Source organism: Ziziphus jujuba, chromosome 1 (genome assembly GCF_031755915.1).
Source record: "Ziziphus jujuba cultivar Dongzao chromosome 1, ASM3175591v1".
Classification (NCBI taxonomy): domain Eukaryota; kingdom Viridiplantae; phylum Streptophyta; class Magnoliopsida; order Rosales; family Rhamnaceae; genus Ziziphus; species Ziziphus jujuba.
This window is the reverse complement of record NC_083379.1, coordinates 3232797-3304885: the sequence shown is the minus strand read 5'-3', so window position 1 is coordinate 3304885 and position 72089 is coordinate 3232797. Positions and strand designations below refer to the sequence as shown.

Sequence of the window (72089 nt, the reverse complement as noted above, 5' to 3'; positions counted from 1 at the left end):
ATTACCGTTAATAATTTATTAATTAAGATAGACACCTTGTATAATCCTATTCAGTATCGAAGTCCTCTGCTTTCTCATTTACTCAAAAAGAAAGAGAAGAGAAAAAAAAAATGTAGTTCATCTGCTATGTCGTGCAGGAAAGCTGTTTTTTAATTCACCACTCTTAATATGAAAAAGAAATAAATAAAATTGGTTTCCTTACCCGAAGTCTTAGACATGCATGGGCTTTCCAAAACTTTGGGCCTGAAAAAAAAAGTTTTGTTCATTTTGATGCTTCTGTGTCACTCCTCCTTGTTGCCAGACACTTTCCGTAACTCAGCCCAATTTCTTCATGTGTGTTGTTGCCATTCAATACAGGTGAATTTTTATAGAATTTGTTTACTTTGCCACCCCAAAAAAAAAAAAAAAAAAACCTCTCTTCTTATTAAAAAATAAGAGAATCTTCACATTTACTCTTTTACTTATTTTATGTTTTACATTTTTTTTTTTATTGTATTAATCTATATAAACGATTATTGTCAACGACAAAGAGACGGCCAAGAATGACTTAAAAAATTTCAATATAGTCCAAATTTTTAGCGTGGTCGGCAACTCATTCTGTGGATCCCACACTATACCACGCACAAAACTATGAGTGTTTGAATGGTGTGATCGATCTAACTTTTGAGTTTTTGAGCTAGACAGAACTAAATAAAATATTCATCTTACTTTATTTTTTTATTTTTTATTTTTTCAATTCAACTGGGATCATTATACAAGAAAATAATAGCTTTGCTAATACAAATTTTAAAGATATTTCCTAATTAGTTATTAAATAATTCGGAAAACAAAGAATCTATCACGTATATAATGTTTCCCTATTCATAACAACTTCATATACAGCTTTTACCTTCACTTGGCCCCTAAAATAATTTAAGTTGATTGAATTGAATTTAAAATAGTTTAATCCAATGCAAGCATATATATAATTATAATCACTTACATTTTTTCACCACAAGAGAAAAAAATGGACCGCAATCTCTATCAGTGTGTATGTATTATACTCTCATCTTTTAATTTAGCGAAAAATTACATATATATATATATATATATATGCAATTTTATTGATATTTAATTGAATGGTATTATAGACTGACGTCAATTGGCGTTACAAATCCCGGGAGGAATTGAAGAGCTTTTAATATATAAAAAGCATAGATACAAGAATCCACCAGTATACATCACTGAAAGTGGTAGTAAAACATTTATTTTATTAATTTATTGTTGAAAATATAAAAACTTATTTTTCATTACCTTCTTGAAAATCAAGGTGAAGTTGTTATGTAAAACTATATACTCCCTGTAATATATATTTTAGAAGGTGTTGCTGAGGCAAACAATAGCACCTTGCCTGTGAAGGAGGCTACGGAGGATAGCAAGGATAGAAACGTCCCTGGCCATCCCACTATCTTCTACGACCATCAAGCGAGCTAATACAACTTTCATGACCATATACATATATATATATATATATATATATATATATATATATATATATATATATATATATATATATATATATATATATATATATATATATATATATATATGTACATATACAAATAGGATAGTATTAACTAATCCATTTAATTTTATGTGTTAATTGTTTTATAAAAAAATTAATATTTAAAATCTAATATGAAAAAAGTATTCCTTTAAAAGTAAATATTTAAATTTTTATGAGATCATATAGATTTCATTTTTAATATATGTATTAGTATGCCTTCCAATATAAATTGAAAGATAGTTTTTAGAAGATCATTTTTATATACGTATATATCATTCGGTAATATATTCTAAAATAAATTCTTCATAATATTCTTATTAATAGTTAGAGAAAAATTTTAAAAATAATAATAATTTTAACAATTCAATGTTATTATTTCTGCCTAAAAGGTCAAAAAAGAAAAAGAAAAGTGATTCGACCAACATATGCTATGTATGATGAATGCACTAAATAAATTTAATGTGTGATTTTTGGCAGGAAGACTGAATGTGAAGGGATACCATTATGGTTATTTCTTCACGATTTGGAATGGGTTTCTGTTTACACCATTCCTTTTGGCCTCACAAATATTTATTTCAAAAACAATTTGAAAAGACATCTCAAATACTCTGCCTTTTTTTTTTTTTTTTGGTAAATATCTCAAATACTCTGCTTGTTGGTTGAAGATGCTTTCAAGCCCATATTTGCGCTCCTTTCTTTCTTACATAAGCTGGAGATGAAAATCTTCCTTGCCTACGTACAAATCAGTATCTTACTAGACAGATTCTACTATAATTGCATGTTGCATCTTCCTTATGAATGTGCAAAGTTTCATTTATTATATGATTATGTCTATATATGTATATTTTACAAAAGGAATATCAATGAAGGAAAAAAAAAAAAAAAAAGATAAATAAATAAATCAAATTTTCGTATTAAATGGTAAAATGGGTTCTAGCATCCATATTGAGATTAGAATTTTAATACCCGTGAGAAGAACCTTTTTACCAGGCGCTATACCGGTTTGGGAACTTACAAACTAGTGTCACTTGTCATGTGCAATTGAAGCTGGCTCACTACTTTAAATTTTTTTTTTTTTTTTTCCCAAAAAACAATCTATTTCACTTCTTTTTTTGTTCCCACCTCTCCCCATCTGTAAGTCAAATTAGAAAGGAATAACGTGACATCTCTATTTAAGTCAAGTGAGACATGGCAATTGAAGGTGGAGGTCTGATATCTATAACATTGTTGTTTTGTTTAATCTATAACATTATTGTTTTGTTTAATCTACTGTCAAACTAAAATGGAATTCACAATTCTAAAATAAAATTAAGAAAGAAAAAGAGTCATATTTTTCAAAATTTTCATCAATCACTGAACTTTTTAAATCAAATTAATAAGGAATAAATCTTTTAGGGTAAAGGGACCAGGATATTGGCTACACAATAGTTATGTACAGTATCAACACTAGCACTAGTTTTGGTAGAACTAATAAAAGTTGAAGGGTGTGGTTTGGAGGATTGGATTTAATTCTCTCTCTCTCCCTTTAATTCAAAATAGATAACTTGGTTTGGTGATTCCTTCCTTTTGAGGAATTGCTACATTTTTCTGCTTGCTTTCTGGTTTTGTAACTTTTAATAGACATTCATAAAGGCCTAGTGTTGTAATTTACAATTACAACACGACACCCTTAACTAAAATAGAAATATTGCTAAAAATTTGACAATCAAATAGGTAAACCCACGAAGCCCAAGTATTTTCCAATTGCAATGTCTAATTTAGTAGGGAGAGTAAAGATAACGCGCAAAGTCCAATTCATGGTTAGTAGCTACATACAATTCCTTACTGAACATTCTTGGGTTCCTGACAACCTGGCTAGCCACCGAAGAGCTTCGGAACCCAACCTTGACACGATAAATTTTTTATTTTTTATTTTTTGTTTAAATCTACAACCAGTCTAATATCTTAAAATAAGCTGGAGATAAAATCTTCTTTATCCACCAGACAATACATTTAAAATAAGCCCAAGTTCTTTATCCACAACCTGCAACATTTTTTTAATTAAAAGGAAAATTTAAATTTAAATTTCTTCATTTTTGTTTCAATACTATTAGATCTATGCTTAAGAAAAATCATAATAAAACTTATCTATTAGTTTTTTTAATTAATTTTTAGAATTAAAATCATAAATATAATTATAGTAAAATTAAAAAAATTTAAATAAAATTTACCTTGGCTTCTTGACTATCCATGAGGAACCAGAGAGCTCGTATTGTATGTAAAGGATAACTGCAGGAATCTGCCAGTTTATATTACTGAAAATGTTTAACCAATCATTTCTTATGTATGATATATTACTGAAAATGGTAAACCAATCGTTTCTTATATATGATCCATTAATATGTAAATAATAATATTTTGCTATTTAAAAGTTGCTATTTTTTTATTTTTTTAAAAGAACTATATAGATATATAAATATATATATTCTAAAAGAACAATTTGTTGTGCTTTTAAAAAAACATTTAACGATGTTGCAGGTTTTCCCGAGGCAAATAATAGCACATTGCCAGTGAAGGAAGCACCCAAGGGTAGTATGAGGATAAGATACCTCCATGACCATCTCCTATATCTTTCAAAATCAATCATGTGAGTGTTTAATAGTGAGTGTTCAATTATTTTTTTTATATGGGGAAAAGGAAGATAATTAAGCAAATAATATTTTTAAGTCTATTTATCCAAAAAAAAGAATGGATTTCAATATTAGTAATTTTTGGTTTCAGGGAGGGTGTAATATAAAAGGATATTACGTATGAGCATTTCATGACAGTTTCGAATGGGTAGAAGGCTACAGCATTCGGTTTGGCCTCACTTACGTAGATTTCAAAAACAATTTAAAAAGATACCTCAAATACTCTGCTTATTTGTTGAAGCTGTTCCTCTTCAATTAATTAATATTTGTAATAGTCCACCCGCTCTACCTCTTCTGTAAAATCAAATCACCGGAACATTTACTTATATATTTGATATTTCTCTAATATTATCAATTTTTTAATCAAGAATATATTTCTATTTTACAATTTTGATACGGAAGATGGGAATATTTAAATTAAGAATACCTTTGCATAAGAAAAATTATTGGGGTGTTGGGGTTGCCCCTGTGAAGACATATTTTCTTTTTATTTGAACAATAATTGATGAGAAACTATAGTTAATAATATAGCAATTAATTAGCGACACAATGAATTAATAACACATAAATGATGATGATGATGAGTTTGGCTAGTAGTCCGTTATCGTTGATGATTTATGAATTAATATAGACATTTTGTATAATCCGTTCAGCTTTTATAGACAATTCATACAGCATCAAAGTCCTTTGTTTTTTCATGCAAAAAAGCCGTATTTTAATTCTCCACACTCAATATAAACAAGAAAAGCCTTTATCACATAAGAGATAAGAATATATGAGAGCAAACGGAAGCCAATCAATAGAAATTATGAACAAAAAACGTTGTCTGGTTTAATTTGTATTGGTGCTCAAACTAAAGATTGCTTTGCAATGCCAAGTACACTATAGCAAAAAGGATAATGTGAATGTTAGAGAGACGGCCAACAAGGACTCGATAGAAAATTTCAAATTTTTACGGTGGTTGGCAACACATTTTGTGGATCTGCCAAGTAGACTGTAGCAAAAAGGATAATGTGAATGTTGGAGAGACGGCCAACAAGGACTTGACAAAAATTTCAAATTTTTACGGTGGTTGGCAACACATTTTGTGGATCCCACGCTACACCACGTACATGACTCTGAGTGTTAGCTGCAACTACGAGTTTATGAGACCTTTAGGCTTTAGCTATTAGCTGTAAACTTTCCTTGTCTAGACAAAAATAAATAAAATATTCATTTTACTTTAATGTTTTTATTTTTTTTTCCTTTTCAAATCATTAAATTTAGAAGTCAAAGATTCACCTTTTTTTGGCAATGAAGTCAAAGATTTGCTTGCTGTCATTATACAAGATAAAAGTAATTTTGGTAGTATAAAGAGTTCGTAGTATTGAATTGTTAGGAATTATCTAGTTTATTTTAATATTTAAATTTCTTTTGGAAGATATATGTCAATAAATATATTAAAAATTGAACCTTAATAAATTTGTAGAAATTAAAATAGTTATCCTTAAAACTTCATTTTCAATAAAAAAAATAATGTGTAAAACCAAATAAATTAATTACTATGAGTCTTATTTTTATTGTTCATGTCATTCTGTTTTCAAAATCTATTAGGAGAGAGATGAATTTTAATTTATATTAATTACTTACTAAATAATTCAGAAATCGAAAAAAATTTAGTAATTTAGAAATCATGCCTTTTACCTTTATCTAATGCTTTAAAATAATCTAATTTTATTGATTGAATTTAAAATAGTTTAATCCAATATGAATAAATTTTGCAACTCAATGTGTTCTTTAGTCTATCATTCATATTCACCCAAAAAATAAAAAATAAAATTATACCAATATCTTTTATTGGCAAAGAGAGATTTCATGTCAGGACCCGTTCAGAATTTCTCTCCGGAACCCTAGACAAGCCCTGATCCCAGGGAAATACCACCGAACCTTCCAACGGAAAATCCGGCAGCACCTCCCCTAAGGGTAAGACTTACCAAAAATTACCTGCACTGAAAACACACTTCTATACTCATCCCCTTATTCCTCCTGCAAAACTACAAGTTGATTCCACAATTTACAGCACTTCATGACAATAACAACAGCCCAGTGCATAAATAAAACATAAGTGTCCAAATAGTATACAGAGCTTTATGAAGTGATAATCAACAGAAATACAACAAAGATGAAAGAAATAATACAACTGAAATGAATGAGTACAAAGGTACTTCTCGAAACACAATAGCAGCAGAAAATTGGTTCGCTCCGGAAGAACGTCTACCACCCCTTGCACCTAAGGGAACGGAACTTAAAAACGTGATATGCTAATCATCTCAATGAGTGACCCTAACTACTGAACACTTTTAATGATAATAATAATAATAATAATATAACAAATAAGGGAATTGAATTAATACCAACAATTAATAAATAAATAATAACAGTTGGAAATGAAAATTTTCCCTCAAAACTCTCACCAATCACTCCGTTGGAAATGTTCCCTTTTTAAAACGATTTCACAAAACCCGATATTCGTACTTTCCGAAAACCAAGGGATCAAACCATTTGATAAATAATAAATAAATAAATACCCCAATATATAATTAAAATGTAATAAATTATAATAAACAATTTTTGAACACCTTTGGGGTTTTAAACTTTATCTGAAAAAAATTACACTTGACGCACCACACCATATACCGGCGATGCCCTCTGATACCCAGCGTCCTAAGCACCGACTGGCGGGGAGATTAAAGAGAGAAACTTGCAAACGGCACTTCGGCGTCCCGACAGTACCGCTGCTGAAACCATCATCCCGACCAAGGAGGGGGACGGCTGTGGCCAATAACAAACTTGCCTGCCCACGGTCCAATGGCAACTCACGGGAGAAATAATAATACTTGCGCGCTGAACCACATATACATATACCAGAACACCAATACTGTATGAATGCGTCTAAAATAATTATTAAACCAACTGTACCGTTTTCCAAAATTACCGTGGAAAATATATCAAAATTTCACACTTACCATCCCACATATTTTTATTTAACAAACCGGTACGAAGACATTGATAACAAATAAAACCAAAATTTTCTCGTAATACGAGGTTCAACAGATAAAATACAGTGGGCATAATTATAAAATTAAACCACCAATTTAACAAATATTTTCATAAAATATTTAAACCAATTATGCCCAAAATAATAGTTAAAACCACGTACGACTATTACCGAAATATACTTTCCTCATGCATAATAAATAAATTAAACCACAATAAAACCATAACTAAATTGTACCACATGACCATAATTTAAATACCAATTAAACATAATTAATTGCCCATAATATTTTTGAAGGTGGGTCACTCACCTTAAGCGCGTAAATCAGCTAAGATCCTCCGCGGGATCAACTCCACTACTCGTACGCGCACCTAAAACATCCACAGTATACCAACCAAATATATTAATATTTTATTCGGATAATTCCCAAATGGGTACCCAGGGAGCGAACACAACGACAACTAAAAGTTACGAGTTATATACCGAATCGAAGCTCGAGTGATGAGGATCACGGATTCGGTCTTACTTTCCGGTGATCGGACCCGAGGTGGTTAGAATCTTGCCGGAAAGCTTTCGGGTTTCAACTCCTCAATTCTCCCAAATCGTCACGAATTGGCCGAAAAGGATGCCGGATTCGGGTTCAGGAGGTCGAACACAGTGGACAAAGACTGACGATCGATCAGATTTATGTTTTTGGCTATATGATTGTTATTTGACTCCAGAGCAACAATATTGTATTCATTATTGTGGTATTTTATATAGTTAGAATCTGTAAACAGTTTTTTTTTTTTTTTTTTTTGATAAATACGATGCATTATATATATGAAGATAAAAATTCACATGAGATTAGGCTCAATGAGATATTCTTTCTTCTAAAATCTATTTAGTCTTTTATCTAATTTCATTTTTATACCTTTCTACTCTATATATATATATATTTACATACGATAACATTAGGCGACAACATTAAGACCAAAATCATCTTATCAATTTTTAGCAAAAATTAATATTGTATTTTTCTATTAAAATATAGAGTCCACTAATAATTAAGATTAAATCGGAAGAAAAACTATCATATCACAATTGATCAGAATAAAACAGTTTCATATGTGTATTGTTTAATCTGAATAATCTACTTTTGAAATTACTCCACATTGCAAATCTTGAGCCTATAAATAATAATAATTTATTAGTTATTTTAACCTGCATAAAGTAGCTAATTTTCAGAGTTGGGCAGATCATTATGTCCTCCATTGCAGAAGAAAAATAAATAAAGGCTCTCCTTTTCACCAAATAAAAAAATTAACGCTCTCCTCTCTGACCCAACTTTTTTGCTTTTTCAAACAACAAATATTTAGAGAATTTATCGAAAAAGAAACAAATAATTGGGGAACAAAAAGTCTGGAAAGCAAATTGTAATGGACCCACTTAAAAAAATAAAAATAATTTGATTTTCTTCTTCAGATTAATAGCATTAAAATCATCAAAATAATCTATACTGAAAAATCGTCAAAATAAAATAATTATTCACTTTTTTTAAGGGAAATTTGTATGCCCATGTGGCCACGTAAAAATAAACCTATCACTTTATGCGAATAATTGCATCAATCCACATTTGTCGTCGAATCATTCTCTGCATGCAAAAATACATCACAACGTTACAAGTACAGCCCCCATTTCTTCTTCTTCTTAAAAAAAACAAAAATCAATTTCTCACTCTTTTTTTTTATTTTTTTTTTGGGTTTTTTCTCTCGACCGTAAATTCAGCTTGATCTTGAATCCATTTTAAATTCTGAAAATGCTATTTTATTATCAATTATAATTTATTAATTTTTATTATTAACGCTTCTCACAATCCATATTAAATCATTTTTTTAAATAATCATTTATTATTTAAGTCACATAAATTTGTTTTTGTTTATATCCAATACTTTTCACCAAAAGAATGTAAAATTTATTCTGCGCAACAACATTTTTTTAAGGAAAAAAAAAATAGAGGAATTAAGAAGAAGAAGAAGAAAATAACTCCAAAGTAACAAATATTATAAATGCATTTTCAAAGCAAACAAAATTAAATTTATTATATTTCAAATGAAAAACAAGAGAATTATTAATTATAGATCAAATATATGTAGTTGACTAGGGTAATTAATTAAAGAAAAAGGCAGAAGCACGTTTTGGTTGAAAGCAAATCCGGAGGTTTTCTATGGAGGTAGGTGTGCAAGTGGACTTGTCGATCGCCTAAGATTATATATATGTGAAAGAAATAATACGTATCTATAATATCTTTTTGTTTTAATCGATAAGAGAACCCATGTAACACCCCGTCCCAAACCATGTCGGAATTTTTGCACGTTGATCGAGGTTGACCGTTGACTTTGACTATTGACCGAAAGGGTCAAAAGTTGACTTTTTGACTTGGATGGAATTCTAGGTTGACTGAGGTACCTTTACGAAGTACACGTTGGCACGAGTTCAAAGACTAGTAGCACGTTGAAAACGGAGCTACGGTTTGAAAGTTATGAGCAAAACAAGTGGAGGTCCAAACTGTCCAAGGGGTGCCGGAGTTGACTTTTTATTCATGCAAAGTTGAGCTTTGATTCATGCATGGTTGTGAAGTACTAGTTGATACGAGTCCGTAGACTAGTAGCATGTCCGATTTGGACATGTGGTTTGAAAGTTATGGACCTGTAGAGTTTTTCAAATACAGTATTATTTTAATATTATTTTTAAACGCGTAACGATGTGCCACGTGTGACTTAATAAATGTGACCATGTGTCACCATGGTGAGATGCCACATGTCAACCATGCTTAATACCAAATTATTTTATTGTTATTTTATATAATAATATTATTTTTAATATTATTTAATTATTTTTATTTTCTTTTTTTTTCTTTTTTTCTTTTTCTTTTTCTTTTTTTTTCTTTTCTTTTCCCCCATGTGGGAAAAAAGGGGACCCAGCCCGAATTTCTTCTTCTTCTTCTTCTTCTTCTTCTTCCTTCTCCTTCTTCCTTTCCCTTCCTTTCTCCCTCTCGGGTCTTGCCATCTTTTTTAATTCCGGCCACCACCTTGCTACACGCGTCGGCCAGTGATGAGCGGAGGGAGGAAGCGAGCTCGGCCGTAAAATCTCACGGTCACCGGCCGCCGGACGCGCCCAGATCGAGCCTGTGAAGTCGCGGCGGCGGGTTGAATTTTTTACGGCGATTCCGCCGTATTCCGGCCAGCCCAGTCCAAATTGCCACCCCTCTCCCCCTATTTTGGGTCCTTTGAGTTCAAATATGGCCTCCAATTTCCAAAATTCGATGTGGTTTGTGAGATGCGAAGGAATCAAAACCGGCCGAAGCTTTCCGGCCAAATTCCGGTCACCGCCGGTCGAATTGAACTCAATGGAGGTCGGTAATGTGATCCTCATCTCACAAGCTTTCCATAAACACATAATTTGTCAATTTTGGATAACGTTTGTGTTTGACCCCCGGGTACCGGGTATTATTTACCCGAATAAAATATTAATTTATTTGACTGTGTGTGAATTGTGTTCTAGGAGCACGGGTGAGTCATGGAATTGATCCCAAGGTGGATCTTGGATTAATTGCGTGCTCCAGGTGAGTGACCCACCTTTGAAAATATTTTTGGGGTAATTAATTATATTTATGTCGTGTTAATTTGATATCTGCAGTTATGCTCATGTGGTGTACTTTAAATATAATCGGGAAAAATATTATTTTATATATATTTACCCATTGGTGCTAAATGGAATTTTGGGGTCATTAAGAAATTTCAGATTATTATTTTATTGTGATTAAATGGTATTTATTATACATGAGCAAGTATTTTCAGCAATTAATTGTGTCTGGATTTTAATATTATTTTCGGGCATAATTGGTTTAAATATTTTGTGAAAATATTTGTTTAATTTGGTGGTTTAATTTTATAATTATGCCCTTAGTATATTATTTGTTGAACCTCGTATTATGAGAAAAATTATTGTTTTATTGTTATCGATGTTTTCGTACTGAGTTGTTAAATGAAAATATGTGGGATGGTAAATGTGAAAATTTGTATATTTCCCACGGTGATTTTGGAAAAACGGTACGGTTATAATTAATTTAATAATTATTTTAGACGCACTCATACAGTATTGGTGTTCTGGTATATATGTGATCTAGCGCGCAAGTATTATGTCTCCCGTGAGTTGCCATTGGACCGTGGGTAGGCAGGTTTGATATAGTGCACATAGCCGCCCCCCTCCTTGGCCAGGATGACGGTTTCAGCAGCGGTACTGTCAGGACGCCAAAGTACCGTTTGCAAGTTTCTCTGTTTAATCTCCCCGCCAGTCGGTGCTCAGGACGCTGGGTATCGGAGGGCATCACTGGTATATGGTGTGGTACGTCAAGTACAAATTTTTCGGATAGAAATTTCAAACCCCAAAGAGTACAAAAATTATTTATTATAATTTATTACATTTTATTTATTTTTGGGGTATTTAATTATTGTTTATTAAGTTGTTTAATCCCTTGGTTTTCGGGAAGTACGAATATCGGGTTTTGTGAAAATGTTTTAAAAGGGGAACATTTCCAATGGAGTGAATAGTGAGGGTTTTGAGAGAAAGTATTACTCCAATTGTTTATTTATTTATTTATTTATTTAATTGTTCGGTATTGAGTAATTAAATTCCTTTATTTTGTATATTATTAATATTAAAGGTGTTCAGTAGATAGGGTCACTTACTGAGATGATTAGCATCTCACGTTTTTAAATTCCGTTCCCCTAGGTCCAGGTTGGGAGACGTTGATTGTCTGGGGCGAGCCCAACGTCTCAGTTCGTTGCCGAAAGTCCAAGAAGTATTTCTTCCCTTTTTCCTCTCCATCCTGTATTACTTCTTATCTGTCATCGTATTAATTTCATATTTATTTGTATAATGCTCTGTATACTGTATTGGACATGTAGTTGTTATTTATGCGCTGAGTTGCTGTTATTCTTTGAAGTGTTGTAAATTTGTGGAATCAATTTGTAGTATTGTGGGAGGAATAAGGGGATGCTTTTAGAAGTGTATTTTCAGTGCAGGAAATTTTTGATAAGTCATACCCTTAGGGGAGGTACTGCCGAATTTTTCATTGGAAAGTTCGGTGGTATTTTCCTGGGATCAGGGCTTGTCTAGGGTTCCGGGAAGGAATTCTGGACGGGTCCTGACAACCCATGTGATCCTTCTTTTGACATTAATTGATGGTTCCCTAAAACATTTCTTGGAAGGTGTTTGCAATTGATTATGGTCATTAGATATTTTCACATGTTTTTTAACACCTCATTTAACAATAAATTTCATCACTAACGGCTAGGATGTCTATTCAACAATGTTAATATGTCAGTTTTTATCTATGTATTTTATATATTTTATATATATATATATTAAAAAAAAAAAAACTCTAAAACATACATGCTCTAGAAAACTAGCTTCTCCAATATTCTTTTCTTCATAAAATTTCTTCAAATTTGAACAAATAATTACTGGTCGCTTGACCTTAACCAGGCTAACTAAACTTTGGATTCGATATCATCTACCTACTCATCTAAATTTAGTTCATGCATTGAGTTTAGAGCCAGCTAAATTAAGATTTGATCCTACTTTTTTTGTTTTTTTTTCTTTAACATTTAATTGGTGTTGAAAGAATTAGTAATTATTTATATAAAAGAGTTTTAGAAGTTTAATGTACTTATAAAAACTACTAATATATTTAAAATTATTTTGAAATTTCACCTTTCTAGTAATACGGAGGCTGTAAATAAGGTTCTACTTTTAAATTATGAAGATGTTTTGATGGGGTAATTTATTGTGTACAATTATGTACGTACGTCTGTTTTTGCTCTGTTTTTTAGCAAATTTCTAGTGCTCTCATAAATAAACTCCCAGGATACATCTTCTATATGGGACCCACATATGGGGTCTATTTGAATGTATTGTGTTGTTTTACCTTTTTCTAAAGTTTTTATTTTTTATTTATTTATTTATTTTTTTAAAGATGTTTTCTTTTTATCATGAAAGTCTAGCATAATTAATTTTAACGTGAAACATGAAGAAATGGGCCATAGAACTTTTAGACACTTAATTGAACACGATAATACTGATTGCTATTTCTAATCTACTGTGTTCGTGGATTTCTTTCTAAAAGAAGAATGCTTAATTGAATAAAAAAAATCTTTAAATAATAAAAAGGAACAATTTCATGGATATTCTCTTAATTAAAGATCTCATAATTAAGCACAATACTAATGGTCGGTTCTCGTAGTCCTTGGCTGACTCTGTTTATAAAGATCAATGCTGATTTAAATTAATTAAAAGCTATAATTTTATGGATGTGATGTGCTCTTAAAGTTGATACGCCCCGTTTGGTAGTGCATAGAACTTCTAAAAGCTATACTAGTGTTATCCTTATATTTGGTCGGATTAAATAGCACCTAATAGTTAAAATGATTGTTACTTTGTTCCCCCCCAAAAAAAAAAAAAAAAGTTAATAATATGGGAAATTTGTATTTATTTTTAAAAAAATTCGAAGTTATTTTTAAGTTTTTCCAAAAGTTTCAACAATTTTTTTTTTTGAAAGTTTTTTATTAATCTCAAAGAATAATGGAATTTTCTTTTCTTCTTTTTCTTCCTTGCACACTTTATTTTCTTGAAGTCCATTAATTATTCTCATTTCAATCAGTTTATTCCACATCTCTTTATTTATGGTAAACTAAAGAAATTAAATTATTTTATATCGAAGTTGAACGAAGCGAGGAGGCTCACCATAGTGGACGACTAGCGCGAATTAAGAGTTTAACATCACAAACAACCACATCAAAGCTATTAATATGGTATGATTCTGAAAATTATTTTAATGGTATATAACAAGAAAGAAGCAACTAGTACGTTTGACACATAATACTATACTATATTAATTTTGTCGAACTGGATTGAACTTTATAGCAATACTGTACAAAGTTTAATATAACTATATTAATACTGTACAACGTTTTGTGTAGGAGTATATTATACTTTAATTTATTTTGCAAAAAAAAAATATATATATATATATCTTTGTCAAACTGAAATTGATTGCTATTATTCATTTAATTCTCTTAATAGTAATATTACTCAAAATAGAAAAATTAATTTATTATTAATATCCATATAAATTTTTTTATAAATTAGAAAAATAAATTCATTTTTTAATGTTACTCATGTAACTTTTAAAAAATAATTACATTATTCTTAAAAATAAAAACAAAATTAAATAGTCGCTTAGGTATTAACCCAAACCCATGAATTTATACCGTGCACTTTAATCCACTTAAATAGTGAAGCCTACAACATTTTGTGTGCCCAGACAATCATGTTTGTCAGGACCCGTCTAGAATTCTTCCCCGGAACCCTACACAAGCCCTGATCCCAGGGAAATACTACTGAAACTTCCAACGAAAAATCCGGCAGCACCTCCCCTAAGGGTAGGACTAACCAACAATTACCTGCACTGAAAACACACTTTTATAAACATCCCCTTATTCCTCCCGCAAAACTACAAGTTGTTTCCACAATTTACAGCACTTCACAACAATAACAACAGCCCAGTGCATAAATAATAACTACATGTCCAATACAGTATACAGAGCATTATACAACAAATGTGAAATTTATACAATGACAGATAAGAAGTAATACAGGATGGAGAGGAAAAAAGGGAAGAAATACTTCTTGGACTTTTGGCAACGAACTGAGACGTTGGGCTCGCCCCGGACAATCAACGTCTCCAATCTGGACCTAAGGGAATGGAATTTAAAAACGTGATATGCTAATCATCTCAGTGAATGACCCTATCTACTGAACACCTTTAATATTTACAATATACCAAATAAAGGGATTTAATTAATCAATACCGAACAATTAAATGAATAAATAAATAAACAATTGAAGTAATATTTTCTCTCAAAACCCTCACTATTCACTCCATTGGAAAAGTTCCCCTTTTAAAATATTTTCACAAAACCCAATATTCGTACCTCCCGAAAACCAAGGGATCAAACCATTTGATAAACAATAAATAAATAAATACCCCAATATATAATTAAAATGTAATAAATCATAATAAATAATTTTTGAACACTTTTGGGGTTTCAAACTTTATCTGAAAATTTCACTTGACGCACCACACCATATACCAATGATGCCCTCCGATACCCAAATTCCCGAGCACCGACTGGCGGGGAGATTAAAGAGAGTAACTTGCAAACGGCACTTCGGCGTCCCGACAGTACCGCTGCTGAAACCGTCATCCCGGCCAAGGGAGGGGCGGCTGTGGCCAATATCAAACTTGCCTGCCCACGGTCCAATGGCAACCACGGGAAACATAATACTTGCGCGCTAAACCACATAATACTTGCGCGGTAAACCACGTGTACATACACCAGAACACCAATACTGTATGAGTGCGTCTAAAATAATTATTAAACCAACCGTACCATTTTCCAAAATTACCGTGGGAAATATATTAAATTTTCACACTTACCATCCCACATATTTTTATTTAACAAACCGGTACGAAAACATCGATAACTAATAAACCATAATTTTTCTCGTAATACAATGTTCAACAAATAAAATACCGTGGGCATAATTATAAAATTAAACCACCAATTTAAACAAATATTTTCATAAAATATTTAAACCAATTATGCCCAAAAATAATACTTAAACCACGTACGATTATTACCGAAATATACTTTGCTCATGCATAATAAATAAATTAAATCACAATAAAACCATAACTAATTAGTGCCACATGAGCATAATTTAAATACCAATTAAACATAATTAATTGCCCAAAATATTTTAAAGGTGGGTCACTCACCTGGAGCACGCAATTAAACCATGATCCACGATGGGATCAATTCCACGATTCATCGGTGCTCCTAGAACACAATTCACACACAGTCAAATAAATTAATATTTTATTCGGATAAATAATACCCGGTACCCGGGGGGTCAAACACAAATGTTAACCAAAATGGTCAAATAATATACCGAATCGAAGCTCGTGGAATGAGGATCGCATTACCGGTCTCCATCGACCCCAATTCCGCTGGTGGTGGCCAGAATTTGACTGGAAAGTTTCGGCCGGTCTTGATTCCTTCGCATCTCACAAACCACTTCGAATTTTGGAAATTGGAGGCCATATTTGGACTCATAGGACCCAAAATAGGGGGAGAGTGGTGGAAATTTGGACTGCGCTGGCCGGAATACACAAGAAAAGAGGAGAGAGAAAATTTTTCGGCCGGCGGCTTCTCCGGCACGGTCAGGGCTCGTCCGGCGGCCGGTGACCGTGAAAATTGGTGGCCGAGCTCGTCTCCTCCCTCCGCTCATCACTAGCCGGCGTGAATGGTAATAATAATAAAAATAATATTATTATATCAATTAACAACAATAAAATAATTTGGTAACAAGCATGGTTGACATGTGGCTTCTCAACATGGTGACACATGGTCACCTTCATTAAGTCACACGTGGCACATCGTTACACATTCAAAAATAATATTAAAATAATACAGTATTTGAAAAACTCTACAGGTCCATAACTTTCAAACCATATGTCCAAATCGGACGTGCCGCTAGTCTACGGTCTCGTATCGACGAGCACTTTACAACCATGCATGAGTCAAAGCTCAACGTTACATGAATAAAAAGTCAACTCTGGCACCCCTTGGACAGTTTGGACCTTAACTTGTTTTGCTCATAACTTTCAAACCGTAGCTCCGTTTTTAACATGCTACTAGTCTACGAAATCGTGCCAACATGTACTTCGTAATGGTACCTCAGTCAACCTAGAATTCCAATCAGGTCAAAAAGTCAACTTTTAACCCCTTCGGTCAACGGTCAACAGCCAACTTCGGTCAACGTGCAAAAATTCCGACATGGTTCGGGACGGGGTGTTACAATGTTAGCGTTGCCAAACACGGAATTGGGGTATTTAGTACAATCCTGCCTTTTATATGGTGTGCCAAAGCCATTCTTAACACATATATATATATATATATATATATATGGAAATTCTATGGTGAGGACGGTCCGCATAAGGACTACAGTATTAGTGACGGTTTTTCATAGTATTAACGATGGGTTTTTAGAAAATCGTCACCAATACTATGAAAAACTGTCACCAATACTACGGTCCGCATGAGGACCGTCTGCACCATAGACGGACTGTATATATATATACACATAAATGACATGGTAAGATATTTATGAAAAAGATTCATAAAAAATAATATTTATAATTATTAAATATATATAATTTTCATATCTAACAGTTATAAATAGTTATTTTTTACTGTCTCTTTTTACAAATTCTTTATCATATTATTTAGATGTAAAAAAATATGCAAAAAGTAGCACTTTCTTTAGCAAGATTAGTATATAATCCTGCTACAAAAGGTGCCACTTTTATGTATACCTTTGCCTACCTAACCTTCCACTACATGTAAAATAAATTTCAATTAATCACAGCTGTAAAATAAATTTGTGGAAAATAATGCATATCCCATAAAATGGCGATTTCTTTAGCCAAAATTAATATATATATATATATATATATATTTATATGTAGGAGAACTCTAAAGTGTGAACAGTTCGTATGCAGACGTTTTTTTTATAAAAGCATTTGTTTTGATGTATACAGTATAAAATAAAGCCAATACTTTCATCCAAAAAGTACCAGCTTTGAGTGTGTCCACATACGAACCATCCGCACCGTAAAAACACTCTAAATATATATATATATATATATATATATATGTATATTATATTTCGTCTAGTTTGACAATATATATATTTTTTAAATAGTTGTCTTAAATCTTCAAGCAATCACTTCATCAAAATGCTTTTCCAAGAAGTACATTAAAATGTTTATTAGAGAATTTTTAAAATGGAAAAAATTATTTTGAAAAAGGATAAAAATATTATTTTAAAGTGTTTGGCCAAAAAAAATAAATTATGAAACCGCTCTTTGATTATTTTATTCTTGAAAAATCATATATTTGATAATTCTAAAAAAAAGTAATTAGGTTATTTTAAGAAATGACTTTCTAAAATTAAGCCCCAAATACTTTTCCGTAAATACTAACCATATAATGTGCACGAGAAGCACGGTTCATGAAAATTTATATTAATACCAAAAATTTCCTCATACACAATTGAAATCTCCATCGATATCCAGGCATGCCATTCTAATATTTTCCTTTGAGTCTCAGCGAGCCTCCAGCCTTTAATAAAAATAAGGCCTTTTTTTAATGTTGTTTTTTAATTTTAAAAAGTATAATTTTCAAAATAAAGAGTATTTTGAAGAAATTTAAAAAATAGATAATGATATTTTTTAGACAACTTCAATAATGTTTTTTATAAATATTTTTTTGTCTTACATTTCCATATAAACAATTTTGATCCACCCTATATCAAAGTACTATTTTAGAAAATTAAAATATGAAATTATAATTAATAAATTTGATTATAAATGTGCATAATTATTGTAGAATCATAAATGAATTTATTAAAAATTTATATAAACATAATGCTCTCTATATTTAAAGAGTCGGTTTTTATTTTGACTTTTAATTTAGAAAATTCTATATGAAAATAGGTATAATTTTTTAAAACAAAAAAGACAAAGCTTTTAAAATACCTGTTAGAGATACTCTAAAAGCTCATTATAATTTTTATAGAAGCATCATTATTACAAGCATACTTACCAATAAAAAAATTATAAAAAAAAGTTCAAGATACATCCAAATATAAAGGTTGTTTATTAGTTCAAGTAATTATATGAAACTATTTCCATCAGTCGAATTCAGAAAAGTAATTTTCTTAAAATGTATATCAAAATATAATAGCTTTAAGGGTTGATACAATACTAGAAAAAATGGCTGCTTAATTAATTAAATGTATCAAATTATATTGTAATTGCAATTTTAAAATTTGCTGTTGTCAATTTAAAATATTTACATATAGCTTTCGTAATTACAACTTCAAAGTTTTTAAATATATATATATATATATATATATGTAAATTTGAAGTTGCAATTTGCAACAATAAAATATCATAGTTTGAAAAGAATATATATTTACATATATATTTTCAAGATTTTTTTATTACCAAAATATTTGTATATGTACAGTATATATTTTGCTATTTGTTGCCATACAGATATCTGCAGATCCGTAGAGATTTTTTTGTCCCTCACTAAGGGAACATATGTTCCATCATAATGTGTATGCCATGATTTATAACCCAATTAACTATTTTTTAAAATTTATATTAAACTTCTACTCTTTTTCTGACTTTTATTCATTTGATTATTTATTTATTTTTTCAATATCAGAAATAAAGAAGGTCACATGTCAACATTCCTCATTATAAAAACGCCATTCTATCTTGGATTGATTTAATTCAGCGTCAAGCCAATTCATAGAAGAATTTAATGATGTAAATATTTCTCTACTTCTTGCAATTATTGAGTTCTTTTTTTGTTGGTAAAATATTAATGAGTGATTTAAAAGTAAGGATTTAATCATTAAGATATTTGGAACCTTGTTTGAAATCTAAAAACGCATCGGATATAATTTTTGCCCTCGTAGAATGATAACAAATATTCAAAAAATGATAGTTTCGATAATAGATAATTTTCAACTCAAGAAATATATAAAGTATATCTAAAGCCATCAAAAACGTATAAAATATTTGGATAAGGTATGAGCCAATTTTGCAATCATCATCATCTTGGTGTTTAATACTGTAAATTCTATGCTTAAAAACCTATGACCGTATTGATTTGGTTTCCTAGTATACACATTCAGGTCTAAATTCAAATTTTAATTTGGATGAAATTTTTTCAAATTTAATATTGCTATGAAAAAATAAAAAAGGTTGATGAGCAAAATTTCCCCAATAATTATGTGGTATCAATGCAAAAAATAGAAACTCTTCCCAGCTGTGTCCCATGAATATATTCTTTCTTTTTGGCACAAAAAGTTTCATGATGCAACAATTGTATCGAACCCCTACCGTTAACATCCAAATAGTTTGTCCAAAAATTATGTGATTTCCAAAAAAAGAAAGAACAATAAAACAAAATTATTTAAGAAAGACATGGGCGAACTGCCAATTAACATGCTCGCTCTTCCCATGTCTGAACTGGGCCAACCCATAATACCAATTTTTTCATGCTTTATCATATTTTTATTTATTTTTTTGTGGGTGAAATTATCATATTTTTATTTGGTTGATATGCTTCTTGTGATTTGCTATTAAAATAGGTTATAACTTCATGAATCATACAATAAGGACAATTTTTATAAATATTTTTATTGGTCAGTTATTAGGAGCTTTATACACCTCAACAAAATTTTTCCAAAATACTGTATAATTAAATAAATAAATTTAGGACCAGAAGTTTCCCAAAGAATGTTAAAGATAGCTTTCATAATGAATAATATCCACGTTGGAAGCCTCCCTTTTTTGGTCTTGATGGTTGTGTGGTTGGTCCACATCATCGAGAACAAAGGTTCAAGGGTTGGCAGAGGAAGAGAAAATATCCACGACGTTGGAAAAGATGAATGATTTTTTTTTCCCCATTATAATCTGTGTTTTTAAGAATAAAAATAAGATAATTCCCTCTTGTGAGTCTATAAATAGGCTGATTGGCAATAGAGTTTAGCAGCAAACTAGCGTAGCTAGCACCCAAATCTAGAGGTGAAAACATGGCATTAATTAAAGCCTCTTCCATCTTCTTTTGCTTCCTTGCTCTGGCTAGCTTTTTAGCTTCCATTGAAGGAACTCAACCTACCCATCACGTTACTCATCTTAACAGATCCACTTTTCCAAAAGATTTCATTTTCGGTGCTGGCTCAGCTGCTTACCAGGTACCACAAAAATTTTTTTTTTTTTTTTTTTAAGTGATAACCACACACTTTATATATAAATATGGAAATTCTCTTATTCAAATTTTATAATAGAATAATTCTAGAGAAAAGAGTGATCTACGATTCTGAGTGAGAGACTTGTGTTTGTGGTTTGTGAATTCAATCTAATTTGCTATTCTGAAGAAGAACATGTTCAAGCTTCTATTAATTTGTTTGATTTATTCTTTGTTTCCTTTTTTTTTTTTTTTTTTTTTTCCATCAGTCTGAAGGAGCAGCACATATAGATGGAAGGGGACCTAGTATATGGGATGTTTTCACAAGGGAACAAAAAGGTCTCTTAATCTCTCTAATCTCTTCAATCAATCCTTGAACCTCTTTGCACATCAGATTTCATATGTTATGTATATTCTTTTCTATCAGAAAATAAAATAAAATAAAATGTATAAATGAGGTCAATTATTATTATTATTGATGAACAAGGTCAGTTAGTATAAAGAACGGCGCATTCACGCGATCGAATTAAACAATAATATATAATAAAGGAACCGCTCTATACATGCATATTGCATTATTATAGATTTACCCAAAAAATAAAAAATAAAAATCGCATTATTATAGTCCTTTTTGTGCTTTAATGCAATCACTGTTACCGATATATATATATATATATATATATATGTATATATGTATATATGTATTGCATTGTTGTAATCATTCAATGAAAATGGAAGGACGCTGCATTATTATAGTCATTCAATGAAAATGGAAGGAAGCTGCATTATTACACGTACTTTTAGGAGTGTACATTTCATCATTCCATTTTATTAAATAATTCTTTTATGTAGTTTTTTAACAGAAAGTTTAGAAATTTCTTAATTCTCCACTTGCTTCATGTTGCTCATACATTTTGTTTTTCTTATTCATTTCAAATTTTCCACAGCTATATGATACAGCTTTTTAAGACATTAGTATATTATCATTAATTTGTTATTGTTATTAGTTATTGTATACTACATATATTTTTTTTTAAATAGTAATTTTGCTATTAAACTATGTTACAATTTATATTATGGATATAATCATTATTTACTAGCACTCATCAGAAACCCATCATTGATCAATATTCTGAGCTAACGATAATGTGAGAAATGAAATTGTCCATACATAAAATTTCGTAGTCCAATCAATTTGTTCCAATGTGGTCACACATCTTATCTTCTAAGCAGATTATAATGTCTACAGTTTCAGTCTCAGCCTCTATCCTACCTTGAAAATCAAAATCAATTTCACCGTAAATAAATAAACAAATAAACAGTATAATTGAGAGAACATATCACAAATTAGTCGTCTACCCCAATGTTTAAAAACATATATATATATATATATATATATATATATATGTAGGAAGAACTTTCAACCCAAAAGTCTTGTTTAATGTTTCAGCCAAAATATATATATATATATATATATATATCTTGTTTAATGAGGACTTACCAAAAAGTCTCGTTTAGGAAGTACCTATACCTAATTATAGGGTCATGTCAAATAATCAACAATCAGAAAACTACTTCAAAATTGAAATAAAGAATGTATCCTACATGGCTTGGAGGGATATGCTTTCCGCTCAGAAGGTCTAGCGGAACAGTTCCATAACTGTATATTACTTGCATAAATTTAGCCCCTGAAGTGTTGAAATCTAATAGCCACAACCAAGAACAAGAAGCAATAAATCAATAAAATAAAAAAAGAAAAAATGCAGAGGTTTTCTTAATTGTTACAAGTGTAGCAAATGCAAGCTCTACCAACTATTTAAAAGATGGTCAATGTTGACAGTAAAATATCCCATATTACAAAGTACAAAACCAATATATCCTTTTCACCATACAACAAATTACGAACCAATAAAAGTACATCTAGTCATAACTCATAATCAATATCTTCCTTGGCCCTTCTACGAAAGTTGACAAAAAGGTTTAATCCAGTGAATGCATTATTTTTCCCACTTCATTGTGACAAAATTTTTTGGAAGACAAACTTAGATTTGAATTATGTAAGCTCAACTCTCAATAAGACATTTCTCAGTTGGTGGAATCATCCCGACAATAAGAATGGATTTAGTACATGATGCTCCTCAAACGTTTTGAATTAATACAGCTCACTATAAATTATCAGCAAATTGAATTAAATGAATATAAACTTCAGTTTGGCCACTGATTCTGCAATTTAAGTTTACATAGAAGGAGCAATTGCTTCTATTTAGATAACTATAATAATGGAATATATATCACTGTCCACATTGCAATTAGAAGCAACCATTAAGGCACTGTAAAGACTGATGCTCAAAGTCAACATAGCTTAGACCAAGAGATTTCTCTTTATCTCAATTCTAAGGATGATAGCTGCTTCACGACAGGGGTTTACTTTGGCAGTCAACCCTCAACATTTTGGGTCAGCCATTAGTTTCATAAACTGGCACACCATTTATCCAGAGGTAAGGACCAATCTTACAACCACAGGGGCTCAAACAAGTGATAAAGGTCTATTGCAATTTGCATCTCGATCCAAATCCAGTTTTTATAGTTTTGTACTATATTCATTGCAATTTGCATCTTGATCCAAATCCAGTTTTTATAGTTTTGTATTATATTCATTGACCGGTTTCTAAATTTTTCAAGTTGGATTACAGGAGGATCTTGACTATTTCTTTCTTGTATTTGTCTTAACAACTCTCTTCACTTTTCACTGTATCAATAACAATTCTTCATTCTTCTCCATTTCTCCCAATAGTTCACTTTTACTCTAATTAATGTCTATATCCAATATTAGAAATGAATATCTGTTTACATTTAAATCCCTTTATCAAATAAAAATAAAAGAGAAGGCATTAACAATGTAAGAAAAACTGGCATACCTGTCCTCAGAAACTCAGGTGGAGTATAAGCCAGGTTAGTGCTATAGCTTTTTCCATCTCGACTATTCTTCATAAGGCCAAAACTAGATAACCGTGGGTCACCATCCTATCATTTATAAAAAACATAAAAAAAAAAATTAAGTTGAACAAAAGTCCAGTTGGTTCATAGATAACTCCACAATTTATGCTCCTTCTAGAGATGAATGAGGCAAATAATGAACAGGATGAGAAAAGTTTATAAAGAAAAATAAAAAGAAGCAAAAGGATATCAATTCAACATCTTAAACGCTATACAAATTTTCAGTAAACAAGGACAAATATCTCTCTACTATAACAATTTCTAGCCTTTATTTCCACCAATCATTTTTAAAAACCTCTCTAGCTTTGGATAAAGAAGGTGCATTTAGAATATGGACAATTTAAATTTCTCCACTATAGCTTGCCCCATCTGCACTTTCTTGTTAAATCAAATGTAAAAATGAAGTGCACACAAGTTGATTGTCTTGTAAAGATGCAATTGTGTTTAAATGTGTATACACTACCTCGTAAAAGAGGACTCTGTATGCATTCAAGTCATGATATATTTTTTGGTTTTCCGTATTGCAATGATCAAGTGCTTGTGCAAATGTAGTATGCAACTCTCACACGCATCTCCCATGGCTGTGGCTGTTTCTCCCCTAAAACAAAAAACTTATATTGAGAAAAAGTAAGGTAAAAGGGAGACCAGGAATACATGGCCAGCAACAATTTAATAAAATAAGAACAGTCACACTTGCAATAAAACATCAATTGCTAAAAATATTGTAAAAAGGATAGGAAATAATACATTAAAAAAAAAAAAAAACCACAGTCCATAGAGCTAATATATTTAAAGGACAAAACATCTCAAAGGAACAATATCATAGAAACTTGAATGAGTAAAATCCAGTACTACTGGTTTCATTATTGAGTAATTTGTAGTTTAAGATTAATTTCTCTTTGCGTCTTTTATTATATGTGAATTTTTAATTTTGAATCTCTCTATTAGTAGATTCCTTGTCACTAACTATCCTTGATTAAGACCAACTTATGGTTTAACCGCCAGAATAAATAAAAATAAATACATAAATAAAATAATTCATTGAAATGGTATGAAATTAGAGGGTTCACAAAAATCAACAGTGGTTATATCCATAAAGACCAAAGAAATATACAGTGAAAGAGATGCTTGGAGAGAGTATCATTAGGCATATACTCCACTACTAACAACCGCACGTCTGCCTCAGCACATCATCCACAGAAATCTAACAAGCTTCTCAACTCTAGATATTGGAGCCACAATCTTAAAAAAGAAAGCAATTTCTTGAATATTTGCTCCTAGTAAACAATGAGATCCATAGAATAAACAAAATAATTCAAAAGAGTTTATTACATTATGATTTGTAGAAGCCTAAGTAAATAAGAATAACTATATACATTAAGTGATTACCCAAAAAAAAATAAAAAATAAAAATACTTTAAAAGCAATGAAACAAAAAGAGAAACATTATTATTATTTTTTTTAAAAGAACATAACTGAACGAGAATGAAAAAAAAAAAAAAAATATATATATATATATATATATATATATATATATATAAAACATAAAAACACAAATAGAGGTATAGAAAAATCAAAATGAAGGAGAGGAAGGAAGGAATGGCAAAGAACCCACACTCCAATGGCAAGGCACTAACGGCGGCGACTCTTTCTGGTTCCGAAGGGTGGCTGGTTGGGCTGGGTTTGAGATTTTTGAAATAATTAGGTCGGTGGCTGGTTGGGCTGGTTTCGAACGGGGAGATGCGAGCGGGAAGGGGGTGGAAGCAGAGGAGAAGAGGAATTTTGGCAAAGGTGGTTCCAGCTGATGCGAGCGGGAATGCGACCTGCTGTGAGCGGGAAGGGAGATTTTGCCAAAATTCTCACATGAGAGTTGCAATTCCATCTGGACTGTTGACGCCAAGTATGAAAATCCAATGGTCTTTTTTCTCTCACGTTTTTGTCTGTAAAGAATGCATGCGGTCGGTCCTTACTCTAGACTTTCCCTATATATATATACAGAGAGGCTAGCCTGAGGACCGACCGCATGGGTTATATGCGGACCAAACATGTGATGAAATTTCCTGCCCTTCGATTTGCACTGCTGGCATCTACAGCCCAACTTCAAAGCAACTCTCACGTGAGAATGGCTGGCCAAATTTCCCCTGAGCCCTTCCCACTCACATTCCCGCTCTCACCAGCTCGAAAGGACTTTGCCAAAATTTCCAATCGCACCAGCAGTAACCAGCCAAAATTCCCAATCGCACTAGCAGCAACCAGCATTGCCATCCTTGCAAACCCATCAGATTGCACCACCATACAGAGAGGCTAGCCTGAGGACTGACCGCATGCCTTACGTGTGGTCCAAAAATGTGATTAAAATTGGGCCCTCCGATCTGCACGTTTGGCATCAATAGTCCTGGACAAAAGCTGGTCTCACGTGAGAATTCTCTTCTCTTCTCCCATTCGCAGCTTTGTTTCTCTAGCCAGATCTCCCATTTCCCATTTGTAAATTCCCTTCTCTTCTCCTCCCATTTCTCCTCCCATTCGCAGCTTCGTTTCTCTTCTCCATTCCAGTGACGTTGCATGCCACCGATCTCCAATTCTTGGGATAGCCGTTCAGCCCCACCCATGCCAGCCCTACCCCAGATAAAATCTGCAACTTCTTTGCTGCTTCCATCGGTCACCGGCCAGCCCTATGCCAGATTTTCATCATTTTCCTTTTGCTTATCTTTGTTTTTGTTCTTTATAAATGAAATTCAGCAATCTGTGTTACTATAGTTTCAGATCGGTTACCAGAACAGTGGAGGAAAATATTTACATTATTTTGACTTTTTCTTTTTTGGTTCCCTATGAATATTGATAAGGTCTGTGTCGAAATGGTTTAATTTGTTTTTCATATTGAGAAGAGCTTTTTGTTCCCTCAACATCCAGATATGATTTATCAATAAATAGGCTTGTTGAAAGTTCAAACTTGGCTGCTTCTACCGGCCAGCCCTGCCCCTGATTTTCAACTGTTTCCCTTATCGAGAGTGGTAAATTCATTTGGGCAAAAGAAGGGGAAGCTAAACTAGAAAAAATAGATGTACTTATCGGTGAATTTCGTCGTTTATCTTTGCAAGTGGAGAAATCTAATAATATGCTTGAAGCAATTCAGAAAAATACCAAGAGGAGCGACCAATATGACATTAAGACTGTCATATTTCTTGTACTTTTATTATTTATTTTCTTTAAAATGTTAGCCTAGTAATGTATTCAAGCAATATATATGTTTTTTCAGTTGGTAAACTAATTATGTAGCACCATATGTATCCTGTTAAGCTCGCTGTATGTTTTGTTTCTATTATGTTGATGTTCAGATTCCTATTTTGGTGAAGCTTTATCTGTACCTCTTGCCGTACAGCCATGCCTCCCTCTCTCTCTCTCTTTCCATAATTCATTACAGCTTGCATGGCTTTGGAAAAAGCAAATAATCTTAGTTTAGTTTATTCATTGTTACAGCTTGCATTGCTATTGCTGGTGCTGCCGAGCTTGCTGTGTTGCTGCTGTTGCTGTTGCTGGTGCTGCTGTATTGCTGCTGGTGCTGTTGCTGGTGCTGCTGAGCTTGCTGTGTTACTGCTGGTGCTGTTGCTGGTGCTCCTGTATTGCTGTTGGTGCTGTTGCTGGTGCTGCCGAGCTTGTTGTTGCTGCTGCCGAGATTGCTGTGTTGCTGCTGGTGCTGTTGCTGGTGCTCCTGTATTGCTGCTGGTGCTGCTGAGCTTGCTGTGTTGCTGCTTGTGCTGTCGCTGGTGCTGCTGTATTGCTGCTGGTACTGCTGCCGAGCTTGCTGTGTTGCCGCTGATGCTGTTGCCGAGCTACTGTGTTGCTGCCGAACTATGTGTTGCTGCCGAGATACTGTTTACGTGCACTGTTCACATGTACTGTTCACCTGTGGTTAAACATCCTTTTTTTTTTTTAGATTTTTTTTTTTGGCTAAAATACCTGTGTATAAACATTAATCTATGCAAAGGCTATTAAAAGAATAAAAATAGAAAGCAATGATATCAATTTAATCTATTAACTCTATGTTTTATGCATATTAAGGGGATTATAATTATTCAAAGTTCTTATTCAAGACTAAACTAAGCAGTTTTGGAAACGGAACACAATAGGATATATATACATATGTCTTTGTGTGTGTGTGTGTAGATATAGGAATTACAGAATAAAATTACTTTGTGTTCCAATTATAACAAACTTATTTTCTCTTGTACAGCATGCATGGATTGGCCATTCGTATACTCCAAAAACAAGTGGTGTAAATATCTCTTTTGTGTTAGTATTATGATAGACTAAGTGAATTGATTATTACACAATGAACAGTACGCGTGAACAGTGGTATTTATACACCAGGAAAGAAAAACAACATGCATACATTCATGCTTTTTCTGCGAAAAGTATCATTTTCTAAATTTTCGAAAATCATCATGAAGATTGGCCTTCGTTCAAGTTATTTCTCAACCCAAATCACAATCCCACATTTAACAATTTCAACTATGCAAGACTACATAAAATCACCAACATAAAAAACAGAACGAAAAAAAAATTACAAAACATAAACTCACTCACTCACAGATACGAAGAGCCAGAATACAGACATGTAGAGTAGAAGATTATGAGCTGGTGGGTACAGAGAAGGGTGGCAATCGTGGTGCGAGCTAGTGCATTTGCAAGATGGCAATGTTGTGGCAATGGTGGTGCGATCTAGTGGGTTTGCAAGGATGGCAATGCTGGTTGCTGCTAGTGTGATTGGGAATTTTGCCTGGTTGCTGCTGGTGCGATTGGAAATTTTGCCAAAGTCCTTTCGAGCTGGTGAGAGCGAGAATGTGAAAGGGAAGGGCTCAGAGGAAATTTGGCCAGCCATTCTCACGTGAGAGTTGCTTTGAAGTTGGGCCGTAAATGCCAGCAGTGCAAATCGAAGGGCAGGAAATTTCATCACATGTTTGGTCCGCATATAACCCATGCGGTCGGTCCTCAATCTAGCCTCTCTGTATATATATATATATATATATATATATATATAGAAAGAGACTGAAGAAGAAGGTCGAGGAGTGTTGGATTGGAGCGAAGAAGCGGGAAATCGGGGGGGCAAAAAAAAAAAAAGGGAAACGATGCTGCTAAGTTCGACGGTGATCGGAGCTCTGCTCGGATTAGGAACGCAGATGTATTCCAATGCCCTCTGCAAGCTACCTTACATGCGCCGTACGATTTACCCTCAAATGTTTTTTTTCTAACCCTAATTATCCCTGTTTGTTTCCTTATAATCTTTTTTTTTTTTTTTGGGTTTAAAATTTCTCTCATTTTTGAATTTATTCTTGAAATTTTGGTGTTTATCTTATTCAGATCCTTAGCACGTGCTGGGGATGGGACTTGGGGCAGTGCTCGTAAACCAGCTGGTGAAATGGGATACCAAGCTGCAGGAAAACCTCGATAAGATGCTCGAGAAGGCCAAAGCTGCCAATGAGCGTCGCTATTTCGGTAGTCAATTTTCTCTTTCCTATTCAAAATTAGTTCCTTTTTCGCTCAAATTTTTTAACTATTTTTTGTATGATCAAGATTGGATTCATATAGGGTAGCGCAATTTGCAGGAATTTGTATTTGAAGGACCTAGATGTCCTTCTTCTCCTTTGTGCCATGCTTATTTACGATGTGGGTTGGGGTTAGAAAATTTAAGCAACGTAAATTGACTCTTCCATTTCCTATTATTTTCGTTTTCGTAACTATTCTATTACTTTTTAGTTATTACGATACAATTCATACTAGTTTTTAGTGTTTCTTTTGCAACTGCCCCATGTTTTTTCTTTGGAAGTCTTAACTATTTTGGTTTTCAAGTAATAATTTTAGGAATAGAGATGGATATTAATTCTAGAGTAGGGCAATACTGATCAAATAGTAGATATTGAATTGTCATTTGAAATGAAAGCCGAGGGACTTTGAGATTGAGTTTATTGAAATTAGTATAACAAATAATAAAGGGAAGCAAAGCCTTAACTTGAATTTTGAGCAATGATTGATGATTATTTAAGTTTGAGATTAGGCTTTGATAGAGTTGGTTGATCACTCATCAATTGTTTTTCTCTTTTTGATTTTGGTCTTCACCTACTTGTTATCACTGTCTGACCGTATTGTAAGCGAAATTTGTGCTTGGACATTGTGTTGCCCTTATTTTCTACGTGATCTTCTGAGACTTGCTCTTAGTAAGCTAGTCTGCTGTCCATCATGCTGGTTTTATTGCAGGAAGTTCTCTGGGAAACTGTAACTATATTCTTTTGGTGGTTCTCACTTGGTGTCGTTTTAATATTCTGGAAACCTAATGTATGAAGTGGACATGTTCCACCATGCTTTCCAAGTTACAAAAATGAAGTTGATTATACTAATTTTTAATATTTATTTTTTATAGGTTATTTAGCTCTTGTTTGGCTTTGTACTTTCTTTTTTCCCCTTTATTTTTAAAAACTTTTTAAACTACATTATTGTGGTTTTAAACTAGAGAACATGTTTTGAGTACATGCCAGTTGTTTTCTCTATAAAATGTTTACTTCTTCAATTCAATCTTCTTATTCCTCTTCACCTTCTTCCCTTTGTCTCACCCAATGTCTATGGATCTTTCACTGTAAAGTGGATCAAGGGGATTCTATCCTTGATTTGACCTTGCCACATTGGTAAGGATCCAATACTCCTGATGTAGGAGTATCCTATTAGCATGTGATGATATGAGGTTAAAGTGGTCTCTGCTCGAGTACTTGATGGGCTTGCCATGTAGTATTGTGTCTGGCAATACTTGTGGTTTCCATGGTTGCTTTCAAATCCTCTTTGCTTGTATGAAACTATGGGGGATAACACTAAGGTGTTTTTCCATTTTAGAGGTTGGATTTTAGCATGTGGTATTGTGCAAGTTGAAAAACATAACAGATGCAACACTAATGGTTTTAAGATGAGTGGATTGCCAGAGTAGGTGGTCTTTAAGATTTGGACGCTATTTTTCGGTTATCTTGAACCCAGAACTCAAGCATATTTGCTCTAACTTGAATCTTTTTCCTTGTTTTGCTATTTATTATTTATTTATTCGTTATTGTTAAGTGTTCTTTCTAGCATCTCATCTTTGCCAATTATTAAAATTGTTAATTGGAAAGATTTTTCTTTTTGCTGTGTCAAATTGGTATATTGTCTAATAATTTGACTCTACCCTTTATTAAGGCTCTTTACACAATGTTCTATTTACTCTATCCCACTTTACGTTGGTAAGAATACTTGTCTATATTAATTAGAGATGTATGTTTGTTCATATAAATGCTATTTATATTTAATGTGTTACATATTTGCTTCATATATATGTATGAAATTATTTGTTTATTTGATACATTTGGAATAAAATGTTCTCTCAAGCATTGAGAGTTTAATAATTTCAATAACATGCAGATGAAGATGATGCTTAGCTTGTGTCGCTAATGATTGCGGGATTTTCAGGGAACATTTTCATTTTTTGCGAGAATGACGGTCCTGAAAGTTGTGGGCGCTTGTTTGCTTCAAATTAGTTCATCTGTTTGTAACGCATTAGAGACCTCATTTTTTTTCCCCCCCTTCATTTTATAAATTTTGCTACACATAAAAGATGCTTGAATGATGTAAGCTGGTGGATGCAGTAATCACTGTGCGCGCTAATAAACTAAACAAATGGAGCGAAATTTTTCTTGCTGTAACATCGTGTGTTTATATAGGGTAAACATATATGGCCAATGCAAGGTAAACATGCATTAGGTGGAAAACGTCAAAAATAATATTATAAGGTTAAGGAAAATATTTAACATTGTCTTGTTAAAATATATATATATATATATATATATATATATATATATATATATATATATATATATATATATATATATATATATATATATATTCATCTTCATGAAAAACGTACGAGGACTTTTAATTTTTATAAATTTTTTAACTTTATTGGATTCTAGACTCCAAATATAGAGGTTTGGTTAGACCAAACATAGAAATATAATTTTAGAATAAGAATATACAAATAAGAATTTCCTATAAGTGGATTTTACTTTCATAAAACAAACTTCCTTTTCGTGTTTCTTTACTTGTCCTTGGAATGTTCTAAATGAAGGCTTATAGATTCTAGTGTTGGCTTTTTTCCCTTTTGATGATGATTTTTCAAAAAATCATAGCTAAAAATCTTTTTTGATTTTTGATTTTTGATTTTTTGAATTTTCGTCTTTACTATGTTCATTCTCTTTTTTTTTTTTTTTTTTTTTTTTTTTTTTTTTTTTTGCCCCCTAAGGTCAATCTTTGTTATTCCATTTATTTTTTCCCTTTTGAGCATTGTCCTGGAATTGATCCTAAGTAGAAAGATTTTTTTTTTTTTGTTTTGTTTGGGGGGGTGGGGTTAAGGGGCAAGTGGTGGATTTGCTTGCTTATTTAGGTTCTATGAATTTCAACTAGATACGTACCCGTACGATGCACGGTATATACAATTGTTATATATTATTTTGATAGTAAATGTAAAAATGAATTATAATCAAATCATATATAAAGTATCATAAAAATAATATTAAACTAAAATTTTCAATTCAACATAATTAATTTAAATTTTCAAAAACTTTTTCAAAGACCACATTAGTGGTTGAATTGGTAGGTTTTCCATCTTTATCACAAATTAATATCTTCAATCCTTTTCTAGTTGTAACTCTGGAGACTACAACATATAACTGTCCATGACTGAAAACTGGTCTTTTAAGAAAAAGTTCGAGATGCAAAAGAGGTCAACCTTGGCTCTTATTAATAGTCATAACATGTGATACAACCAAAGGATATTGTCTTCTTTTAAACTTAAAAGGCAACCTTGGATCCGATGGAGTTAAAGTCATTTTTGGAATAAAAACTTTAAACCTCAGCATTGCTTCCTAAAATAACTTTTCACTTCGAGAACATGATTGCCAAGCCTTGTAATGACCAATCTAGTCCCATTACACAACCTCAAAGAATGATGGACACTTCTTAATAGCATAACGGGGACATCGACCTTCAATTTCAACTGATGATTAGGTATCCCGGAGCATTTTATAGCATTCAAAAATTCAGGTGTATGAAGATCTCCTATAAGATCAATGTTCGAATCAGATCTACAAGTTGCATCAGAACATAAATATGTATTTTCCTCAGTTCGATTAAGGAACTCACGTAGTCATTTATGGATTCAACAATGTCAAGGGTTGGAGCAAGTATGGCTCTTTCTTGCAAATATGATGGGTCATTAATATTCTCTGAGAAAGAATGATACGTGCTATTTACAATAGATGCAGCTGAATCATCTGTATCCTTTATCAAAAGATCATCAGGTATATCAATCATTGCATGACCATCATTCGGACTGCCAATTATTCCATCTCCACTACTTGATATCCATTCTGAAAAAGCCTTCTATTCATCCTTGTCAATGTCCGAGTCAATACTTTGAAGTCTCATGTTCTTTGTCAACTTCAAAACCTTACAATATTTTCACGAATATGATGAGTTTAAAGTTGGGAGACTAATGTCTTGCCTACTTCCTTTTGGGATAACAGGCAAAATTTGTTTGAAATCTTCTCCAAACACAACAGTTTTACCTACAAAAGGTTGCTCCAAACTTATTAGATTGCTAAATCTTAAAATATCTCTCATAGTCCTATCCAACGCTTCAAAATAATATCTATTCATCATAGGTGCTTCATCCCAAATGATAAGTTCGGTTTTGACAATTAACTCAGCAAGTGGACTACCTTCCTTAATGTTGCAAGTTGAATCTTCATTTAGAGCAAAAGGCATAGCAAACCTTGAATGTACTGTCCTACCTGCTGGCAGAAGAGGAGATGCTATACCACTCGACGCTACAGTCAACACAATTTTCCCCTTCGATCTCAATGCTGCTGATAGAGTTTTCTAGATAAAATTTTTCCTAGTACCTCTATATCCATACACAAAGAATATACCGGATTTGACACCTTCAACAGCACCCACGATTTACACTCGAATCGATCTTTCCTCCCATGGATGTAAAAGAAAACATGCTGTTGTATGACCGAATATTTCCAAGAAAATGCTTGCTTTTGTTGTCTGCACCATAAAGTTGATACTTAAGAATTTAAGGAGGGTCTTGCAACATTGGAAGCTCCCCTTTCCCTTGCATACAACACAAAGAGAATTTTGATTTTGATGAATTGTAATCCTTTCTAACTTTTTCATCATACCAAAATAATGCACCACAAAATTCACATTTATTGCAAGGATCTCCGATATCTCAATGGTCTGCATTAAATTCATAAAGGGTAAATACTATTAAAATTCACATATAAGCAATTTTGAAATAAAGACAATAAAATCCTAAAAACATACCCATAGTTGAGAAGTCACCGCATTCCACTTCATCCCCTAAAAAAAGGTACAACAATTAGTAAGTAATCAAATTATAATAGTACATTTGCTTATGACAATTGGAATTCTGTATAATAATAATTGTACCATCATATTTGCAATCACCACTCCTTGCGACATCAGAATTTATAGGATTTTCATTACCTACAACATAGCAAACTAATAAGACTAAATAAATAATCATATAGTTTTAAATTAAAAAAATTAAAATAAGTAACTAATGTACTTTAAAAGGTTAGAATACACCAATAATATTCGATTGAATATTATGTACTGGCAAATCTATTTCCATGATCACTTCTGAAACAATAATTATGGATTTGACTAAAAAAGTCAATTAATAGTATTAATTTAAATAACCGAATTTTTTTTTTCATAAAGCACCGTACCATTATTTAAGTTGCATGCGTTTTTTGAAAAACCTTTAGAAACATGTTTATCTAAAGAAGTATTTGACATTGCAGTAAAACCTTCAACGGTATCCATTATTATTATGTGCTTCCCAGAAGATAGTGCATTTAATGGTGTAGATGCTTTGTTGCATTTATCATATCCAGAACTCCCTTGAGAGAAGTTGGTATTATTGACAAATGTGCAATGCCCTCCTTCTCTTTGCAAAAGTGCCACAAAATTGATATTTTCTATTAGTAAATCTTTATCTTTTGAAACTGCTAAAATGTAAAATAAATAAATAAATAAATAAATAAAAATACCATATGTGACATCACTTAAAGGGGTTCTTGGGCAACTTTGTGAGCTTCTTAACAAATCTTGACTTTGACAAATAGCCTTTGTGTTTGGTGAAACAAAACGACCATCTTATGCTCTTGTTTGAGATGGTATATTTTCTGTATGTTGTCCAAATATAGTTACTATGAGCATGTTACAAGGAGAAATTGTAAATCATTGTATACAACATGTATATTCTTTTTGTATTTGCGTAACATAGTCTTCCTTAAAAGAAAAAAAAAATTACAAATTTATTTGTCCTTTTTACAAAAGTATTTGTTAAATATAATTTTGGAATATACTATAAAGCTAAAGCCATGCTCCAAGCATTTCTTCTATTTTTCTACTAAATTGTATTCTCATTTTTTTGACTAATTATTTATGTTACTTAATAAATTCTAATAATAATAATGATGATGAATATTTAAAATACAAAATGATAGTCTAAATATAAAATTACAAAGTATATAATAAATATATATATATATATATATATATGTATATCTATCTAACAAAAGCTTCCAAGAATTTAAAGATTGGATTAATAAAAAAATAATGAAAAACAAACTAACCATCATATGTACAATGTGATCTTTGGCGCTTTTGAGACCTGATCTATATTCTTTTCATTCTTGCTTCTTTTTTGGACTGTGCATCCATTATCAATCTTTAACACAAAATAAATTTGACTGTTTTGATCGGTGCAATTACTGATTTGACCTTAGAGTAAGAACACAAAATAACTCTGGAGACTACAACATATAACTGTCCATGACTGAAAACTGGTTTTTTAGGAAAAACTTTGACATGCGAAAAAGGTTGACCTTGGCTCTTATTAATAGTCATAGCATGTGATACAACCAAAGGATATTGTCTTATTTTAAACTTAAAGGGCAACCTTGGGTCCGATGAAGTTAAAGTCATTTTTGGAATAAAAACTTTAAACCCCGGCATTGCTTCCTGAAATAACTTTTCCTTTGAGAACATGATTGCCAAGCCTTGTAATGACCAATCTAGTCCCATTGCACAACCCCAAAGAATGATCGACATTTCTTAATAGCATAACGGGGACATCGACCTTCAATTTCAACTGATGATTAAGCATCCCGGAGCATTTTATAGCATTCAAAAATTCAAGTGTATGAAGATCTCCTATAAGATCAATGTTCGAATCAGATCTACAAGTTGCATCAGAACTTAAATATGTATTTTCCTCAGTTCGATTAAGGGAACTTACATAGTTATTTATGGATTCAACAATGTCAAGAGTCGGAGCAAGTATGGCTCTTTCTTGCAAACATGATGGGTCATTAATAATCTCTAAGAAAGAAGGATACATGCTATTTACAATAGATGCAGCTGAATCTTCTGTATCCTTTATCAAAAGATCATCAGGTATATCAATCATTGCATGACCATCATTCAGACCGCCAATTGTTCCATCTCCACTACTTGATATCCATTCTGAAATAGCCTTCAATTCATCCTTGTCAACGTCCGAGTCAATACTTTGAAGTCTCATGTTCTTTGTCAACTTCAAAACTTTACAATACTTCCACAAATATGATGAGTTTAAAGTTGCAAGAACAATGTCTTGCCTACTTCTTTTTGGGATAACAGGCAAATTTGTCTGAAATCTCCTCCAAACACAACCGTTTTACCTCCGAAAGATTGCTCCAAACTTAGTGGATTGCTAAATCTTAAAATATCCCTCATAGTCCTGTCCAACACTTCAAAACAATATCTATTCATCATAGGTGCTTCATCCCAAATGTCAGGACCCATCTAAAATTCCTCACCGGAACCCTAGACAAGCCCTGATCCTAGGGAAATACCACTGAACCTTCCAACGAAAAATCCGGCAGCACCTCCCCTAAGGGTAGGACTAACCAAAAAATTTCCTGCACTGAAAACACACTTCTGTAAACATCTCCTTATTCCTCCCACGTTACTACAATTTGATTCCACAACTTTACAGTACTACAAATGAATAACAGTAATCAGTGCATAATTAATAATAAATGTCCAATAAAATATGCAGAGCATTATACAAATAAATATGAAATTAATACGATGACAGATAAAGAAGTAATACAAGATGAAGAGGAAAAAGGGAAGAAATACTTCTTGGACTTTCGGCACTGAACCGAGACGTCGGGCTCTCTCCGGACGATCAACGTCTCCCAACCTGGACCTAGGGGAACGACATTTAAAAATATGAGATGCTAATCATCTCAGTGAGTGCCCTATCTACTGTGCACTTTTAATATTAATAATATAACAATAAAAGGAATTTAATTACTCAATACCAACAATTAAATAAATAAATAAATGATAAACATTTGAAAGTAATATTTTCTCTCAAAACCCTCACTATTCACTCCGTTGGAAATGTTTCCCTTTTAAAACATTGTCACAAAACCCGTTATTTGTATTTCCTGAAAACCAAGAGATCAATTAATTTAATAAATAATAATTAAATAACCCAAATATAAATAAAATGTAATAAAATATAATAAATAATTTTTGAACACTTTAGGGTTTGAAATTTCTATCCGAAATTTTATACTTGACGCACCACACCATATACCAGTGATGCCCTCCGATATCCAGCGTCCCGAGCACAGACTGGCGAGGAGGTTAAAGAGAGAAACTTGCATACGGTGCTTTAGCGTCCCGACAGCGCCGCTGCTGAAACCGTCATCCCGGCCACGGAGGGGGACAGCTGATGCGCAATATATAAGACTTGCCTGCCCTCGATCCAATGGCGACTCACTGGACCTAGGGGAGACATAATAACTTGCGCGCTAATCCACATATACAACCAGAACACCAATACTGTATGAGTGCGTCTAAAACCAACTATTAAATTAATTATTACCGTACCGATTTTCCAAAAATCACCGTGGGAAATATACCAGTTTTCAAATTCACCATCCCACATTTTCCTTTAACATTTCCGGTACGAAACCATCGATAACGATATACAAATAATTTTTCTCGTAGCACAAAGTCCATCAAATAATATTCCACGGGCATAATTATCATATTTAAAACCACCAATCCAAACAAATATTTTCCTTAAAATATTTAAACCAATTGTGCCCAAAAAAAATAATATAAAAATCCAAACACAATTAATTAATGAAAATACTTTGCTCATGTGTAATAAATACAATTAAATCACAATAATAAAAATCGGGGATTTCTTAATAACCCAAAATTCCGTTTGGCACAAATAAACATATACGTACTTATAAAATAATATTTTTCCACAATTATAATTAAATTTCCACCATATAAGCGTAATTCCAGATATCAATTTAACACCAAATAAATATAATTAATTACCCCAAAATAGTTTTCAAGGTGGGTCACTCACCTGGAGCATGCAATTAACCTAAAATCCTCCATCGGATCAATTCTACGACGCACACGTGCTCCTAGAACAATAATTCACACACAGTCAAATAAATTAATATTTTATTCGGGTAAATAATACTCGGTACCCGGGGGTTAAACACAAACGTTAACCAAAATTGACAAATTATAAGTCTATGGAAAGCTTGTGAGATAAGGATCACATTACCGACCTCCATTGAGCTCAATTCAACCGGCGGTGGCCGAAATTTGGCCGAAAAGCTTCGGCCGAATTTAAACTTGAGGGATCTCTCAAACAGTGGGGATTTTAGGCAACCTAGCCCCTGAAATGGACTCAGAAGGGTCGAAAATGGTGGGATAGAGGTATGGAGTGAGCTGGATTGGCCGAAAACGGCGAGAATCGCCGGAAAAACTTAACCCGCCGCTGCCGACTTCACCGGCCCGATCTGGGCGCATCCGGTGGCGTCTGGCCGGGAAACTTGGAGTTCGGGATCGCCGGAAACTGGGCGTCATCGGTGGCCATCGCGTGTGGCTTGGGGTGGCTGGAAACTGGGTAAATTGGCGGTGGCCGGTGGTGGAGGGGAAAAATGGCTGTCGCCGGCCTGTTGGCCGTGAAATTTGGGTGGTCGATCGGAATTGAGGAGGTGGTGAGGGGTGGCTGGCACATGTGGCCACCCACCATTTTGCCAAAATAAAAGCCACCGTGGGTGACACTATTCACCCACGTGGACCTCTCAGACGTCGACACGTGGCATTTCACTGTTCATCGATTCAAAAATATTAAAATATTACGGTAGTCGGAAACTTCACACGTCCATAACTTTTTAACCAGATGTCCAATTTAAGAGTGCCGCTAGTCTAGGAACTCATATCGACGAGTACTTTACAACCACGTGAAAGTCAAAACAAAATTCTACAACCATAAAAAGTCAACTCTAGGCACCTTTTCGACAGTTTGAATCCCGACTTGTTTTGCCCATAACTTTCAAACCGTAGCTCCGTTTTCGACGTACTACTAGTCTACAAACTCGTGCCAATGTGTACTTCGTAACGGTACCTCATTCATCGTAGAATTCCATCCGAGTCAAAAAGTCAACGTTTGACCCCTTCGGTCAACGGTCAACCTCGGTCAAAGTTGGAAAATTTCCGTTGTACTTTGGGACGGGGTGTTACACCAAATGATAAGTTCGGTTTTGACAATCAACTCAGCAAGTGGACTACCTTGTTTAATGTTGCAAGTTGAATCTTCATTTGGAGCAAGAGGTATAGCAAACCTTGAATGTGTTGTCCTACCTCCTGTTAGAAAAAGAAATGCTATACCATCGATGCTACAGTCAACACAATTTTTCCCTTTGATCTCAATGCTACTGATAGAGTTTTCTAGATAAAAGTTTTCCCAGTACCTCTATATCCATACACAAAGAATATACCAGATTTGATACCTTCAACAGCACCCATAATTGTTTCATAAACACTTTTTTATTCAACTGTGAGATTTGATACAAACTTATTATGGTCTTCAGCCAAAGCAATTCTATCATAACGCAGCTCGTCCTGTATAAGCCTATTTTGGCAGCAAGAAACATCAATGGTACCAAGGAAATGCATCATTGGAAAGTCACGAAGACTTTTTCCACTGCTCCGTAAGATCTTCTCAATCTCTAGAAAAGTGTAATTTTTTATCTCTTCGTTAGTTAGATGCAAATCTGTCAAGTAGAATAAATAAACAATTAAATTATACTAATAATTATTATTATGTAAATAAAAACATTAAAGAACATATAAAACCTTGATGATGGAGCATGTTGCATTGTCTGTAGAGTATATCATCTGATAGATACCGCCAACTTTGTTCCCAAACAAATTCAGGCCTCGTTAACGAATCCGACAGCCACAAAGTTGCAAATAGATTTCTCAAATAATATGCAGATCCTCAATGGCTTGCTTCAGCTATACCATCAAAATATTCTTTATCATCATCTAACAAACCAAGTGCATAGTAAGCATCTCTCAAAGAATTATATTGAATGCCATTTATATTCACTATTTCTTCAAAATTTCTTGATCCTCGAACTATGTTAAGAAGTATTCTCAAATAGTACATGTCACCGCATCCTGGAGGCACAAAAAACATTCATCCAATTGCAAATCCACGCTTCCTTGGATGCCACTCCCTTTCTGAACTCTTCCATACAAATCTAGTAGGAAACTCTGCATAAGTCAACTCCCTCGCTTCAACATATTTTTTATTTGCATCATCAAAGCTGAAAACATCAATTTGCTCACGGTATTTCGATTTATGATAGCATCAATCGAATCAGTATCTAGAAATATTATGTTTTTCTCATTGGGAAGATGGAAATTCAATCGCTCAACCGCAGGATCTCTATAATGAATATCAAAACCAAAAATTCTCCAATCTGCCTCGCATGGTGAAATATACCTGCAATCATAGTACATATTATTTCATCCATGTGACCATGCACATTACTGTCATTAGCGCTTCCATAAAAAGTTGCGGTGACCCAATCATGTCTTTTATTGACATATTTAAAAAGATACTTAATAGATCTTGACTGATTACACCACTCAACATTCATATGAGCACCATACTTCAAAAGTAAGTAACGATTATGCGGAACGACATATCTATTATCCAAGGCAATTCCATTCTTTTCAATTTTTCTTCCGTTGTCTCTCCTTCTATAAATTGGATATCCATCTTCATCAATTGCAGTGCAATCAACATACCTTTTGGGGAAATATTTTGTACATCTTCCATCCAATATACATGGAGAATTTTTTCTTAAGCTGTCGCATGGTCCATGCATCATCAAATTTTTAATTACAACATAGTATTCTGGATCATTTGCTTCATCGGGAATTTCGACTGAAATGATCTTATCAATATCTTCACCTGTTGGACATTTGTCTTCTTGATATAAAAAAAGCAGTGTATGTGCATGTGGCAATCCACGTTTTTGGAACTCAACGGTGTATATTATTGGAGCAACGTATTTTAATATTAAAATTATGATAGCAAACATATATCATCAATTATATATATATATATATATATATATTGTTGTAAGATTATATTTATATTAGTTAAATAATATTATTTAAAGGATGCAATTTATAAAAAAACATTCATCAAATAAATATGAAAAATTACATGCTTTGACTTTTCCAAATATCTTGTTTTGTCTAAGATCTTTTACCAACTGATCTAGCTTGACTTTGAATATCCTACAAAGTTTATCTAGCCGGTCTTCAGGTTTTAAACCTCTACTTTCTACAAAACGAACAACCTCTGGCCATTTTGGACTACATGTAAGTGTGATAAAAAGCTCAGGGTATCCAGTCCATTTACAAATTGCCATTGCATCTTGGTAATTTTGAATCATGTATCGTGCCCCACCTGTAAAAGAAGAAGGCAATATAACACGTTTTCTTTGTGAAGAAACATCTGTTTCTCCTCTTAAAATTGCTTCCGCCAAACCTATATACATTTCGGATCTCAATTCTTTTTTATGGTACGTATATATGATAGACGCGATGATTCAACCATCGTATATGCATCAACTAAAAATTACTGGAACAATCTTTTTAAGAATAAAATATTTGGGGACTCATTATCTCTTTCTTGCAATCTATAGACAAAGAATTCTCTCATGCTTAACCATTTCCTTCTAGCAGATGATTTTGTGTCTGACTGCTTTAGTGGAACATCCTCTCGATATCCATCCTGGCCATATGGAAAAACCAAAGGGTAATTGAGGTCCAAGATATGAAGCGTTTAATTCGTTGATCCGTTTCAACTCTTCAGTTTGAGTTTCAACTATAATGTCTCTATCAGCCGGAGATGTTTCAAAGTCGCCAATTACCAAAGCTGCAACTTCTGCTATAGTTGGTAAATTGTACATCCTTCCGTTTCCTTCTCTCCTTTTCCTTCTCTCCTTGCAATTAGTCTGAACTTCAAATTTGAGGAGCCATGTTGTCGAATTGTATCCCTTACCATTCTAAATGACTTAACTAAAACATTATGCTCATCAAGCATCATCTTCAAGTCATGAACAATCTCAGTGTGCAGTTTTTTGATGTCGAAATTTTGGCTGATACATATATAAAAATAACAATCATTGTTAGCATAAGTAGTTATATATATTAGTATGCAAAACAAAAATTTCGGAAAACACTGATTACCTGACAGCTTGTATTCTATTTGATATTTCATTTTTAGTGTCATAAATATACAATTGCGCAAACTTTGGCAGTGAACCTTTTGGCGGCAATAAAATTCCAATCTTATGGTAATTTTAACCATGTAACCTAAATACAGGAGGCCCTCATCCACGATTTACACTTGAATCGATCTTTCCTCCCATGGATGTAAAAGAAAAGATGCTATTGTATGACCGAATATTTTCAAGAAAATGCCTGCTTTTGTCGTCTGCACCATAAAGTAGATACTTAAGAATTTAAGGAGGGTCTTGCATCATTGGAAGCTCCACTTTCCCTTGCATACAACACAAACAGAATTTTGGTTTTGATGAATTGTAATCCTGTCTAACCCTTTCATCATACCAAAATAATGCACCACAAAATTCACATTTATTGCAAGGATCTCCGATATCCTAATAGTTTGCATTAAATTCATAAAGGGTGAATACTATTAAAATTCACATATAAGCAATATAAGCAATATAAGCAATTTTGAAATAAAAACAATAAAATCCTAAAAATATACCCATAGTTGAGAAGTCACCACATTCCACTTCATCCCCGAAAAAAAGATAAAACAATTAGTAAATAATCAAATTATAATAGTACATTTGCTTATGACAATTGGAATTCTGTATAACAATAATTGTACCATCATATCCGCAATCACCACTCTTTGTGAAATCAGAATTGATAGGATTTTCATTACCTACAACATAGCAAACTAATGAGACTAAATAAATAATTGTCCTTTTTACCTACAACATTACCTACAATAATTGTACCATCAGATTTGCATAACATAGTCTTCCTTAAAAGAAAAAAAAAATTACAAATTTATTTGCCCTTTTTACAAAAATATTTTACAAATATAATTTTAGAATATACTATAAAGCTAAAGCCATGCTCCAAGCATTTCTTCTATTTTTCTACTAAATTGTATTCTCAATTTTTTGACTAATTATTTATGTTACATAATAAATTCTAATAATAAGAATAATGATGAACATTTAAAATACAAAATAATAGTCTAAATATAAAATTACAAAGTATATAATAATATATATATATTTATATCTATTTAACAAAAGCTTCCAAGAATTTAAAGATTGGATTAATAAAGAAATAATGAAAAATAAACTAACCATCATATGTATAATGTGATCTTTGGCGCTTTTGAGATCTAATCTGTATTCTTTTCATTCTTGTTTTTTTTTTTTGGGACTGTGCATCCATTATCAATCTTTAACACAAAATAAATTTGACTGTTTTGATCGGTGCAATTGCTGATTTGACCTTAGAGTAAGAACACAAAAGTGTATGAAATAATTAGTTTACCTTTAACAATTATCAATGATAAAAAACCCAAATAATAGACCTTGTACAAAAAAAGAAAAGTTACCCATTTGTTTTATTTCTTTATGTTAATCAACAACCCGAATAAAAAGAAAATTTCTTTTTTTGTTATATTTTTTAAAAGTGAGATTCTGTTTCTGATCATTTTTTTTCATCATTTGCAACTTGTGTTTTTTTTCTTTTCTTTTTTTTTTAAACTACAATTCGTTCCAATGGAGAAAAAAAAAAAAAAAAAAGAACATAGACCTATAGCACTTAATTTAGTATATAATTATATAGAATCAGATTTTTTTTTATTTTCTTTTTCATTTCTCTATTTAGGTAAACATTTGTAGGCCAAATTATAATGTACTTTAAAAAATAAAAAAAAAGTTATGATTCTCTAATATATTATTTCACAAAGCAGTTTTATCTTTTATGAAATTTTATCTTTTGAAACATAATCTTATTATTTCACAAATGTAATTGCTTTATGGCCTAAAAAAAAAGAAAAAAAATTACTAATATATATAAAGAGAAAATTGGTCAATTTTACGTATAAACCTGCCAATTTTACAATACAAAATTGGTCATTCGCATTTTAGCAACCAAATATTTATAAGCTAGCTTCTATTTAGTACCTCAAGTTTTATTGGCATGAAAAAAAAAAATTAGAGAGAGAAAAAAAATAGTATCACGGAGTTAATGTGTCTGTGTATTAGTTAGGTATTTGCAAAATATACACCTGAAAGGGTAGATACATTTTAATGTACTTTAATTAGTGTTGCTTCTAAAACCAAAATATTTCAAGTAAAAGCTTGTTTGAGTCAGAGTGAGGAGAGAGAAATGCTAAAAAAATTTGCTTCAATTTCCTTTTTTTTTTTTGGTCAGTTAAATGGAGAATTATAGAATTAGCTCTAAAAATAAATCTACTCATTCCTGATATATTAATTTTACCTCAAATACAAAACAACCGAGATGATACTTTTCTTTCTTTCTAACGTACCAAACAACATAAGAAATCAAAATGTATTTCTCCTTAATTCTCACTTTCCATCCTTCTTATTTTATTTATCCTTTTTATTTTTTTCCTTTCTGCGAAAAATAATTTTAAAATTATTACCACCATACAATAATAATACACCTGTATTTGAAGGCAAATGAAAGTTGCATTCTAACTTAGGTTTAAAGAGAAAATGAAAGTAGATTTGCATAGAAAAATTAAAAAACAAACACATATGAAAGATTTTCTCAAATTATCAAACATTTAAGTACAAAAGATTGGGGGGGGGGGGGGGGGAGAACCCCTATCCATAGTGTAATGAGATGTAACATTATATATATTGTTATTTAAACCAAGACATTCATTCAATAATTTTTGAAGCAAGACAAAACATGTGTAAGATAACAACCACGAGATTTGTCTTTTCTCAAACTATATAAATAGAGAATAACCGGGCTTGCTAATGTGGGTTTCTCTTCAAAAAACACATTACAAAAACATATATGTGTGCAGAAAAGAGAAACCATTTCTGATGGTTGTAATACTTATTAGACATGCACAAAAAGAAGTCATGTATAGAGCAAAGTAGACTTATATATATGATGTTAACAAACAAATTAAACTTCTTCTTTTTTCCTTGAATATGTATGCGCTTCACTCTAACATTTTCTTAATAAAAAGTAGACGGTCCTCTAGTGCAAGAACTCGTTCAAAATTTGTCTTCTATGTATCCTTATAGGGCCCGCACAACATCCACTATTGGAGCTCCACAAATTGGGCATTTTCCACTGCTCCATTGCAACTCATGTGCACACTTTAGACAAGTGCACATATGCCCACATCTGAAACAATACAACAAAATTTTATACATACATACATATATATATATATCCAAATATATTTTGAATGTTTAATCAAGGAAAAAAGTTTGTAAACTTCAAAATTAAGCAAGTACCTATACAAAAGTGAGTCAACTTTCACCTCGTAGCATATACAACAATTGCCTTTCTTTGGTGCCCCTTCACGTGATGTTCCTTCTCCTTGAGCTGCAATATTCAGTTTCCATATATACTTTTTATATAATAATTACGTACCAAAAAGAACACAGTTTTTAATTGTTGAATTATTGGAGTATAAATGAATGGAAGAAGAAAGATTAACAATGAGCCTATTTCATAATTAGAAGAAATTAATAGAACTAAATGTACAAACCTGAATTAACTTCCTGTTTAATGGATTGTTGCATGGTCATCTGCATGTCCATGCAAACCTTCATTGATTTTCTCAGCTCAGACATTTCATGAGACAGTTGCTCCATATGCCTTCTCAAATCGTATATCGCTTCCAGTTCCTATATCCAGTTAACAAAAATCCAATAGAATTTTGTTAATTTCAACATAAAATTGAGAATCATAGACAGAAAGCAACTGAAACAGATTTAAAAAGAAAAATTAAAAAGTACTTACAATTGAAGAAGTAATTCTGGCCGGAGAGCATTGCGTAGTACCATGATAGTAAGTTTGAGAAGGTAAATGTTGGTGTGGAGATGGAGTTGGAGATGTGGATGTAGCCAGATCAGACTCATCACCCACTTCGTTGTCCTGGTATCCCCATGAACCAAGTAGAGATGATGGAGGGATTTGCAGTGAAGAAGTGGATTGGTTAATATAATCACTGCCCTCTTGATATTGACCACTAATTACGATTTCTTCTTCTTCTTCCTCTTCCTCTTCCTCATCATTCTCCTCCTTCTCTTCCTCTTGTAGATGTTATTGTTGCTGTTGTTCTTGTTCCTCCTCCTCCAATTCTTGTTGATGTTGTTGTTGAGTTTCTGCCAGATGCACACGCCTTTGCAGGAAAGTCATCAATTGTTCATTGTTTTGTTCCTCATCTTCTTCTTCATTTTCTTGACGTACTTGTCTTTCTAAGTGAGTCACCATTAATTTGTCGATTCTGTCTCTAAAGGCACTGCAAAGAATATTTGATACTGTTCTTCTGCAATGGATGCATACGCAGATCACAAACTCATCTCAGTGATGGAATGTATAAAAACACATATTCTATAAATATTTTTCTAATTATGAGTCATGAAATTGTAGATTAGATGATCAGTGTTCATATGTGAATCCACCCATGCTACCTATTTTTGAATTCACTATACTTAGACCTATCTTGAAGTTTAAAATAAGGGAATGGGAAAAGGGTGGAGGAAGTTTTACCTTTCGCGTAACCGACACATCTCATTCTCTGAATTGCAGACTTCTTCTGCTGCATCATTTGTATACCAACCATCAAACAACGTGGTTGAATCTGTTGTTTTTTGCGACTCAAGGTTTCCGGTCTCTGAAATTGTTCCTTTCCATGTAACATCAGAACTTGGATTCAAATTTTCTTGAAGATCTTCACTTGCATACGACAATGAATTTTCTTCAAGCACTGGACTTTGCTGCTCAGTGCAATTAGCTTCATGATTGTGTGCACCTTCATTAGGTGTAATGGGGATGGAAGAATTGTCCGAATCTATGGTGTCGTTTGCTATCTCCCTTTGAGGCCTTCTTGATGGAGGGATAATTTATGTTAGTAATGGTACAAAAATAATGCATATGATACAAATACACACACATGTTTGTTACAAATAATGCATTCAAATCTTTAATGAAATGCACATTCTCAAAATACAAGATTTAGTGAAAAAAGGATTTACCTCAAATGCATGATGGTAGAACTTTGTGGTTGTTTATTGAATTGAGATGATCTTGATTCTGGGCCTTCTTGCTCGTGAATTGCAATGTTGCTCTGTAGCAATCTATGCCGCAATAAAGACTGCACACAAATAAGCAAAAACAGAGCATGCTATGTTCTTAGAAATAGTACTAAATTCAATAGCAATCAATAAATGGAATGTTATTCGATATGAAAGTCAGGACAATCATTGCCACTTGAGTTGTTGTGGTTCCCTTAAAAGTGTTGGTACAAACGAGACTGCATTACCTGAATTTGATCTTTTTGTGGGAATCTCGAAACCAGTCTGCGATCGACCAATTTTTCAAGCTCTCCATTCCTGTCACGCTCTATTTGCATAGGCAAATCATTAAAAGCCTGTCTCCCTCTGATCCGAGGTGAATATCTAACAGGAGAAAAGCCTCTGTGCTCTAATTGATCCGGAGTAGAGGAACATTCGTGCTCGCCAGACGGTGATGCATTGGTGCTAGAGTTATCATCACTCAAAGAAGATAATGAACTCTGTACCTGATTAGCAGCTGTGAATCTCCTAATAATATCTGCCACTCTTACCCTTTCACTTTCTCCTGAATCCAGACTTTGTTCTTGAGACGAAGAACAACATGGTTGATCGCTTTGGGCATTCCTTTCGCCATTCCAAGCCGAAAAAGAATCCTCATTCGCGGGGCAAACATCGAATCTTTCATCAACAGATGAAGCTGCAGAGGATGCAATCTCATTACAACTAGTGCCAGAATCACACCTGCTTGCATTGGAGTTCATACTATGAGACTTGCTTAGCCTTCTCTCCCATATTTGTACAAGAGAAGAAGCCCTAAGGCTTGAGATTTCACCGAGACTATCTGATCTAACCAGAACATTGTTATCTTCTCTCCTAGAAGTTGATGGCCCTGGTGATGAAGTTGGCGAATTTGCCAACCCCAAGGTGTTGACGTCGTTTGTTGGTGGTGCTTCAATGGTCGGCACCATTTCTTTAGCATCTCTTGCACCCGACCTTCCGAGAATCCGTGCCTGTCTTGAGCTAATCCATGAAGAATCTGGATCGTTGATTTGTTGTTGGTTCTGTGAGGTTTCAAGAGAGATTGAAACGCAAGTCTGGAGGTGGTTTCTGACCAAGTTCTTCAAGTTCTTTTGCAATGCTGTTTGCGTGGCTCTGGCATTACTCTCTGCTCTGCATCGATCTCGCCGGTTGTGATCCCTCAAAACACAACCAAATGGTGCACACGAAGCCATTTCAACCTGAGAGGAAGCCATTTTTTTTTTTTTCCTAATCAATGCTAACAAAAAATTTACATGTTTGTTTTTGTATTTTTATATTTAATATGTCAGCCAAAAAAAATGCATTGAAAAACAAGCAAAGAAAGAGAAAGGAAAGCAATTTTAGACCTTGTGAAATGGGAGAGACGTATCCAATTGCCCGTTTGCAATTTTGCGATATAGCCTCGTTGTACAGCTGCTAGGGGCAAGACTACAGAGAAACACAAACCAAAAAACATTGAAAAATAAACAAAGTTTTCATATTGTTAAGTAATCTAACAGAAAATGTTTATGGACCAAAGTGGTGAAACTAATGAAAGATTTATGTGTTTTTTCAGCTTTTCAGCGACAGAAAGCAAGAGTGAGACTATAAAAGAGTGTTTATTTATAATTAGGCATTTATTTGGTAATAAAATGTAAAGGGAAACTTTTGGCAAGGAAATGGAATAAAAAGGAGAAATTGGTTTCAAGCCGGTGGTGATGTAGCATAATATATGCAATCTATGGATGCAAATTGCCTACTATAACCTGTGTTTGCTATTTATATCTTTTAATTCTTTGACCATTTTACTGATTTCAAGACTAATTCATTATGTTACCATTTTTTCAATACTAGCCTTGGGTTAATAAAATGTAAAGGGAAACTTTTGGCAAGGAAATGGAATAAAAAGGAGAAATTGGTTTAGAGCCGGTGATGTAGCATAATATATGTAATCTATGAATGAAAATTGCCTTCTATAACCTGTGTTTGCTATTTAATCTTTTAATTCTTTGACTATTTTACTGATTTCAAGGCTAATTCATTTTGTTACCATTTTTTCAATACTAGCCTTGGGTTTGTTCTGATAGCATTACCTTATATGCCACATTTAAAATTTGTGGCCCATCAAAACCGTACCAAGTAAGGATTTCACAATTTTACCTTATATGGTGGATTTGCTTGGTTAATTAGGTTCTATGAATTCCAATACTGGCTTTGTTCTTTATCTCTATCTTCTCGAATTCAAAAAATGATTATTTTTATTTTTTTATTTTATTAGGGTTTTTGTATACACAGTTACAGGAGTTGGCTTAGACTTATAACGTTATGAGTACACACGTGCATAGCACGTTGGCCATATATCTATATATATGTATATCTATATATGTAAAGTTAAATAGATAAAGAAAACGATAGATGAAGAATGCACAAAGTCCACCCAAATGGCCTGACACGGGCAACGTGCTATCAAACAAAAATGAACGAAAAAGCAAACGACTTTTAAACTTTTCATAAAAATTATAATTAGAAAATATTTTATTGTACAAACTTTAAAATTGATATTTTTTAAAAAATAATATAAATATATATAATAAAAATTAATATTTTTTTAAAAAAAATAATTTTGATGTAATTTGTATTCGGATCGATTTGTACCGTAAAATTATTTTTATTATTAATTTCTATTTCAAATAATTTTTGTTTTTATTTCTATTTTTCATAAATAGTTTTTTTTATGATTTTAGTTAAAAATTATTTTAAAAATCTAAAAAAAATTGTCTAAACATTTTCAAAAATACTAAAAGGTTTAGACCTTAAAAATTACTTTTATCAGAAATTTTGTCAAATTGAACTTTAATATTATTGAACCCGACACCTAAAGCATTTTTTCTTTTTTTTCTTTTTTTTTCCTCTCTTTCCAGCTTTAAAGTCTATATATGACGGAACAAGGTGACATCCGTTCAGCAACTAGCTAGAGAAGTAAGACATGGCAATTGAAGGTGGTGTTTCGGTGTTCTGGCTGATGGCCTTAGTGGTGTTTCCCAGCACTACAAGCAGTGGAGAAGCAGTGAAACCCAGTCATTACTCAATGCCCTTTAACAGAACTAGTTTTCCACCCCATTTCATATTTGGAGCTGGTTCTGCTGCTTACCAGGTATATAAATCTTCATCTTCACGCTATATGTTGTACACATATTGCAGCTCAATTTCTTCCAGTGGATATACATATATACATGCAGTTGCAGGGAATTATATATATCTCAAAGTAAATAATAATATTTAATAAGTTCTTTTTCTTTTCTTTTTTTTTTGGGATAAAATTTAATAAGTTCTTCATTTATAATTTATATATTGAGATCTTGAATTTGATTTCTCAGTCTGAAGGAGCAGCTCTTCAATATGGAAAGGGACCAAGCGTTTGGGATACTTTTACTAGAAATCATCCAGGTTCTCTCTCTCTTTGTCTCTCTTCTATCTGAAAGTATTTCCTTCTCTAATCCATTCAATTAATGTCTCTTTATACACAATTATGCATAACGTGAAAGAAAGTGATTTTCTTTTTTTTTTTTTTTTCGGGGGGGGGGGGGGGGGCGAATTAATAGTTGAATAGGTAAGTTTCGAGTGACAGCCAGTCATTCTTTTTTTTTTTTTTTTTCTTCAATAGTTGATTTATTGAAAATAAAAAGGCATTTTAATGGTAGATATCACTTTTAGAATTCAACATTTGCATGGATTATTGAACATTTAAATGCAACGACAACGTTAAAATTTTAATATTTTAACTTCCAATAACAAATGCTAACAGATATTATTGTTAAATTATCAATTCTATTTTATTGAAATAGGATCCACGTTTTGCCAACCAAAAGCAAATCGTCATGTTGAAAGTAGAATATAGTTATCGGACCCACGTACTTTAATTTAATGGTGCCAAATGTGCTGCTAAATTTGACCTCAAATTTTTCATTGTGGACATCCAATGGAAAAATAATGCCAAAATTTGGAAATGACATTGGATGCTCGTAGCCTAAAATCAAAATTAAGGCAGGTGCTTCGTCAGTCTTGCTTTTTTCTGCTAGGTAGGACAGTCGCTTTGCTTTGCTGGTTGACACATTGCCTACTGACTATTTTGATAGTGTCTAATGATCTTATAATACATTACCAGTAAATTGTAATACAAAGTAATTTATCAAAAGATTAATTTTTATCAAATTAAGGAATCTACATTGTCAAAAAAAAAAATAATAATAATAAAAATTTAAAAACAACTATTAAAAGAGTGATCCTTACCCTTTTGTTTGTTTTTTATTTTTATTTTTTATTATTATTTGTCGTTGTCGTTTCACTGGCGTGCTTACTAATTAAACGAAACATGTATTAAAGTTTTTAGTTGAATAGTCGGAAGGCACAAAATACTTTGGGTATGTCATTTTGTTTACCGATCTACTTAAAAAAATTAAAAGAAAATAAGGTAAGAAGGTAAACGTTTTCAAACCATTTTAATATTATTTTCTCTGAGTTTATTCTATTACTTGAACATTTTCTAATTCGGACATGTTTTCCATGAATAATTCTATGAATAGTAATTTGTCAAAACACAACTTTTTGGACATTTCTGAATAATTCTGGTACTTCAAAATTTTTTAATAATTGTTGGACATGTTTTTCATGAATAGTAATATGTTTAAACACAACTTTTTGGTAATCTTATCTTTGCAAAATTTAAAACACTTTTAGTAAAACTCCTGCCGGAAGCATTATAAAATTTAAATCTACTCAGCCAGCGAAGCTTAAGATAAAAACCAATGACAGATGATGGCATATTTGTGAATAATTAATGTACAAAAAAATATAAATAAAAACCAAAATTTTTATATGTGAACAGTTTTGCTATTTGTCGCAGTTAAGTGCGGGTATTTAATCTATTATTTTTATATTAAAATTTAAAGACTAAACTATTTAATAGTTATGATTTAAATTGTCATATAATATGTAAGTTTCATTAGTTATCGTTCATTACTAATGATAAATAATATTTTTTTATATGACAATGATGAGTCAACAAAAATGTTTGAGGAAATTAAGAATTTTTTTTTTCTTTTTGGTAATCATTAATGTAGTTGGTTGTTAAGCTCAATGAATGAGGATGTTGAGTCTTACATTTATCACATGTGATAATTTTGTTACCAATAGGACCATTGCTAACATGCTTATTGCTTGTTGTTTGTTTTTAATTATGTATTGATTTTTTATTTTAAAAATCTAATTTAGAAAAATAAACTTTTACATACAATCATTTATTTAAATTATCAAATAACATATAAATATTCAACTAATGATTGTCATAAATGGTAACAAATAGCATTTTGAAAGAATATTTATAGAAATTGAAAAGGAAAAAAAAACAAAAAAAGAAGAAGCTAAGCTTGATTATAATAATAATAATAATAATAACAACAACAACAACAACAACAATAATGATAATCCAATTACTAAAATTTCCTATTAATTAATATACTGTTCAGTTGATTATGCAAGTCTTTGGACAAATTTAATGGTGATATGCAGAAAAGATTGAGGATAGAAGCTCAGGGATTGTAGCTGATGATTTTTATCATCATTACAAGGTATTGCCCTGCCTTATAGTCTATGATAATTAAACACGAAATGTTGCCAGAAAATTATCTACAAATAAGTTCACGAATAAATCAAATTAATGTTACACAGGAGGATATAAAACTTATGAAAAAAATTGGTCTGGACTCCTTCAGATTCTCCATATCATGGCCCAGGCTATTACCTAGTAAGATTACATTTCCTATAAACCTTAATTTTTAGACCATTTGTATATCTAAAATGGTTAATTACGCCCCACTCAATTCACCCTGTAATTAAATGTGACAAATAAATTTTAACCTTTTTATGTGCAGCTGGAAAAGTTAAAGGTGGAGTTAACAAACAAGGAATTCAATTCTATAACAACGTCATCAATGAGGTCCTTTCTAATGGTCATATTCAATTTCATTGCATCTAAAATTTTTTTCACAAAAATGATGCTATTAAGTATATGTCTCTAATTAATTGGTTATACTCTTAAACAGGAATAGTGCCCTTTGTGACACTCTTCCATTGGGATTTATCACAAGCTCTTGATGATGAATATGGTGGATTTCTAATCCCTAAGATTGTGTAAGTCACATAAGATTACAAATCAAGTTAATGTAACACCATAAATTAATTGATTAACACTCCACCATTTTGAATTTGTGTTTTTATCACTAATTTAAAACAGAGAAGATTTTAGAGAATATGCACAGCTTGCGTTTAAAACATTTGGAGATCGGGTCAAGAATTGGGCCACCCTGAACGAGCCCAGTGCTTATTGCATAAATGGGTATAATGGTGGTGCGTCAGCTCCTGGTCGGTGTTCAGACTACGTGGCAAATTGTACGGCCGGAAACTCTGCCACGGAGCCTAATATTGTGGGCCATCATCTCCTCCTTGCCCATGCATAGGCTGTCAAACTGTATAAGCAAAAGTACAAGGTTTGTGTATGCTAGTTTACATCATTCATCAATCATATTCAAAATCTCTTTCTGATTGAATTTTATACGTTAATTTGTTGATTGATAAAATTTTATTGATGACACATTTAATTTTTACCTCCAAACTATGCAAAAAGAAACAAATAATCGAATAATGTTATATTCTCACTTCTAATTAACATTTTTTTAATATATATCATAATATTTTTCTTATGGAGACCCAGAGCTTAATTACAAGATTTGAGTACATGCAGGCGTCTCAAAAGGGAAAAATAGGAATTACATTAGTTACCAACTGGTATCAACCAAAATTCAAAACAGAGTCCAGCCGCAAAGCTGCCTCTAGAGCCTTGGACTTTGTTCTGGGATGGTGAGTCAATGTTGTTTAAATGCCTACAAAATCATGTATATTATTAATCTTTATGTCTCATGATTTTCTTTCTTTATTTTTATTATTTTTATTTTATTCTTTCTTATACTATACGTTTGAGGATTCAAATTCTAAATCATAATCCAAAAAAATAGTGTTGCCAATGTTTCCGCGCAATATATCTCATAAAAATTAGAGTAAATTAAAGTTGGATCAATTACTTATTGTCATTAACATTTGTTTATCAATGATTTTGTAGGTTCCTTGATCCTATTACATATGGTGATTATCCGAAAATCATGAAATCGTTGTTGGGAAGTAGGCTGCCCAAATTCACAAAGGCTCAATCGGTCGCTCTAAAAGGGTCAATAGATTTTCTTGGCGTGAATTATTATACTACCAATTACGCGGATGCTACAACCCCTGCTACTGTCAACCACAGTTTCTTCGTAGATATGCAAGCTACTCTCACAGGTATGCTGATCAAAATTATATCTCATTATCTAATTAGATCAATGAAATTATGTTACTAGCATTTATAATTATAATCACTTTCATTTTCTTGCCACAGCGGAGAAAAATGGGGTATCAATCGGTCAACGTGTATGTACTACACTCACATTTTTACCAATTTTTTTTTTTTTTCATTGAGCAAAAAATTATATATATGCATTTTTATTGATATTTAATTGAATGGTATCACAGACTGATGTCGGCTGGCTTTACATATATCCGAGAGGAATTCGTGAGCTTCTGATATATATAAAGCATAAATACAAGAATCCACCAGTATACGTCAATGAAAACGGTAATCAAACATTAATTTCATTAACCTATTGTTGAAAATAGATAGAAATATTTTTTTATTACTTTCTTAAAAATTAAGGTGAAGTTATTATTTTAAAGTATACTATGTATAATACATATTTTCGAAGGTGTTGCCGAGGCAAATACTAGTACCGTGCCTGTAAAGAAGGCTATCAAGGATGGTACAAGGATAAGATACCTGCATGGCCGTCTCACCTATCTTCTACAATCCATCAAGTGAGTTAATACAACTTTCATGACTATCTATATATATATATATGCATATATACATATATATACCATTTAATAATATATTAATTCTAGAATAAACTTCTTCATAATATTCTTATTAGAAAGTAGAGGGAAATCAAAGAAACATTAATTTTAACAATTTTGATGTCAGTGTTTCTGCCTACAAGGTCAAAAAAAAAAAATAAAAAAAGTGATTGGACCATATATGCTATGCATGGTGAAAACATTAAATAATTTTAATGTGTGATTTTTTGTAGGGAGGGTGCGAATGTGAAAGGATATTATGTATGGTCATTTTTTGACGATTTCGAATGGAGTTCTGGTTACACTATTCGATTTGGCCTCACATACATTGATTTCAAAAACAATTTGAAGAGACATCTCAAGTACTCTGCTTATTGGTTGAAGATGTTCCTCCTCAACTGAAATGATAATAAATAATAATAATTCAGACACCCTCTTTTCTTTCTTAAAATAAGGTGGAGATAAACATCTTCTTTATCCACCAATCAATATCCAACTAGATGGATTCTACTATAATTGTATGTTGCATCTTTGTTGTTAATGGAAAGTTTCATTTATTATATCTATGGATACTTTACCAAAGAAATATCAGTAAATATTACCCCCAAAAAAAAATCTGTAGAGAAGAAGAAAAAAAATATATATATATATATATATATATTTATCAATATAAAGTTAACATAGAAAGTAAAACCTGCCAAATCAATTTTTCATTTTAGATGGTAAAATGTGGTCCACCCGTGAGAATGACCTTTTTACCTGGCGCTATGCCGGTTACAAACTTACAACAACTGGTGCCACATGCCATGAGCAGCTGAAGCCGTTTCACTACAGCTTCTTCTTTTTTTCTTTTTTCTTTTTTCTATTTTATTATTATTATTTTTACATGAAGTCTAATGTTATTGAATCTGACATCCATGAGTAAATTACCAAACAAAGGACTCCAAAATTAAAATAATCTATTTTATTTATTTTTGTTCCTATCTCTACCCAACTAAGTGGGAACAAGGTAACATCGATCTCAGTTTAAGCAGCTAGAGAAGTCGAGTGAGACATGGCAATTGAAGGTGGAGGTTTGATCTTCTACCTCATGGCCTTCGTGGTGTTTACTAGTACTAGTAGTGGTGAAGCTGTGAAACTCAGTCATAATTCAATGCCCTTCAATAGATCCAGTTTTCAACTCATTTCTTACACGGCGCTGCTTTTGTAGCTTACTAGGTATATATTGTTGGGGAAATTAGTATGTAAAAACTAAGTATTAAATTAAAAAATAATTAAACATAAATGTGATTAAACGAATAAAATAATTACATATTATAATAAATAGAGTTTATAGAAAATCAGTGTAGCTCGAGGTTAGAGTTGAATTTTATGTTCTTAAGATGAATTGCCCTACTCAAGTGCTTATGGTTTTATGGTAATCATTTCCCAAGAAATAACGATCTCTCTTGATGATAGTAGCACTTCGAATTATCAAAATCAACGAATTAAATTTGACTTGAACTCCCCACATATGCAACACTTAATTCTCTAAATGTTATGTATATATAAATTGTATTGAATTTTGAAACTCAATAATAATTGAAAAGAAATATATCTATTTATAGAGTTTTAAAAAGTATATAATCAATGAAATATATATTAATAAAGATACCTTTAAATAGAAAGATATATATATATATATATATATATATATATTTTATGTAAAAGCACCTTTAAATAATAAAATGATACATTTCTAAATGTAGCATCGATTATGAATTAATATCTTGTAAAAGATAGCAACCATTATGAAGCTATGAAACTTATATAAAATGAAAAGGTACCATTTGATACTTCCATTCAATATTGAAAAATTAATTAATATAATTTAAATTTTCCAACATATATATATATATATATGTAAATACCTCATGCTATAGCTATTAGAGCTCAATCTCTTCCATGGATAGAAATCAGTTGTGTATATACTCGCAATTTTGCAAACATTATATATGAAGTTAATAAATTCTTCATTTCCATTTCATATAATCTGCACTTGATTTCTCACTCTGAAGTAGCAGCTCTACCATATATAGAAAGGAACCCAGCGTATGGCACACTTCCACCACGAATCATCCAGCTTGTATCTCTAACTCTATCTCTCTTCTGTGGTTTCCAAGCAAGTTTTTCATTTTTTAACTCCTTGCAAAGTTTTTTATCAATTTATTGTGCTTTATTACATCTGTTGTAGTCACCTATATTGAATTGAATTGTATTGCCTAGTTTTGTATTGATATTGTACAATATATTTGGTATACGAATGTATTGGTTGCACTATAAATTTTAGTAATATAAATATATATATACATAATTATATTTTTCATAATATACTGAATTATGTTTTAATTTCTATTCATGATAATAATTATGATATCTAAAATATTAAAATAATTAAAAATTTTAACGTTAGAACTTTAAAAAATTAATAATATTTCTAAAAGAGTTATTAAATAAATTTCATTAAATAACCAAGCACAAATATATAAAAAATGAAATATAGCACTTTTGCAAATGATTACATTATCTAGAGTAATATAATATTAAAAGAATAAAAAAATTTAAAAGTCAAAACAAATAAATACTAACATCAAGTCGGCCAAGCAAAAGCCTAAAAAAAAAAAAAAATTAAAAACCTTGTTTTACGGGGGGGGGGGGGAAGAGTTTGTGTCGGGGTGGCTCGTTAGATCAATTTGGGCTTTTAAAAGTGGACTAAAATGGTGGGCCCAAGAAATTTGTTAAAGGGGGAATTTGGCCCAATACCCTCATAGGATCGAGGTTAATGATTTTTGTCCCCTCACTTGATATCTTTTTTGTTCTACACTTCAATATCCATTGTAACCTTCAAAAAAAAAAAAAAAATTACTTACATATCTTATTATATTTTAAACCAAACAAAAATCAACTTTTTCTAAACGTCTTTACACGAACACACAAATACAAAAAACCAAACAAACGGCTTTACACGAACACACAAATACACGAAAATCCCAAAATTTCATAAAAGTGTCTCAATTTTTGCAAAAAAATTGGATGACTGTTCACACTCGGTAATTCCCGAGGAAATCGTTGGTAACCAACAAATACCCTCTGGAAAAATTACCAACGGTTTCGTCAGTAATTCCCGAAGGTGTACAGTCCATAACATTTTATCAATTTTTTGGACCCCACAAGTCCCATAACGTGTGTTGAATGCAAAAACATGGCAAATAGGGATTCTAAAATTATGCTAAGTAAAGAAAATCCCAAAATTTCATAAAAGTGTATCAAATTTTGCAAAAAATTTGGATGACTGTTCACCCTCGGTAATTCCCGAGGAAATCGTCAGTAACCAACACATACCCTCTGAAAAAATTACCGACGGTTTCGTCGGTAATTCCCAAGGGTGTACAGTTCATAACATTTTACCAATTTTTTGGGCCCCACAAGTCCCATAACGTGTGTTGAATGCAAAAACATGGCAAATAGGGATTCTAAAATTATGCTAAGTAGAGAAAATCCCAAAATTTCATAAAAGTGTATCAAATTTTGCAAAACAATTGGACGACTGTTCACCCTCGGTAATTCCCGAGGAAATCGTCGGTAACCACCACATACCCTCTGGAAAAATTAATGACGGTTTCGTCGGTAATTACCGACGGTTTACAGTCCATCACATTTTACAAGTTTTTTTGGCCCCACAAGTCCCATAACGTTTGTTGAATGCAAAAACATGTAAAATAGGGATTCTAAAATTATGCTAAGGAGAGAAAATCCCAAAATTTCCTAAACGTGTCTCAAATTTTGCAAAAAAATATGATGACTGTTCACCCTCGGTAAATACCGATGAAACCATTGGTAATTTTTCCAGAGGGTATGTGGTTGGTTACCGACGGTTTCCTTGGGAATTACCGAGGGGGTACAGTCATCCAATTTTTTTGTAAAATTTGAGACACGTTTATGAAATTTTGGGATTTTCTCTCCTTAGCATAATTTTAGAATCCCTATTTTGCTTGTTTTTGCATTCAACACACGTTATGGGACTTGTGGGGCCCAAAAAACATATAAAATGTGATGGACTGTACACCCTCGGTAATTACCGACGAAACCGTCGGTACTTTTTCCAGAGGGTATGTGTTGGTTACCGACGATTTCCTCGGGAATTACCGAGGGAATACAGTCATCCAATTTTTTTACAAAATTTGAGAACTTTTTAAGCAATTTTGGGATTTTCTCTCCTTAGGATAATTTTAGAATCCATATTTTTCATTTTTACAATAAAAGAATACATAAAGCCAACGTCTATTACGCCAAAACACATGTTACGCGGTTGACCAACTAATTGCATTCTTGACTACATTTCATACACACGCATACCACATAACATGGCCTCATTGTCTGAATATAGCATCATGCGATTGATGGGCGTTCGTTTCAGTGGTGTTGTTGGTTGTTAGTGCTATCAAGAGGTATGGCGGCGGAGCATGATCGGCTGCTGTGACCAACCTGTTTTCACCTCCCGCATCTATATTGATGACGCTCCTCTCCTTGAGATTGAATCCTCTTCTTTCTCGGTCTTCCTTACTGTTTGCCAATTTGAGATGGAAGTACAACCTGGTTTATGATATCATCTGGAGCATGCCACTGACTTTTATCTCCAAGTGGATATATGGTTTCTGAATATGCATCACGGAGTGAGTCAACTGAGTAATGCGCCGAGCAAAGGAAATATGGAGAGATATGTCGATGCTTACATGCTGCAATTGCATGGACACAAGGAAATCCATCAATGTCAAATTCCTTGCATGAGCACATCTTATTTTCTAAGTTAACAACTCCAACGAACATGCCATGGCCAACAACTTGAAACTCATATAAGTTCATTGGCATAACACGTAAGCCTCTGCCATTATTTGAGCGGTCCTGCATGATTTTTTCCAACCAATTAGTAATAGAAGTTTGCATTGCAGCAGCGTTAGTTCGACGTTCATACCACCACCTTTGCAAGGCATCACGAATGTGATCTAGTAATGGCAAAACAGGTTTATCCCTAGCATCAATAAGCACAGAGTTCATGCTCTCTGCAATGTTAGTTGTCATTATGTTGTATCTATTGCCTGGAAAATGTGATCTAGCCCATTTTGAAGGACTTGCATCCTTGAGATATTGTATAGCTTCAATACTAACCCCTTCTAAAAGAAGCATGGCCTTATCAAAATCCTCAACAATATATGCTCTAGCTGCATCATTAAAAGTTGATATAATCGCGTTGACATTACCTTTAAACTTCTTAGCACGTAAATTTGTACCAAGATGATATGTGCAGTGGCCATGGTGATTATTAGGGAAAACTGTACGTATTGCTTTTGCAATACTCTTGTGTCTATTCGATATAAAAGCTATATTTGGATCATCCCCAAACGCTTCTTTAAAGCTCTCAAAAAACCACGTGTAAGCCGCATCCGTCTCCCCAGGGCCTATTCCATAAGCAAGTGGATAAATTTGATTGTTCCCATCTAAACATGATGCAATATATAACAAACCTCTATATCTATTATTCAGTGTAGTTCCATCGACAGCTACGACTCTCCGCATATGCTGGAACCCTCTAATGCTAGCTCCAAGTGCCATGAAAAAATATAAAAATCTGTTTTGATCATCAGTTTCAATTCGAGTAAACGTGCCCGGATTTTTGCTCTTCAAAACGTGACTCCATAAAGGAAATTTTGCATATGAATCTTCTGGCGTGCCCCACAAACCTGATAGTGCAACTTCCTTAGCGGCCCATGCTTTGTTGTAGCTTATGTTTACTCCGTAATTAGAGCGAATGTCATGCACGATATCTCGAGGTTTGTATTGCCTTGAAATCCCATCAAACATTGGCTGAATGATGTCTCCGATAACTGAACTTGTTGCTTGACAATGATCCCTTTTCATGATATTTAAAGAGCAAATATGCTCATCCTTGAAGGCCCTAATCATGAAGGCCTCTGTATTATCACCATGTAGTTTGGTAGCACGCATTCGCCACATGCAATTGTCGTTTGCACATACAACCTCATATCGGACTCTATCCGACTTCTTGACCTTGAATTCAAAATTTCTCCTTAGTGCATAAAGACTAATCTTCTTCTGTAGCGCACTCTTACTCGCAAAGATTTGGTTGATTCGAATGATTTCATGGGCATTGACGGATGAGAAGCGATGGTTAACCCTAAGTTCAGCCATGGTTGCGGTAGAATCCTGTCGAATGTCCAAATGGTTTTCGGTACAAGGAGAGGCAAGCCCATCATCATTCACATTATCAATTGGACTACTACCATAAGGAGACTCACCATGTCGACTATCACCAGCTGAAAGTCCAGAATGTTGGGTCCAACAAATGTCTCGTAACCCATCTTCACTACGATCAGTGTTGACCTCAACCTCAAATTGTTCATCTTGATCATAATCATGTCCACGATATTCATTCATATCATTAATGTCGAAGTGCTCATTATCATGATCATGTTCCACAGATTGCACATTGTTTTCACAAATTTGATTTTCAGAGAATCCAGGTTGAGTTTCTGGCACATGAAGTTTGGTCGCTGGGGACTGCATGTTGGCATTAGAGGTACAAGTAGCTATCTCGGGAACTGCAGATAGTGGGGCATTAGTCATAAATCCTGAACTTGTAGGTATCCTATTCACAACACATCCAGCAGTATTAATACTCTTTGAAACCCTAGATAACACATCAACAATAAGTGGATAGAATATAGTCAATACATTTCACTTAAAATGAAATATAGTCAATACATTTCACTTACAAGAATATAGTCAATACATTTCACTTAAAATGAAATACATAATTTAAAAAATAAAATAAAATACCATTGGTTCCATTAGGAAATTGAGCATTCCCAAGTTCAATATGACCCTTGAGGACTTGCAAAATAAAGCAAACAAAATTACTTTGCAAGACTCAAAAAAATATAATAATAATAATGATAATAAAAAGGAAAAACAAAATAGATTAGCACTTACTGCAGTATAGCATTTTCAACTATATCACTTTTTAACAAGAACATTTGAAAGTAGTTAATAAAGTAGGAATTAACATATCCATGTCAAAGTTCATTTTAAAAGTGGACAACCCTTTATTTCTCTTGATATATTGGAATTTGTTATGCATCGAATGTCATGCTAGCTTTTGAAAGTGGTTGCTAAAGTAGGAATTAGCATATCCATGTCAAAGTTCATTTGAAATGGAAAACACTTTATTTATCTTTATATGGTGAAATTTGCCATGCTTGCAATCATTCCATCATTATTTGATTAGTGTGTATTGAAACTGCACAAGCAGAGCATTGCATGCAAACACATAGAAATATACACAAGTTGTGTACTGACAAATTGTCTGATACGGTTTATGTCTTTTTACATTCCTCTTTCAGGAAATATTTAGGCCACAATACATCTCAACTGGTATCTCAATCAAATGTTAGATGTTGCATAACAACCTAAAAAAACCAAAAAAAAAAAAAAAAAAAAACGAAAAACAAAAAATGAACTTACAATTGCTTTTTCTTAGTCACTTCGTCTCCTTCCAAGAAGTAACCAGAAACCCCATATATCTCCTACATCCGTATATGCACTAAAAGCTTAGACATCTTTTTATTTTTATTTTTTAGTTTTATTGTTTTCATAAAAAGCTTTTCCTCAAAAAAGGGTATATTGACTACTTGTCCAAGAAATAAACAAATGCACAAGTTTCACGGATTACCTGCTTATCCAACCAGACAAGATATTGCACCACTGCAACGCCATCTCGAATGTGTGCTTTTTTCAAACCTTCCAACTCCACTGGGTTCCAAGTTTTTAAATTATCAGTTGTAAATAAGATAAGGAAAAATCAGAATTCAAACTAAATAAATTGATTGCAAAAAATTTATTCATTCTAAGATATCAAATTGCAAACAGAAAATTAAATGTGACATGTTTTTACTGGAAAATGAACAAAAGTCAAATCTTTGGATAAAATCACAGGTTTAATTATATCAAGTTTTTAAATATTTTAAATTTCCTCGTTATAAAGGGTTGTCTGACTATTTGAGGGCTATCTCTAATTTGCATTGCCACCTTGTCTTTTAAAAGGCAAGGTATAAAGTTCAATAAAGCATCTATGATAAGAAGAAACCATCCCTTGAAAAGAACAAACTTGTAAGAACTGCCAAATTTAAAAATAACTTCTTGTCTTCTACATATTGTCTCAAAAATATGAAATGGACATTTTACATATTACATATTGACATATGTCCAACTGTACGCACCAATCAAAATATGTATCTTAAATATGAACAGAAATCCATGACAAGAAATGCACGGTCAAGTTTAACATACCTATCAAACATGCTCTGTAGTATGCACCAATTTAAGGTCCACTCAAGGGTTTTAGTCAGTATCAAACGACGGCACTTTCCCTTTGAACCAGATTTGACAGTTGGACCAGCACCAGGGACCCATTTTGAGATTGGAAATGCAAGTACTCCCTTTTTAAGCATTCCGATCAAGTAGTTTTCCTTCTGCATCAATTGCATCACCACATCATGAGCAGAAAGATCCTTAACCACACAAAGCTGTTGCAAACTTTGTAATTGGACAACTTTTTCAAGAATCGCTGCCCATGGCATGGTTTGAATTTATTATCTGTAATATCAAGACTGCAAGAAAAAATCTTGGTCATTGTCCTAAAAAAATGATACATTCAGTATAATCACCACCAAATATTGCTGCATATCAAATTTTGAGTCATACCTATTGTAATAGAAATGACGGATTCCAAGAGTTACTCTTCCTATTAATCATTTTAGAAATTGATTCCTAAATATATATATTCCTTTTTTCCAAAAAGAATGTTTATACAAAGCAAAAAGGGAGCACAGGACAAGACAAGCTCGCTTAGTTCAACATTTGATAACCCAAACCCACAGAAGGCATCTGCAATACTTTTTTATGAAGCTTCCCAAATGCAGGCAAACATATCGAAACTCTCAGATTTTCACCAGCTATTTGACAGTACCACATGGAAGAACCTACCCAACCAAATGAAAATCTTGTTGTTGATGCCTTGTCTGGCAAGCCTGCATCATCCATTAACACATTCGAAAGAGTCAGTACAAAGAGTAATAACACCTTGGCCTGAAACTCAAAACATTTAAAATTATGTATATAGCATCTAAGAAATTATTCAAAAAATCTAGAGTGATTTCCTAACACAAACAGAGGTCCTTCATTATGACCAAAGATGAACACAAAATTTGGACAAAGGTATTGAGAAATTAATTATAATTATTATTGTTCAGAAGTTTGTTCTTTCTTCTCTAAACTTTTTTTTTTTTAACCCCTTCATATCATGACTGTTTAAGAACCTTCTAATGCATTTTACCAATATCTACTCGGCATGGTTACCTTTCTAGGGGGATATATTCGGGTTCTCCAACAAAGGGCTTCTGATTCCTCCCTCAGTCTTCAATATTGAAGACAGATTTTCTGATGAGTACTTAAAGAAAGCAATAGAACAAGATAAATTTCCTTGCTTATGGAATTTATTAATCTGGCACTAATTATAGTTGCATACAGACTTGATACTACATCATAATTACTGCAACAATTGAAAGTCTGCATATACTAACAAATTTTCTACCCAAAAAATGATGGAAAGCGACAAAATGAAAGGAGGTTCAGGACCACTCATTCATTCTCATCTCTGGTGCTGCTAGTGCAGGTGTTAGAGCAGCTGCAGGGAACACTTCAATTGTTGGCACTTAAAAATTTTCCAGAATATGACTTCCTTGGTTGAGACATTGTGAGACCGTTTTGTAGTTGGCTGCAGCAAATCATCTGAGAGGTCTCTGACGTACGCAGCTTCTTCTGAAGCCTTAACAATCTAGAAAAACAGTTTGGCTGATTCTCTGGTTCGCGGAAACATAAAACAAGGGTTGAAGAAACACCAAAGGAACAAAAAGAAATAACAACGAGAAGGTTGAAAAAGGATATTAAATTAAATTTTTGAGTAATGTAATGTTTTTTTTTTCTTAAAAAAACAAAAGGTAGAGGAAACGAAAAGATGATGGAGAGGGGTTTGGGCTATTGGGTATTGGATTGCGTGGAAGAAAAAGGAATTTTTTGTAACGAGGTGGCAACGCAATACCCTAATTCTTTTAAAATTCTCTTTCTTCACAATACCCTAATTCCGAATTCCGAACTATCAAATTGAACAGGTATGTATGGAATTTTAGTGACCTGAGAGATAAAATCAGGTTGTTTGGAAAAAAGGCAACTAAGTGAAGAAATCTTCATGAATGAGAAGAGGTGAGCCAGCTTTGGGAGAAAGGTGATGAAGGAGAAGAGAAAGGCCGGTGAAGGGAAAAAAAAAAAAAAAAAAGGTAAAAATATTTAATTTTGATATAAGAGTATTTTAGAATTATTGAAAAATAGAAAGGTAAAATAAAAAAAATAAAAAAAGAGGGGGTATATTCAGTTAAAGCCCTGCCCGTGAGGGCAAAGGGCCAAATTCCCCTTGTTAAAGGCGTACAAGTTGTTCTGTGCGCCTTTATTAGGCCTTGCACCTAACGTACCATCAGTGAGAGGTACGTTTAAAAAGAAGATACACAATTATGAAGTTCGAGAAATTAGTTTTTTTTTTTCTTTGTTGGGCTAATCTATTCTATTTATGGTTTTTTTTTTTTTTTGGCTTAAATATTTATGTTATTTATGAAGTATACTTGTGTTCTTCTTCTTTGGTCCTCTATTTTTTTTTTTTAAAAATCCAGGTATTGGTTAAGGAACTTCCCTTTTTTTTTTTTTAATAACTAAATGACATTCTTCTTTTATGATTAATAAAAAATTATGAAATATATATATATATATACTATTGTATCATGTATTAAAAAGTTTTATGTACACAAACATTCGTAATATAAATTCATTGTACTCTTATAGCTCCAAAAAAAAATAAAAAAAATCATTGTACTCGGTCTATAAAGTTTTAAAAATTTACAAAATAAATCTCTATATCTAATATTCTTTATGTACTATGCGCACAAAAATCCATAATAAGGAGGGCAAACTATAGTGGCACCTTTATTTTATCAGAAATGTATCTATATTTTGGTAAATTACAATAAAACCCTTTAATAATTATGTTCTTTCTTTTACAATATCACATCTTTTTTGTACATTTATATATATTCAAAATTTTGAATAATTCTTCACCTACAAATACTCATATTTTCATATAAATACAATTAAATTATAATTAACTTTAAAATATTTTTACTCACATGATTTACATGTGAAAATTTCATAAAACTACGTGTATAATATATGGAGGGGTGACCTTGCAACAAAAATTAAATTTGTAGGATTTATATAATTTCAGAAAATACAAAGCTGCTAAATTAGTACAATAGATGGTTTACTTTAACGTTTCCTAATAATAATAATAATAATAATTATTATTATTATTTTTATTATTATTTTTTTTTTTTGGCCCATGTGTTAAACACGAGCTTAAGGAGAATTTTTAAAAAAAAAAAATAAAAAAAAAAACTATGGAGACTTTTGGTCCTACTAACATTGTCACAGTATATAATATGAATGTCTCTCCCTAGCTGCCTACTAACTATTAAAGGAAATTATAAAAGAAATAAATGAATGGCAATTAATTTGAACCATTTTTTATGAATTTAAATTTTTTAAAACAAATGATGATTATAAATCATAGATTCAGAATTCAACAGTTGCATTCAAAAATAAAAAAATATATAAAAGATCCAAAAGAAATCTGGCCTACATTTAAGAGGAATATTATAAAATAAATAAAAAATAAATAAAATATTGGTAATTTAACTCTAGCTAACTCTTGGCTCTATAAATGAAGGATTAAGGAGATTGTGCAAGCAGAAAAGTAGCAAACCATGGCGATTGAAGGTCCTTTATTCTTCTTCGCCGTCTTCTTCCTAGCCTTTGCCTTGGCAAGCACTACTGAAGCTATGAAGCCGAGTCATTATTCAATGCCATTTAACAGAAGCAGTTTTCCGGCCGATTTCGTATTCGGAGCTGGTTCTTCAGCTTACCAGGTATGAACCTTCAATGTCATGAATTGGAGTTTCTCATTAATATTTATTCATCATTAAGTTGGACGTCGCATTATATATGTAGACAGAGAGCAAACCGTTGCTTTTTAATTGTCAATAATATATATTATCGTCTCTACTTTGTTTTGTTTTCGACATATACAAATTTTCAGTGTGAAGGAGCAGCACTTCTTTATGGAAGAGGACCAAGTATATGGGATACTTTCACTAAAAAACATCCAGGTATAGAAAAGGTTGAAACTTTTTTTTTTTTTTTTTTCCTATAGTTTATAATATTACATATGCTATTGCAATTCCAGCTGTTAATCTTTATGCTTCAAGACATACTTTTCTATTACCAAAAGCTTTATAGTAATTTAATATTATAAGTACCACCTACAGTATTCTATTCAATCCATATGGCTAGCTATTGTTTTTTCAAGAACTTTAGATTGATTATCAAAATACGATGCATTGGCCATCTGACATAAATTCTTAAATTAAAGCTTTCTAATTTAAAATAAATGGATATCAGAATATAAAAAAAGCATATATATGCAATTTATCGTTTTGTTTGTTGTCTAATTAAGATCTTTATTAATGTCATTATCCACAATAGTTGATGGATTTTCTTGGATTTTCCTTCTTCAGCAATTTGGTTGAAAATGCTATACAAAGTAATTAAATCCCATGTATATGACATATTTTATGATGGCATGGCAGAAAAAATTTCAGACGGAAGCTCAGGGGTCAAAGCTGATGATTTTTATCATCGTTACAAAGTAATTAAATTTCTTAATCAAATTCCTTAATTATATTACATATAACATATATGTAAATCATGATATATATATATATATAGGATTCGATTTGAAAATTATTGTTATTTTGTATATATCATATGATCATTGGATAAATCATGATTTTTATATATAAGGATATATTGTAATTTAGAACTAATGTCATAATATAACATACAAGAGGACATTAAAGTGATGAAAAAGATTGGTCTAAATACTTTCAGATTCTCCATTTCGTGGTCCAGAGTACTGCCTAGTAAGATTACCGTGTATATATATATATATATTTTTTGGTGAAATAAAATTAACAAATTTCCTATAATTAAGCTCCACGTGCGAAATATTTTCGTTGCGACCCATTTGGATGTCTAAAATCTAATTTGATAATTGCAGCCACCTAACTTTACTGTGAATATTGAGACTTTTTGGTCAAATTCTTTGTTCTGCAGCTGGAAAAGTTAAAGAGGGAGTGAACCAACAAGGGGTTCGATTCTATAATAATCTAATCAATGAGCTCCTTTCGAATGGTACAACTAATTCAACTTTTCCCTAAAATCACACAAGCCCATTGATTTTTTTAAAACCAAATCTGGTCCAATTTGAATGATTAAGGCCTTAATGTCTCTAACTATACTCCTTTGTTTTTTTTTTGGGGCAGGAATAATACCCTTTGTGACACTCTTTCATTGGGATTTGCCACAAGCTCTTGAAGATGAATATGGTGGATTTCTAAGTGAGAAGATTGTGTAAGTTTATCATGACCAATCAAAATCAATTTATCCCATGTATAAATTATCCAAAAAAATTTGATGAGAAATTTTAAATAACAGGGAAGATTATCGAGAATATGCAGATTTTATCTTCAAAACATTTGGTGATCGGGTCAAGCATTGGGTCACTATAAATGAACCAAGTATTTTTACAATGTACGGATACAATGGAGGTAATTTTGCACCCGGCAGATGTTCAAACTACGTCGGAAATTGTACCGCCGGAGATTCTGCCAAAGAGCCCTACATTGTTGGCCATCATTTACTTTTTGCTCATGCAGCTACTGTGAAGTTGTACAGAGAAAAGTATGAGGTTCGTATATTTATAATTGTGACTAATACCTTTAGTTACAAAAAGTAAGCACTTTTAGACACTGCAAATATTTTTCTTGTTTTTGGCAACATATATTAATATTTTGTACTATTAATATAATTAATAGAGAAATTTGTATTAAAACTTGGTGCAGGTATCTCAAAAGGGAAGAATTGGAATTACATTAGTGACGAGATGGTTTGAACCCAAATATAATACTGATGCCAACCGCAAGGCAGTCTCTAGAGCCCTGGAATTCAATTTAGGATGGTGAGTAAACATAGATTATGTATAATATACCTAAAAGAATTAATCTGAAAATCTCTAATTAATATTATGAACAATGTAAAGAATTATTTCTTTTGTTTTAATTATTCCAAGCGCTTAATTGAATTTATTCAAAAAGTGATTAATTTGGTAGGTTTTTGCATCCTATTACATATGGCGACTATCCCCCAACCATGAGATCCTTATTGGGAAGTCGGCTGCCCAAGTTCACTAAGGCCCAATCTATCACTCTGAAAGGCTCGATCGATTTTCTTGGCATGAATTATTACACTGCAATGGCATGAATTATTACACTGCAAATTATGTTCAACACACAAATTCCAATCCAGTCAACCATAGCTATTTCACTGATATTCAAGTTACTATTACGAGTATGCTCTAAATCATATATGATTCTCTCTCTCTCTCTCTCTCTTGTTTTACTCAAAAATAATTTCCACATTCTTGCCACAGCCCACAAAGATGGAGTCTCTATTGGTGGACCGGTATGGCTCTTTCCTCTTTTCTTTTTTATTTTATTTTACTGATATTGGAAGTAGAAAATTCGAATTCAAACTCTTTATTTGAAAAATAATAGACTCTGTTAGTAATTGTTTGAAAAGATCTCTTATCTCCTTCATTAATTGGTGTAAAGAGTGTTCGTTTAGCTGCTAAAAATAGAAATATGTTATAAATGTAAATTAGTTCCTCATAACTTCATTTTGGTAATTTATGTAACCTAGCATAAATTCCCATTTTATTAACACGAAGACTATATTTGAAATTGTGTCACAGACTGCTGTGAGTTGGCTTTTTGACTATCCAAGAGGAATTAGAGAGCTCATGTTGTATATAAAGAATAACTACAAGAATCCGCCAGTCTATATTACTGAAAATGGTAAACCAATCATTATTCATATATGAACCAATATTACGCAAATACTAATATATATATTTTTAATTTAAAAGTTGTTTTTTTTTAAAGAAAATTTTAAATAATTATATATATTCTAAAAGAACAATTTGTTGTGCCTTTAAAAGAACATTGAATAATGTTGCAGGTTTTCCTGAGGCAAATAATAGCACACTGCCTGTGAAGGAGGCCCTCAAGGATAGTATAAGGATAAAATACCTCATGGCCATCTCCTATATCTTTCAAAATCCATCAAGTGAGTGCATAATTATTATTCTAATTTCTTTTTTTTTTTTTGCGCTACAATTATTATTCTAATTAAATATGAGGCAAAGGTTGATAATTAAAACATTAATATTTTTTAGTTGTGAAATCTATTTATCCAAATTAAAGAATGAATTTTAACATTTTTATTAATTTTTGAATACAGGGAGGGTGTAAATGTGAAAGGATATTATGCATGGGCATTCCATGACAATTTTGAATGGGCTTCTGGCTATACTATTCGGTTTGGCCTCACTTACATAGACTTTAAAAACAATTTGAAAAGATACCTCAAGTATTCATCTTATTGGTTGAAAATGTTCCTCCTCAACTGAAATAACATTTGTAATATTTGATCCACCCGGCCTGCCCCGCCTCATTTGTAAAATGAATAAGCGAAAGGTTTAAATGTTTGATAATATTTCTGCGGTATTATTAATCTTTTAATTAAGACGATATTTCTATTTTATATTTTTATGTACGAGATGGGAAGATTTGAATTAAGAATATCATTGCACTAGAAAAGCTACATGTTGTCCCCGTGAACACCTATTTTACATTTATT

At 32.3% G+C, this 72089-nt stretch overlaps 1 protein-coding gene, 2 long non-coding RNA genes and 4 pseudogenes across 3 annotated transcripts in view; 4 read left to right on the top strand and 3 right to left on the bottom strand.

Moving 5' to 3' along the window:
- LOC132799626 (beta-glucosidase 12-like) overlaps positions 1-2032 on the top strand; it is a 7095-nt gene extending 5063 nt beyond the window's left edge. Inside the window, exon 12 of the mRNA XM_060811936.1 lies at positions 2024-2032. Coding sequence (XP_060667919.1) covers positions 2024-2032 — 9 coding nt within the window. The remainder of the gene's footprint in view (positions 1-2023) is intronic.
- Positions 2033-20783: 18751 nt separating this feature from the next.
- LOC132799743 (uncharacterized) lies at positions 20784-21816 on the top strand. Its single transcript, XR_009634506.1, has 2 exons — positions 20784-21196; positions 21459-21816. It is a non-coding gene; the product is annotated as an uncharacterized LOC132799743 (long non-coding RNA).
- Positions 21817-32795: 10979 nt separating this feature from the next.
- On the bottom strand, positions 32796-43519 carry LOC132799590 (uncharacterized; annotated as a pseudogene).
- Positions 43520-46031: 2512 nt separating this feature from the next.
- LOC132799587 (uncharacterized) lies at positions 46032-49294 on the bottom strand (annotated as a pseudogene).
- Positions 49295-50917: 1623 nt separating this feature from the next.
- LOC132799739 (vicianin hydrolase-like) lies at positions 50918-56617 on the top strand (annotated as a pseudogene).
- A 6353-nt stretch (positions 56618-62970) lies between these two features.
- Positions 62971-66521, bottom strand: LOC132803412 (uncharacterized). The gene is made up of 5 exons (XR_009638652.1): positions 65808-66521; positions 65529-65586; positions 64461-65200; positions 63844-63923; positions 62971-63697 (listed from the first exon to the last, which is right to left on the bottom strand). It is a non-coding gene; the product is annotated as an uncharacterized LOC132803412 (long non-coding RNA).
- Positions 66522-69181: 2660 nt separating this feature from the next.
- Positions 69182-71882, top strand: LOC132799851 (vicianin hydrolase-like; annotated as a pseudogene).
- The last annotated feature ends 207 nt before the right edge of the window (positions 71883-72089 follow it).